Source organism: Papaver somniferum, chromosome 6 (genome assembly GCF_003573695.1).
Source record: "Papaver somniferum cultivar HN1 chromosome 6, ASM357369v1, whole genome shotgun sequence".
Taxonomy (NCBI): Eukaryota; Viridiplantae; Streptophyta; class Magnoliopsida; order Ranunculales; family Papaveraceae; genus Papaver; species Papaver somniferum.
Genome location: NC_039363.1, coordinates 47559604 through 47631692, shown reverse-complemented (window position 1 = coordinate 47631692; position 72089 = coordinate 47559604). Strand labels below are relative to the sequence as shown.

General features: G+C 36.1%; 4 protein-coding genes across 4 annotated transcripts; 1 reads left to right on the top strand and 3 right to left on the bottom strand.

Annotated features, from left to right (window-relative positions):
* The first annotated feature begins 14869 nt into the window (after positions 1-14869).
* Positions 14870-17100, top strand: LOC113287481 (ABC transporter G family member 10-like). Its single transcript, XM_026536251.1, has one exon. It carries the CDS (start codon positions 15124-15126, stop codon positions 16996-16998), a length of 1875 nt encoding a protein of 624 aa, XP_026392036.1. The 5' UTR covers positions 14870-15123; the 3' UTR covers positions 16999-17100.
* A 92-nt stretch (positions 17101-17192) lies between these two features.
* Positions 17193-19719, bottom strand: LOC113287482 (transcription factor bHLH30-like). Its single transcript, XM_026536253.1, has 2 exons — positions 18752-19719; positions 17193-17874 (listed from the first exon to the last, which is right to left on the bottom strand). Exons 1-2 carry the CDS (start codon positions 19058-19060, stop codon positions 17401-17403), a joined length of 783 nt encoding a protein of 260 aa, XP_026392038.1. The 5' UTR covers positions 19061-19719; the 3' UTR covers positions 17193-17400.
* Positions 19720-50536: 30817 nt separating this feature from the next.
* LOC113287479 (protein DJ-1 homolog B-like) lies at positions 50537-53727 on the bottom strand. The gene is made up of 8 exons (XM_026536249.1): positions 53517-53727; positions 53208-53408; positions 52780-52929; positions 52508-52690; positions 52175-52255; positions 51640-51840; positions 51246-51386; positions 50537-51129 (listed from the first exon to the last, which is right to left on the bottom strand). The coding sequence occupies exons 1-8, from the start codon at positions 53670-53672 to the stop codon at positions 50923-50925; spliced, it is 1320 nt and encodes a 439-aa protein (XP_026392034.1). The 5' UTR covers positions 53673-53727; the 3' UTR covers positions 50537-50922.
* A 573-nt stretch (positions 53728-54300) lies between these two features.
* Positions 54301-57727, bottom strand: LOC113287480 (probable beta-1,3-galactosyltransferase 14). The gene is made up of 7 exons (XM_026536250.1): positions 57127-57727; positions 56550-56702; positions 56374-56456; positions 55809-55908; positions 55450-55563; positions 54937-55079; positions 54301-54661 (listed from the first exon to the last, which is right to left on the bottom strand). Exons 1-7 carry the CDS (start codon positions 57498-57500, stop codon positions 54573-54575), a joined length of 1056 nt encoding a protein of 351 aa, XP_026392035.1. The 5' UTR covers positions 57501-57727; the 3' UTR covers positions 54301-54572.
* Positions 57728-72089: the final 14362 nt, after the last annotated feature.

The window sequence follows — 72089 nt, the reverse complement described above, 5'->3', positions numbered from 1 at the left end:
TAGCAACTGGGAAACCTAATCCCCATACATTCTGTGTGATACTAGTTGTGCTAAGATAGAGTCAATTCTCCTTTAACCTTTGGTTTCTTCTTCTAAACCAGGTTAACGACTTAAAGACTTAATTGGGATTGTAAAGCCAGACCGATACCACTTTATCGTAGTTGTGTGATATGATCTTGTTGTTTCTATCGTACGAGTACAATTGTAATAATTGGCTTGAGATTTCTATCTCCGACAGGCAAGATAAAAAGTAATCACAAACATCTTCGTCTCATCGTTTTTGATTCCACAATATCTTTTTTCGCTGTGTCGATTAAGACTATTGTGAGGTGATTGATAATACTAGGCTGTTCTTCGGGAATATAAGTCCGCATTATCAATTGGTTCCTGTTCACCTTGATTTATCAAAAGATAGAACAAAACTCGTAGGTATATTCGTGGGAGATGGATTTATCTATTACCATAGACTTTTCTGTGTGATACAGATTTGTTTATTAAAGTCTTCGACTTTGGGTCGTAGCAACTCTTAGTTGTAGGTGAGATCAGCTAATTAAGGGAATCAAGTACGTAGTATCCTGCTGGGATCAGAGACGTAGGAGCATAACCGTAGATTGGATCAGTGTGAGATTGGTTGGGGTTCAACTATAGTCCAGACCGAAGTTAGTTTGGAGTAGGCTAGTGTATGTAGCGGCTTAATACAGTGTGTGTTCAATCTGGACTAGGTCCCGGGGTTTTTCTGCATTTGCGGTTTCCTCGTTAACTAAATTATGGTGTTTTTGTTATTTCTTTTCCGCATTATATTTTGTTATATAATTGAAATATCACAGGTTGTGTGTTGTTCAATCAATTAGAATATCCGACCTTTTGGTTGTTGATTTAAATTGATTGACACTTGGATATTGGTCTTTGGTACCACCCAAGTTATCTCTCTAGTATTTGATAAATACTCGCAGATTTTTATTTGCTTGAGTATATATCAAATCGAGATATAAACTCTTTGATATACTTTTTATCTAGATTGAGTCTGACTGTCTAGTTGATACTCTAGAAAGTATATTGGAGTTTGTCCATACAGATTGTTAAGCGAAATATTGGGTGTGGTTGTTAGACCCCCGCTTTTTCACTATTTACTAATTGAATACATATTAAAGAAAAAACAAAAACATCATCCTTCAAACTAAGGTTGGAAACTATGACTACTATTCCATTTTTATCCAGTTTTTGTAGTTGAAAATGAGAAGGTACCAAGTACACCACCTGTAATAACCCGTCCCTCCACCGATACTGTCCCCACTTAGCCACTGAGGTCGTCCAGAAGTGTGGGGTTTTCAATGGACATCTCTGCAGTAATTCGACAACACCTTCCCGAAAGGTCACCCATCCCTGTATTACTCCCCCCCAGCATACTTAACTGCAAAGTTTTCTACCAACTCTGGAGCCAACTGTGCTGAAAAGGCCTCGGTATAATGTATACGTTCCTTGCCTCCAGTGAGACCAGTATCTAGCTCAACAACCTATCATATTCACTCACCCGAGCACAAGCGAACCGTTCCTAGTTGCCCAACTAACACCGATATTGTTCCCACTTACCCATTGCGGTTATCCAGCAGTGTAGGATTTTCAATGTCACTATTGCGATCATCCAGCGGTTTAGGATTTTCAACGACACTACTGCAATCATCCAGCAACAACTTTCCGAGAGGTCACCCATCTTGTGACTACTCTCATCCGAGCACGCTTAACTGAGAAAGTTTTCCCACAACTCAGTCAAGTATACCCATTAGGCGTCCGTGGTAGGAAATGACGAATTATTACTTATATTCCATTCGGTGAACCACAATCGAAATCGGGGTATTGCAATATGACCACCTTAAATTGGAACCGTCCTCGGATCCTGAATATATTCAAGCCCAGATCTCCGACATTCTCTGCCCCTCATGAGATAAGCACCCGAAACAACCTCGTCCAGCGTTCCTTTCCACCCTCGTCCAGGTGACCCGTTGTCGGCTCTGATACCATTTTTAATGACCGGTCCATCCACCGGTAATGTCCCCACTTAGTCATTGCGTTCGTCCGGGAGTGTGGAGTTTTCAACGGGCTTCTATGCGGTAACCCAACAACACCTTCCCGAGTGGTCACTCATCCCTGGATTACTCCCGCCCGAGCATGCTTAACTGCATAGTTTTCTACCAACTCTGGAGCAAACTGTGCTGAAAATGCCTCAGTATAATGTAGATATTCCTTGCCTCTTGTGAGATCTGTATCGAGATCAACGACCTAGCATACTCACTCACCCAGAGCATAAGGGAACCGTCCACAGTTATATCCCAACTAACACATATATTGTTCCCTCTTAACCACTGCGGTTATCCAGTAGTGTAGGATTTTCAACTACACTATTGCGGTCATCCAGCAACAGCTTCCCGAAATGTCACCCATCTTGTGACTACTCTCGGCCGAGCACGCTTAACTGAGATTTTTTCCCCCACAACTCAATCACTTGTACCCATCAGGCCTCGGTGGTAGGATATGACGAATCATTACTTATATTCCATTCGGCGAACCACTGTCGAAATCGGGGTATTACAATACCACCACCTTATTGGAGCCGTCCTCGACTTCTGAATATATTCAATCCCATATCTTCGACGGTCCCTACCCCTCACGAGATAAGCACCTGGAACAACCCCGTGCAGCGTTGTAATACCCAGATATTCGACAGAGGTTGGCCGAATAGAATATAAGTAATGGTTTGTCCTTTCCTAACACCGAGCCATTTTCAGCACAATTGGCTCCAGAATTGGCAGAAAAGTCTGCAGTAATCCAAGAATGGGTGACCATTCGGGAAGTTTTTGCTGGATTACAGCAACGATGCCCGTTGAAAACCACACAGTGGCTAAGTGGGGAAAATATCGGTGGAGGGACGGGTCATTACAAGCGTGCGTTTCCACCCTCGACATGTGACCTGTCGTCGACTCTAATACCATTTGTAATGACCCGTTTCTCCACCAATACTGTCCCCACTTAGCCATTGCGGTCATCCGGCAGTGTGGGATTTTCAACGGGCATCACTGCGGTAATCCAGCAGAAACATCCTGGATGGTCACCCATCCTTGGATTACTCCGGTCCGAGCACGCTTAACTGCAGAGTTTTCTTCCAACTATGGAGCCAATTGTGCTGAAAGGCCTCAGTATAATGTAGATGTTACTTGCCTCTTGTGAAACCAGTATCTCGCTCAACGGCTTAGCATACTCACTCACCCTAACACAAGCGAACCGCCTCCAGTTGTATCCCAACTAACACCGATGTTGTTCCCACTTACCCACTGCGGTTATCCAGCAGTGTAGGATTTTAAACGGCACTACTGCCGTCATCCAGCAATAGCTTCCCGTGAGGTCACCCATCTTGTGACTACTCTTTGCCGAGCATGCTTACCGAGAAGTTTTCCCCAAAACTCAATCAAGTATACCCATCTGGCCTCGGTAGTAGGCTATGACAAATTATTACTTATATTTCATTCTGCGAACCATTGTTGAAATCGGGATATTACACCACCAACTTTTTCATTGGGAAACCTGTATGGACAAATTTGTTACAACCAGTAGTATATATCAACTGATTAGATCCCGAACCTGAATTATAGACAAGTTTATTAATTTTGACAATTTTAAAATTCAATATCCAAGAATTAACATAGTATGTACCCGAACTGTATACGAACCAAATTCCAACAAGAACAAGTCTTGTGATCTGTATTTCAAGATATGAATTCACAAAAATAAATCTTGTAGGTTCTGAATAGTTTGAGATTGAAAAATTGTTTAGGTTGCTACTTGTGATATTTCTGTTATAAGGATAAACAATATAACGCGAAAAAGAAATAACACAAGACACCAGAAATTTAATTGACAAGGAAAACTGTAATGTGCAGAAAAGATCAGGGACCTAGTCCGGAACTTGAATATTGAACTGTATTAAGCCGCTACAAACACTAGTCTACTATCAAACTTCAGACTGGAATATAGTTGAGACCGAGTCGATTCAGCTTCAGTCGTTCTCCTTATGTCTCTTGGATCTCGCAAGACCCTATGTACCCGATTCCCCTAGATGACATCCTTTACATGCCTAGGAGTCCGCTTCAACCTAAGTGAAGACTTTTAACTATTATGCCTCTAACATAGAGCTTGTTGATTACCTTTAGATATATTTCAATCAAGTTCGGAAATATGTTTGCAATACAACAAGTTTCGCAAACCTCAAGGATATGGAACACATACACTCTTGCTATAGAGAAACTTTATAATAAGAAACCTAGATTATTACCACTTCACAGGAACAGTCTATACAAATAAAATAAGTGATTTAGATATCTATGTTGTGGAATCACAAAGTTTGGCACAAAGAGTATTTTTTGATTTTATCTATCTTGTTTCTGATCTATAGTTCGAGAATTAAAAAAATCAATAAAAATAAGATCCAAATAATAATAAGATACAAATAATAAATGTTTATTAGGTAAAAGATAGTCTGACCGGGCTTCACGAATCCAGCAGCGAGGCTTTAAAAGTCGTAACCTGATGCAGTTTCTCCAGGGGAACTTTGGTCTTTAGAGGATGACCCTAGCCGCAACTAGGACATGCGATGAACAAGGATTGGTAGCTTACAAACAAAGCCGAGTTCGTGAACTAGTTTCCATGTTTACTAATTACTTTTTTACCAAGCAGGCTTAACTTCTCCATATAGATTAATCATGTAAGAATGCATGTGAGAAGTTTGCTTTGAATCACAAAGGATAAATGTACAACCAAATATTAGTCGAAATATACGTTGTGCACCACGTGGTTATCCCAATAACAATGGTTAGTTGTCCGAAAATCAACAAGCATAAGATAGAGTATAAAAAATTATCAAGACCAAAACAACTTGTGAACTATCAAAACAGTTCGTGTATATTTTTTCTTCTCGGAACTCGAGAACTTTTCGTTTTTATAAATTTGCAAACTGTCCAAATCAGTTCGTGTACTCAAACACAAAAAGTATTCAGAAACCTCTTAAAATCAACAGTTCGCAAACCATCAAAAACAGTTCTAGAAAAGTAAAAAAGTACTGTGGAACAATGTTCTTTTCTTCTAACAGAAACACAATTGAATATTAATTAACAACATTGATCTTTAATTAAATTATTGCATGGTAATTACAAACATTGATGATCATTTCACTGTACCATCTTTTAATATGATTTTATATTGAATTCTCCCATTTACACCTTGTATTCATAAAAGTATGAAAAAGCAATATATATTACCCGTAACATGCCCTATCTATTTTTCGTATTAATTCAATCCATCGGGTGTGGCCATTAATGTTTTGTTAGCTTAGGTCTAACTTTCCTTATGCAGTGAGTATACGATTTCCAATAAATTCATAGAGAAAATTAAATAAACTTTGGATCGATCCGTCATATCGATGGGGTAAAATTTAAAAAGTTTGTCAAATTAATTCATAATTATCTCACTAGTTTATATAAAAATTAAAAAGTACTTACCGGTACAAATAATTTTTTATTTATCAACAAACCATAAATATTTCAATCCATAAAAAACATTTACACGATGGTTTTCAAGAAAAACAACAATTACAAAGAGATGTAAAATAAAAATAAATCGTGAAATGAGAGAACAATATACAGCGATAGCATCCAAATCTTGTACTTTGAGATTACAGAATAAATAGTACTTGAGATTATACTTCGACCATTTTGATGGATTTTCTTCCTGGAAACTAGATACTCTTATGGATGAGGAGTGATTTTCCCAAAAATTCTTCTTGTGCAACGTATAACCCATAGCCCTAAATCTATTTTTTGATGAAGAAGAACTTGATCTTGCCCATGCCTAATCGCCAACGACTTGTATCAAGATGACAAAAGACGAACAAATCATTAGAAAGAATCACTCATTATAAAAGTGAAGATAAAATCACCCCTAATAGCGAAAAAATAATTAAAAACGACGAAAATAGTGCCTAAATCAAAATCATCTATATTGAAATTACTATAAACAATAAATATTTGCTCAAATCTAGCGCCTAAAGGACTAGATATGAGCAAAGGAAGAAGAAGTTGAAGAGTATTTCTCAAGTTTTTGGGAAGGTAAATATCTAATCTTGGATGATATAAGATTCCATTTAATCAATAATTCAATTTTTTTTGATCGATAATTACTAGAGTTGTGCAAAGATTTTTTTTAAAAAAAAAAACGCGCGATTGGGAGATATAAATTACTTTCCCCAATCAATAGTGTCTTCTAAGGGGTGTTTTGGGGGGCAAAAATACTAAAATGCCCTTCCCTCAAAATAAAAATAAAAAAACAAAATCATATCCCTCATTTCCATCTTCACCTCTTATTAATCTCTTTTAGGGTTAGGGCTTTGAAACCTAAATATTCCCCACTCCCTTTCAAATTCCCTGGAAAGGTGAGGCTACCCAAATATACCTCAAGCTAAAACTTTTCCTACCTATAAGTCATTTCTCCGAAAGTGATTGTCTATGGATTGAATCGAGACAATGCAACAAATAGGTTCACACTTGGTGTGATCGTCTATGGATACGAGATCGAGACAATACAACAACGAAGTATGTTTACTTGATAAAAGGTTCGGACTTAACCAAACACAATAGGATTGCTATCAAGTAAATAGGAATTGACGTTTGTGTAATTTACTTTAAATTATAATAAAGACAATTATAATTGCGGAAAATAAAAGTAAATGACACAACAAGATTTTGTTAACAAGGAAACCGCAAATGCAGAAAAACCCCGGGACTTGTCAAGAATTAAATACTCTCAGGATTAAGCCGCTATACAAAATAAACCAACTTTGAATAGTTGAGACCAAGCAACTAAACCTATAGTTCACCTAGTTCCGTTTGTATTCCCAGGCCTCCAACTTATGAATAAGTCACGTACTTGGAACAATTTCTTTGGTTCGTGTTCCAAACAGTAAAGGAACAACAAATCTGTTTGGTAACAACTCTCTTCAACCAAGTGATGTGAGTTCGACAAAGGCTCTTCTGTTTATCTCATATAAACTCATTTGTCAGGTTCTTAGATCTATCGTATTCTCAACTACCGAAGTAATTGTTAAGATTTTGCAATCAATACTTTTAATCACAAAGAATTGTATTGATGCCGATCTACACAACTAATCAATCCAATCTACCACAAGGGTAAACCGATTACAGTTAGATCTTCTATACCGAAACAAGTATTGTGCACACCAAAGATTATGAACCCCAAATCAGAAATCTTCAATATCTTCTTTGTCTTCAAATATTCTTAGATCTTCAATAAACACCTGCACACAACAACTTGAATCTTTTGTGATCAATCACGCACAGAACGGAGTCTGTTAACAATGGATTATCACAAGATCGTATTTAGAACTACAAACAGTCTAAAGATCCCTGTCGATACTTCGATCTAGATTGAGTGAATCTTATATCAGAAGAGAAGATTTTCAAGCATCCACAAACTAGGTGCAATCAAAGTTCAACTACCGTTAGTCAATCAAATCAATCGAAAACAAAAGATAAACTGCGATTATCTAGTTTCCCACCAATGGTACTAATAGAGCTTCTCAATCCCAAAGAAGACTTTAAACTGCGCGGCCGTAAGAGATTTCACCTAATTAGGTTACTCTCCTCTCCGAATAGGCGGCTACACCAGTAACAACACAACCTATGAAGTTTGTTGTCATTAAGGATTAGTTTGCTAGAAATGCAAACTTCAAGTATTTATAGACAAGGAAGTTTGGACACCAAGGAATTTCCAAAACCAAAAATATTCTCAAGATATGCAATAAAGTCCAAATTCGGTTTTCATAATTCCTGGAAATGCTCTTTCCAAAATAATGACCGAAAATCTCTAATTAATAAATGCACATTACTAATTCTCATTTTCCTAAAATAAAATTAACAACTTTAATTAAAAGATTCTTAGCTTATTTATGTTTCGATCCTGGGATTTTCTTCCTTTGGCTATTAAAGAATAACTTTGAACAATTAAAGATAAACATTATTGCACGTGTTCAAAGTATGTCGACATCCTTACTTTGTAAGTCCTTTTTCATACTTACAATCTTGAAACCGATTTGCCACACTTCCAAACAAGTTTAGAATTGGTTCATCTGACTTTTAAGAACTATGTTATTGATCAAAAACACTCAATCACAAATCATGGGTTTAACGGTTCTACCAAAACAAGTTTCGGTTCTACCTCCATATGAGTATTGTGCATAGTCACACTAGCTTTCCAAAATTCGGTTGACTAAGTACTAGGATCAATTCCCCACATATATATGGTATCTAACTTGAATGTGTTGCACATGTCCATACGATCGGTTCCCCTTTGCCTAAAAACGTGTTGCACATGTCCATAGGATCGGTTCCCCTTTATGCTATAAACTTGTTGCACCTGATACAAGGATCGATTCCCCTTTGCGATGTATTGCACCTCTTACTAGGATCGGTTCCCCTTTACCCAGAGTTGGTTTTACACAAATCACAAACTCGATTATACAATCTCAGGTGATTACTTAAGATCGGTTTCACTAATAAAAGGCATACCAATACATAAGTCAGGCCTTTGTGAATAGTTTTACCAAGAACATAAACAAGTCATGAGCGGTTATACTAAATCACACATATTGGTTGTTCACAAGATATGCAATGAATAACAATACCAATAACTCCTGGCGATTTCCTTTTCGATTCACAAAACAAGTTTATGAACTTACTTCCTTAAAACACATGTAAAAACATTGTTTCCTATGATGAAATCCTCACCTCATACCCATACATAATCACAATAGCATTTAAACAATTATTTCGATGTCTTATCTACAAAGTTTAATGGTTAAGCAATAAACCTCGTATTGTGTTCCTTAATACTATGTCTATCTAGAGTTCAATCATGCTTCACAGTTTTGTTTACAATATGCACGACTTGAAAGATACGTTAGGGAATGAAACAGTTCAAGTCAAGTATCACTAACCTCAAGTGGAAGGATGATGTTTTCGTTGTAGCTCCTTGCTCCTTCACTTCTTCAAGTCTTCGCAATACTTGTAATGTCTCATATCCTAATACTTTCAATCTAACCTATACGAAGTTGACTCTAGTACATAATCAAACGACTCTTTAAATGAGTTTTGATTCACTAAAATATGACAACCAAACTTGACATACCAACACTTGTTGGGTTCAACCGAGCTATGCTCTAACGTTCTCTTCTCCTTCTCTGCCGGCTTCTCACTTTGAAAACGATTTTTTTTTACATTCAAAAGTGATGAAGACCATGCCTGTATAGATGAAGACCATGTCAGAACTAATTTTTTTTTACATTGCCGAAAATGATGAATACCATGATGAAAAATGGTGTCGGCATGCTTGGTAACTAACATTAAATGTCGTAACTGAATGCCGTCATGCTCGATACTTTGCATCATGTGCCGGCAAAGAAATTTAAGCAACATACTATGCCGTTAGCAGTACCGGCATGCTCGAGAATTAACTAACTGTGCCGGCAGTGGACTGATTAAAACCATAAAAAAATACAAAACAGAATAGGTTTTGAATTTCAAAACTAGAAAAACCAGGAGGGGCTACGCCTCCCTGACCCCCTCCCCCCAGATAGCGGTAAACATTTATGAAAATTTCCAACAAATGTCGGCATTGATGGACGACCAACAACAATGCCGATACATTGTGTTGGTTGAATATTCCCTGGTACGTGAAAATATGGTGCGCTGACATTGATATAACTATGAATACCATGCCGGTTTAGGTTGTTCCAGCATGGTATTCATAATTATATCAATGCCAACAGGATGTTTTGCAGGTGCAGCCATGGTGAATCCAAAGTTACATCTGGAAAAAATTCAACATGAAAGACATATTTGTTGCTAACGTGAAAACCCAGAGACATCTCTTTGGTCACTGTGATCGCTCATCTCAACCAAAAATTTTGAACCCGACATTCATACTTTTAATCTCTCCAAAATGATAATGATTTCTATAAATCATTTTCAAACTATTCAATTAACATAACTGATTATTATTAACAACTAAACCTGATTAATGAGGGGTAGATTAGGAATTAGTGAAAATACATGGATATGGGATGACCTTGATTTACTATTTAAATCTCGTTTTTGTCTTTTTCCTATATCCCTCAATTAATATAAGTATCCCCCAATCACGCGTTAAAAAAAACATATCCTAACCACTAAATCTAATCATCAATAAAAATATCTACAAAGACAATTTGATCTCCTAGAACATCTCCACTGCAATGGTGAATGTCTCAGAGAAAGATGTCATGGCTATATGGGGGTAAAGGAAAAAGTCTAGATTGGACTTTCTTCACGACCTTGGGTCTTAGATCCAAATCATCTTTTTATCTCTAATTTAAATAAGGGAACGGATCTCCTAATTTAATTTTTCACTTAAAGTTCCTGGCCGAAAATTAATCCTTATCCAACCGTTCTATGTATAAGACTAAATATGCTTAAAGTTTGGTTTAGCTCGGCTTAAAAGCCAAGCGATAAATGTTGATTTACCATAAATATCTTGGAAAATATCTTCTATTATGTAAATCAAGGAACATCCTTTTCTTCTTCGACTGAGCTTCCCTGTTTTGAATCACCGTTTTTCCCAAATTCTTTTAATTCATACTGGTTAATTAGATAATTCTTTTGGTGATTTTAAATGCACATTAGGTCATTAGATACTCTATGACACTACATTTTTCATGTTTTTAACGAATTCTTTCTGTGGCTATTAATTGAGCTAATATTTCTGGGAACTATCTTAATTTGATTATTATTATATGGCATTGCACAACGTTTATATATTACATTACGACAAATAACTGTTGTAACACAATGACCGTCTTCTTTTTGTCTTTTTGACCATCGTCGTTAGCGAAAGAGGAAGAGGATGTTCCTTGATTTACGTAAGCTAATATTTTCCAAAATATTTATAGTAAAATGACATTTATCGGCTTGACTTAAGCCGAGCTGAGCAAAATTTAAACCACATTTTGTCTTATAGAACGGTTGGATATGAATTGATCTGTGGCCAAGAACTTAAGTGTAAAAATAAAGTAAAAAAGATTAAGTTAAGCGACCTGTTACTTTTAAATAAAAATTGTTGCATAAGACCTTGGAGATTGGAGATGAACTTTGGTTAAAATTTTGGGAGGATTATCTAAATACCCTTTTTTTTTCTTTGTAAAAATACCCCTAGGAGGTATATTTTAAGTGGATAATGAAAATGAACTAGTACTTTTTTGAATAATGAAAATGAACTAGTATGCTCTTGACGCGTGAAAACGTCAACCCAACCTCCTTCGCAGGTTGAATTGACTTAATATAATTTTATACTCCCTCCGTCCCCCTATTAAGTGACCTATTTACTTTTAGATTTTGTCCCATTGTTAAGTGACTTGTATCACTAAACAAGGTGACATTTCTTAAATTATCCTTTTAATTGATTATAAGAAATATATGAAATATGCATAATTTGATAGGCATATTTATATTCGTTACGTAGGTGTGTTAAAATGCTTTTCAATGGTATAAAGTTTGAGAACATCAATGGTGTAGTTTGAGAGATAAATCATTTCAAAATTTCACTAATTATTATCTATAAGGGTATAATTGTAAAATATGCTTAAAAATATTCTTTTTCATTGCTTGTCTTAAAAATTGTGCAAATTTGAACTAGGTCACTTAACAGTGGGACGGAGGGAGTATATGCCAAAAACTAGACCCTAAAAACTTAAAATTTACCCCTTAAAAGTATTTGTCAAGACCCCTGAAAAATTGGAGTATTTGTTCAAGTTCCACTAAAAAGTTTTATCTTCATAATTTCTTGTTTAGCAATGACCCACAAATAAAAAGGTGCAAATAAAACCTCCACATAGGATGACATTGACCCCTTGCGTTGGAGATGCTCATGACACTTAGGATTGAAGACCATCTGCACCAAACTTTTAATCTCCAATGCGAGGGTGAAGGTCACAGAAAAAATGACATGGCCAAGTGGGAGTAAAGGAGAAAGTCTAAATTAGGATAAAAAATGTTAAATAAGACCTTGGAATTGGAGATGAACTTTAGGTAACTTTTTTTTATCTTTATTGTTTGTTTTTTTTTTTGTCATTTAACGATGACGCACAACAAAAAAATGTGTTAATAGGACTTCCACCTATCATTACCTTGACCCTTTGCATTTAAGATGCTCTTTTTTCTTCGTCTTTTTTATTAGAAATATTACGACGACAAGGTTACCATAAAATAAGCCGTACTTGGTTGTTCTTTAGCAATTACTTTACACTACTATTAATTTTATTTTAAGTTTATATGGATTAAGATTTTGATTTTCTGACGATGATATTATTTAATATTTGATTTTCTAAGGAAGAATCAACCGAACTCCATATAGGATTTAAAACCGGGGATTTCCAATAAGCCCAGACTTTTGAGAGTGATGTCAAACAATACAAGGAATTTCATACCCGATATTTGTAAGAACCCTAGGATTTTTACTTTGTTACCAAACATATATGGATTTGCATGAATCCCGAATTTAGAATCCGTGGGATTTTAAATATTTTGGAAATGTAAATTCCGCAACCTGACACACCATTAATTAAAATACATTAAGCACATGTATATTATCTCCTTGAACAAGCCAAAAGAATAAGAAAAGGTTGTTTACAAGTTCCCGGCAGCCCCGAACTTTGGTGTTGTGCAGTGGTGGTACCCTTGACCTGCCACAATCACAGACCTCAGGTAAAATTTTCTGACTCCGTCACTGCTTCCAATGTCTTTTTATACACTTCTATGCAAAACTTTGCGTTTCCAATAAAAACCCGGTTTCTCGAGTTCTCTCTGATAGGTTCCATGCTTCAATTCCCTTGATTCTTTACTAAGCAACTCGATTGTTGTCTATATCAGCTTATTTTGGCTTGTGATCAATCTATGAGTTGTTTCAGAACACAAAATTTTGTTGTATGTAGAAAAGGATGCTAGCGTGGATACGGGAGCAGTGCTTGGTAATCCTAGTAATTTTGTCTTTTGAAGTCCTTTCAACCTTGGAATCAGTAGAATTTCTACCTGTCTGATTCATATAAAGTCGGATACATGCAGTTTAATGGTGGAAATGTTGAAAAAAAATTACAATGTGTATACACACTGATCCTTTTTACATGAGGTTTACCCCGTCGGGTCGGATCCACTGACCTTTGCATTTTTGAGTATCTCCGTAGTAATTTTGTCTTTTAAGGTCCTTTCAACCTTGGAATCAGTAGAATTTCTACCACTATGATCTTTACCATGATGCATCTTCTCCCCCAGTCAACGTTCCCTGTCTCAATATATATGTCTAACTAGCGTTTTTAGGCGAAGAGTTCCGAGAGGACATTGACATAGACAAATGTTGCATCTTTGAGTAAGCATTATATGTTGTTATAGGAAAGACGTAATGACATCATAACCATATACTCCCTCGGTGCCACATATATAGGTGGAGGAACCAATTTTCTTGGATTAAGATTTTTTTTTGATTTTATACATTTCTATGTTTTTTCCTGTTTTACCCTTAATTATATTCCCAATGTCAGAAAGATATACTTAACTGTGATGATTCCCAAGCAAATAAATAGGAATAATATAAATAAAATATCGTTTTTAAATTTTGATTCCGCCTATTTAGTGGTACAAGGAAAAATGAAAATTCAGCTTATATAATGGATACGGAGTATAATTCATAGTTTCAAATGATTTTTTTGAAGCATGATAGTTTCAAATGATAACTTCGATTCTACGCCCAAAACCGTAAACCCATCAACATCTTAACTCCCTGCCAATAAAAGAAAGGAAAATTAAAAGCTGACTCCTGTTATTATAGACGTCATGAGCAAATATGCCATGAGGTTAATTCGGTCTGAATCTAATATTTTAGGCTAATTTTTAAATGAAAAATTATCCCTCACGTCACGTCCCTTTTTTAGGTTAATAGTAGGTCTGGTATTTGATACTTGCTTTTACGCTTAATTCTCCTTGTCACTCTCGTTGGCAAAAAAAATAAATAAAATGGTTGGCAGTCTCTTTTGATTCAGAAAGAACTATATAGGATTATACGGCAGTTTTTATTTTCAAAGGATGAGCAGAAAATAAATCTAAAGCAGCAAACCATTGGAAGATTTTAGAGTTTAAACTCAAGTTCCTTGTCTAATCTTTGTCCAACTACCAACTGAATCAGAATGAGTCATGGTTAGAGTCCCTCTTATAGTTAAAAGTCCTCTCCTCCCAGCTAATTTACATAGTTTTGCTAGCTACTAGTAGTAGTGGTTGAAACTATTGCTTAACTAACTATTCTATTCTGTACCATACTGGTGGAAAGTGGAAACTATTTACTCCATGGTTTTACTTGTAGTTTCTGATGCTCTAAAACTCTGTTGATAAAATTTCCAGGATAAAAATTGCTACCACTAAAGTACTCTGTCAAATGATAAATAAATTCAGTCTGTAAGACTTTCTAGGAAATATAAATAATAAACGTGACCAAGTTCTCGAATCTTGAAAATGTCATTTAACGGCTTCTTATGAAACAAGACTAATGGTGTTGTGTCAGTCATGCAGTTCGTTGTGGTTGGGGAGATGAAGAGGCCACCAACACAAAAAACCCTGTAAACAGTCAAGATTTTGGTTCACCAGTTTTCTTTATTTTTCCTTTCAAACTCTCTTGTTCTGCTTTCGAAAAACAAATTTGTTCTAACAACTCCAGAAAAATGAAAACTTAAAAACTTCTAGATTCTAATTATAATCAAAACCCATGCATGCAAAATGCGAAATAACAAAGGAATTGAAGTTGCGTTTGTTTGTGCAAAGAAAAAAAATCCCCAAGTTTGGTGATGTTAGTTCATCTCCTATGCTTCTCTTATTCTTCACACTTATTCAAAATTCTACTCATATCTCTCTCTATCTTTAGTATTAACTAAGTGGGATTTTTTTATCACCATCTTTCTAGTTTCTCATCTAACTCATCTTCTCTAAGGAAATGGAACTACCGGTTACTTCTCCGGTTTCAAGTAGCCGGAGAACTCCATACAGAATAGAAACCAAGAAGCTCTCATACAGACTGCGCGGAGATATCAGCGAATTCAATTGGTTTTGTTGCGGAAGGACTAGTCCAAATACTGATACTAATAGTAGGTACATTCTAGAGGATGTACACTTTGAAGCCAAACCCGGTGAGATTACGGCAATTGCAGGTCCTTCTGGTGCTGGAAAGACCACTCTGTTAGAAGTTCTTGCAGGGGTGGTACCGCAGAGTAGAGTTTCAGGATGCGTCTTTGTTAACGATCGACCAATGGTGGCTAGGCATTTTCGGAGAATTTCAGGTTATGTTACTCAAGATGATGCTCTTTTTCCGTTGCTTACTGTGGAGGAAACGCTTCTATACAGTGCACGTCTTCGGCTTCGTGGAGGGATTAGTGAAGCTATAATTAGAGTGAGACAGTTGTTGAAGGAGTTAGGTTTAGATCATGTTGCAGGTTCAAGAATTGGTCGGATTTCAGGCGGTGAAAAGAGAAGAGTTTCGATTGGTGTTGATTTAGTTCATGATCCAGCTATTCTTTTGATTGATGAACCCACTTCTGGACTGGATTCGGCTTCTGCACTTCATGTAATTATGCTACTTAAGTCGATGGTGGTGAACCAAGGAAAGACAATTGTTCTTACTATCCATCAACCTGGTTTTCGAATTCTGGAATTATTTGGTAAAATTTTGTTACTTTCAAGTGGAACTGTTCTTCACCATGGATCATTTCAAGTTCTCGAAGAACGGCTTAAACTTGCAGGTCATTGTATTCCTAAGCACGTTAACGTGCTAGAGTTTGCTATTGATGTCATAGAAAGCCTGGTTTTGCAGAAATCAACTACTCCTGACAATCAATTATTTCTCATAGACAAGGATCAAGACAACAACAACAAAGAAGAAAAGATGCATAACTTGGTGATGATAACTCCAAATTCAGATTCACACTTTGCTGATGAGACAAAGAACATGGGATATCCGAATTCTCAACTTGAGGAAATTTTGATATTAGCCCAGAGATTTTGCAATAACATTTTTAGAACCAAACAACTTTTTGCTGCACGAATGCTTCAAGCAGTACTGGCTGGTTTTGTTCTCGGTACCATTTTCATGAATGCTAACAATGACAGCAGTAAACAGGTGACATTACAAACCCGGGTTGGATTTTTCGCATTCACCCTCACTTTTTTGCTCTCCACTACAACAGAAGGATTACCTATTTTCTTACAAGAGAGGAGAATTTTGATGAGAGAGACTTCAAGAGGAGCCTATCGAGTACTCTCTTACGTTATGGCAAACACCCTCGTCTTTCTTCCTTTCCTTCTAACTGTTGCTCTTCTTTACACAACCCCTGTTTACTGGCTTGTTGGTCTGAGAAAGGATTTGGATGGATTCCTCTACTTTTCACTGGTGGTTTGGTTGGTCGTTTTAATGTCAAATTCTCTTGTGGCTTGTTTCAGTGCTCTAGTGCCAAATTTCATCATGGGAACTTCGTTGATTGCCGGGTTAATGGGATCATTTTTTCTATTTTCGGGTTATTTTATAACTAAGAAGAACATACCCAGGTACTGGATTTTCATGCACTACTTGAGCCTATTTAAGTACCCATTTGAGTGTTTTATGATAAATGAGTATGGAGGGGATAAGGGAAGGCAGAGGTGTTTACAGAGTGTTGGAGATGTCTGCATTCTTTACGGTGATGAGTTTTTGAGACAACAAGATGTCGAACAGTCAATGAAATGGACAAACTTAGGTGTAATGTTAGGGTTTATATTTGGTTACAGAGTATTGTGTTTCCTTATCTTATGGTATAGATGTTACAGAACTAGAAACTAAACATGCTTTCCTAACCATTAAATAACTATTTCTAGGATTTTATTCAATTTAAATTGCACAATGTGTTATGATTTCATTTCCTGATTTATATAAATCAAATTATTCCTGTGCGTCGGAATGTTAAGTAACTTAAGTTCATGAAATATCCAAAAGAGAAGATGAATCTCCTGTATGTTTTGAAATTGAATGACACGGAGACTAAAAGCACAACATATTCCATTTATCACCCAAAAGCAATTACACCATACCTTTATATTCACAAGGAAGCATTAAGTTTTTGTTTACTCCCACAACTATAACAATCACACAAATACAAATAGCATAAACACCTAAATCAAAGATATTTCTTATGTCGGACAACCATTCGCATCATTACTTATAATGTATACCAGGATTCTGCTATCATGAAGAGGAGGTTGAAGAGTGAAAGGGCGACATCCTTTGTTTCTTATGTGGGAGCATTTTTCTTGGAGTAAACTCAGATGTGGTAGGAATTTTATCTAGAACAGATCTTAGAGCTTTATGAACAGAAGACATAAGTAGGTGTCGTACCTCGGCAGAATCGTCCGGTCTGGAGCTTGCCATGACAAATACATTCTTCATTCTTCCTCCTAATGTTGAAATTTCCACCTTCACTGTTTCCAACTTGCATGCCTCGAGTGCCTCTCTTAAGTTGGGGAGAATTTCAGGTCGATCATCACAGCACAGGGTCGCCTTAATAGAAAAAGGTCTGCCTAGCATGCCATCATCATAAGTTTCAACTTTTACTTCATCTGTATCCATTGGGATGACTAACCCTTTGCTGGCTTCAAGTGCAGTTCTTTTAAGATCTTTTACGTGATTGATCACTTCAGCGAGCACTGAAGCTTTGTCCATCTGCAAATAAGAAAGAGCCAACTTCAATAAGTTTTTGCTATATTATAGAAATATAACATTGATGCGACTTCTTTCAACTACAAACTAGTCCACCTATGAACTCTAGAGTGGTCAGTGGCGTATTTCTTTTAATGTGGCAGCTCAAAATCAGTGCTGTTACCAAAGCTGATAGAGCCAGCATACAACAAAAAAGATAGAAACAACATGGACTGAGACAGTCAACAACCACATAGCCATTTCAGCAAAGCATCAACATATTTTCGGTTTAGATGGGAGAAGGAGATGAATGTAACAATTCTTGAAAGTTTTGGCAAGGATTAGCATAATTAGAAGTTTCTTCACTGTATAGAAAAGAAAAACATGCTTGCTTGATATATGTCAAATCTCCACATCCGGGAACAGTGGGGCATTGCCAATAATTTAGAAAGAAGTAAACTATTCGGTACTGGAGTATTATTTTCCACTTCCTATTTTAATATGATGTGCCTGGGTCAACTGAGTTGTCCAACTTACAGTATGATGAATGTAGAGTAGAACCATTACTCGACGTGAGAGAGACAAACAGCTAAGAGGGTTCTCAAAGATTCCGAGATTGATGCAAATAAAAATTCTAGGATTAAGCAAAAGAACACAGTTTTTACAATCATAGTAAAAACTTCATCAATGCAGTAATAGACCACAGCATTAAGTAAAAACTGAATTGTAGACTTGAACACAAACTGGCAACACATAGATCAATGACAGGCTTCCATAAACACAAAGTATAATGTAATTAGGGTGAAGTTAATTGTAAATATAAGGGAGTTTGATACTAGCAAGAATTGAACCCGAGACTGTATTCTCATCAACGAAGTAGCTCAAAATCAAAGAGTCTGACCTTGTCTGTAGAGGGAACCAAAGTCCGAAGAGTATCGAGATGAGAATTAATTCTCTCCCTACGTCTTCTCTCAGCTTCACTATGATTCTTCAAAGCTGCCAAAGACTTCCCTTCAGTTACTCCTTTTTGCCCCAGTTTACTTGGAGCTTTGACAAGTTCTCCTCTTTCACTATCTAAAACCAAGGAATTGGATGATGAAGAAGAACAACCACCTTTCCCATTTGATTGAAACCCATAATTTTGTGAGAAACCATTAAGTGAAGGATTGTTTCCATAAACAACTCCAGAATTTAGATTAAACGTATCCATATGCTAATCAAAAACAACAACAACAATAACAACTAAAAGCTTAAGAAAATCACACTAGGAACCAAAACCAAAGAAACCAGGTGGACGATGGGTAGGAGATGACCAGAATGTATACCATATTGTTCTACTTCTTTTCATATTTCCCGTTAAAATTAAAATAGAAAACATCAAGTTTGAAATTTTAACAACTAAAAATCCGCATTTTTTTCTTGATTGTTTTGAATTCTAACATTTCAAATAGTGGGGGTTTAACAAATTTTTTTTTGTTAAATCGATGAAAAACCCAGGTAACGAATAAAAATTGAATATTCAGAATCCAGGAATCTAAATGAGTGAGTATATATTTATAGAAGAGAAGAAGAAGAAGAAAAAGGTAGAATTGATGGATGGGGGGTTTGTGGAGGGACAAGTGCTTTATTGGATCAAGATACAAAACACACAGCAATCAAGGTCGAAACAACACAAGATTCTAAACCCTAAAAACAGGGTACGAGATAGTATGTTTCTTGGAGCCCTTTTGGTGTTTTGGTTTATTAGATCGAAGACAGCTTCCGAGCAGAAGCAGTTTATCGTTGATTGTCGTTGAATATTCTTCTTCAGTTTTTGTGCAGTATTTATATTGATTAATGCTTAAACTACTCTATTCTACTCTGCTCATCGAATAATCAGCAATACAGGTGTACAACCCCATAAAAGAAAGAGCTTTGCTAGACGTACCGAAAATAAGCACCCAGCTGTGCACTGAGTAGGATCGCACGGACATAATGAAGCGGGCAGAAGTGGGTCCCATCCCTCCTCTTACACGGTGCGCATCACGGTACCTTTTTTATCGGTTCATCTATACTTTTTGTAAAAGAAATGCTCATTCTTTTATTTAGTGGAACCCTGGTTTGTGTTTGTGGCACGCAGATAACCACACTCCTAAATCAAATAAACCCCCACGTTGTCTTAGAGTTTTAAACTCAAAAGTAATATAACCTTTAAACTCTCATAGGTCATATAACCTTAAAACCCACGAGGTCCTAGAGCTTCACATCAAAACCTTTAAACTCCTGAGTCATATAAACCCCCACGTCGTGCGGTGACGGAAACCCCCGTACGTTAGAAGTGAACACCACCCCCTTATCATATTCTCCAAATTTTCTCTCTCCTCTAATTTTGTTCCAAAACATATTCCCTCGAATGAGAGTAAATCCTTTTTTTTCTCCCTAAATCAATAAATTATGCGTGAGAATAAAAAAATATCCGTGAAAAAACCAAGAACATATACAAAAAAAGAAAAACTTCTGTGAGAAAAGAAAAAAAACAAACTAAAACTCCACCATTAATGGTGGCACAAGCATGGACATTGAGAGGGGGAAAAAAACAACTTGCTAGGAGTCTTGGGTTTTCTCTTTTGCTAGACAAGATATTCTATGTGGAGTTGAGATCTTTCAGACTTCAAACAAGATATGATATGCTACGGCAGATAACAATAGTACACACCAAAACGAAAAACTTGCTAGAAGCCTTAAACTTTCTCTTTTACTCACAAAGCCATTCTATGTCCAGTTGCGGTCAATGGAGAAGCATTCCACCCAACAATGGAGAAGCACCAAATCCACCCAACAATGGAGAATCGCCAAATCATGTCAATTACAATATCCCAGAAAACCCCACGGATGCTAGAAGATTTAGGCTTGCTCACTAATCCATTCTATGTGCACTTGCGGTCTATCAGGCTTCAACATAGTAACCAAACAAAAAATCCTGTCAGTTACAATATCCCAGAAACCCCCACAACTGCTAGAAGAGAAAGGCTTGCTAGGTTGCTCACTACCCAGGCAACAAACAATGATAATCTTGATGGAGAAGCAGCAAATATCATAGAAAACCCCACACACACAGTTGCTAGAAGATATATGCTTGCTCAGTTGCTTAACAAGCCATTCTACCAGAAGTTTAAAAATCAAATTTATCAGCATTAATCATGTTTTGGGACCTGCCGTTCATAGAAAAAAACAAACTGCAAAGAAAACCATTGTCCAGAAATGAAGGACACATAAGAAAAAGTTACTAAGAAGATTGAAGAGTAAAAAAAACAAAAAGGTATAAACATCCATGATTTAACTAATGTATTAAATTTCTTTGATATATTTCTTTTTGGAATTTAAGAGAAAAGTTTGGTTGATAAGATATACAATTTCTTACCAGGATCAACACAAGACGTATCTGAAAGTTCTGGGAAACGAGCAAGAACCTTCGTCGCAAGTTACATGAATGGTAATATGTTTGGAATGAAAATATTATGGTGCACTCAATATATTGTATTCTGTATGATTCACCAAGTAATATATCAATTTGAATAATGTTCTCATCATCATTAGGCGGAAAAGAAATTAACAATAATGAAGACCAGTCTGGAGATTATGAATCAGAGGAAGAATTCCCATATACATGTGAGTGTTTTCTATTTGAGTTCATTCTAATAGATTCTTACCATTCTAGCAAATTGTGTATGCTAACCAGTGATGGAGTTGACAAAGCATGATGTTGGAGGACCAACTGCAGTATGCCCTCATTGTAAAGCAATGATGTGGAATAAGAAAGGGACAACAAAATCCAAAAGAAAAGACCACCATAATTTGTCATTTGTTGTGGGAAAGGAGGTGTAAAGTTACCACTGCTTAAAGAGGCACCAGAATTTCTAAACAATCTATTGCAATATATAGGTGGTGGGCCAAAAGCAGCAAATTTCAGAATGAACATCAGGGCATATGATTCAATGTTTGCATTTACCTCGCAAGGTACCAGAGTGTCAAAAGTTTAGAACACTGGTTCCACGCCATGGGTATTTACAATGTATGGGCTTAATCATCACTCAATGGGATCTTTGTTGCCGCTTGATGGTAGGCTAACTTCATTTTTATAATTGTATATTATAGAGACTGAAAATGAAGTTAAAAAATAGGATGAATGCTATTACCAGTAAGAAAAAGAGTGGAAAACATAATGAAAATTCAGCAGTTGAATCTTCAAAGACAACCATAGACGAAAATGGAAAGAAAACCACAAGTAAATTGGATGAAACTACTGTTGTTGGCTTAGTTAAAATGCTGGAATTACACAATTGAATATGCCAGAAATTCAGAATGTGGAGGGACATGTAAAATGAACTAAGAAAGGTTGAACTGCGTCTTATTGGTACCCGAAAGAGGGATGCAATGCAATACAATCTTCCAACTACATATGAAATTGCTGTAATTGTAGTTGATGATCCAAAGTCAGATGGAAAAGGGGATACAATTCAGGAAAAAAACGGTTTAATGAAAGATATATCCGAGTTGCATCCAAGTTACATGACATTGCAATACCCATTGTTGTTTCCTTATAGTGAGGATAATTTTCATATTGATATTTCATATGATAAAGAAACTAATAGTGTACATGACGATGAATAAGTGATGAAAAGAAGTGAACAAACATAACTATAAGGGAATACTATGATTATGATTACAACAAAGAGCAGGTGAAGGTCAAACCCTTCTCTATGGAGGGCGACTTTTTTAATAGTATGTGGTTAATGCTTATGCCATAATTGAACAGAGAAAATTGCAGTGGGTTAAAGGCCATCAAAAGAAAATACGTTGTGACTTATGCAACGACATAAAAGAAACGATAAGAGCTTGGGACACCAGACCCGGTACCGCAAGTCGAGTAATCTTACCATCATCTTTCACCGATGGACCAAGATCTATGATTCAGCATTACCAAGATGCAATATCCCTATGCAGAGGTTAGGTCCCCCGACTTATTTATTACATTCACACGTAATCCCAATTGGCCTGAAATTGCGGAAGTTATCAAAATGTTCCCTGGACAAAAACCAAGTGAGATACCATACATAATCAACCGCATATTTTACATTATACTCAAACAATTAGTGTCGTATTTGGTTGGAAGCAGGCATTTTAGAGAAGTGCAAGGAAGTATATTTCAAAACTGCATATTTGAAACCTACCCTCCCCCCAGCCTCACCCTCACCAAATAAAATAAAATAATACATGATATTTGGAGACATATTAACATTTTGTTTTAAATTGCAGCTCTTCATACTGTTGAATTTCGAAATCTCGGTTTGCCTCATACTCACATATTGTTGTGGCTTGAACCTAAGGACAAGCCAAGATCCGCATCATATATTTATTCAGTTATATCCATGGAGATTCCAAACCCAGAAGAAGACAAGGATGCATACAATGCAGTCTGCCAATTTATGCTCCATGGTCCATGCGGAAATGCAAAACCTGACTCTCCATGTATGCGCGAAAAAAGTGTACAAAGAAATTCCCAAAGAAATGTAACAACGAAAAATATGTTGATGAGACGGGATTCGTAATTTATAAGAGACGACAATTGGGTTTTGGATTTGAAAAGGACGGAATCATATTAGATAATAAATGGGTTGTGCCATACAATCTAGACTTGATAATGAGATATGATGCACACATCAATGTGAAGATTTCCAACTGTAGGGGTATGACTATCAAATATTTGTTCAAGTACATCCACAAAAAGGAAAGACATGATAAATGCTATTATTGCCGTAATTCCAGTAAATAACAAGAATTCGGGAAATAAGAATTCAAGCAACTATGGTGATGTTGAAGAAATACAAAAAACAAATAATGACGAAGTAAGTACATATCTCGAGGATCGATACTTATGAGGGTGCGAATGTATATGGTGGACACTTGGTTTCGAAATTCATTATTGAAACCAAAGCTCAGAAATGTTACCATTACATGTCGAAGGGGAAAAACTAGTCTACCACGACGATATCGGTGATTTGAGTGATGATCTAGACAAGGCAGATCAGGATGCATCAAAATTCATTCAATGGATGGAAGCTAATAGAGACCACGAAGATGCAAGAAAATGGACATACACAGAGTTTCCTAGGCATTGGAGATGGTACCAAGGAAAAAAAAACATGTAAAGTAAGGAAGAAGGGATTCAGGATTGGACTTATCTACTATGTGCATCCCACTGCAAGTGAAAAATACTACCTGCGTATTTTATTGAATGTGCAAAAAGGATGCCAAAACTATGATGATAATAAAATACTGGATGGGACAATTCATCATACAATTTAAATCCGCATGTTTGGCACTAGGATTATTAGAAGATGACGGCGAATGGCACCAAGTTATTCTCTAAGCAGCAGAAACACATACATGCAAGAGGTTACGTGAATATTTTTTGTTATCATTTTGCTGAACTACAAAGTAAGAGAACCTAAAAATCTTTGGCATGATAATTGGGGTATTTTAGCGGAACACGTTAAGTACAAACAAATACAGCTTTACGGAGATTCAACATGAAACCTAATGGATGAAGTCTAGCAAACTATGCACTACAAGAAATTGAGAAGATTTTCTGGAAACATAATCGAAATTTGAAGGAGGAAGTTTTCGGATATACCATACCCAGACATATCTGAAATGAATGTTCCTAAAAATAACTTGATTCATGAAGAGCTGAACTATGACAGAAAAATTCTACTGGCAGAGGCAGAGGATTTGAAGAAGGGATTAAACACAAATCATACATTAACGTTTAAAGAGATTTCAAAATCAGTTGAACAAAATGATGGTTGTCTGATTTTTGTGTATGGAAGTGGTGGAACAGGTAAGACATATCTCTGGAGAACACTTATTTCTTCTCTTAGGTCACAAGGTAAAATTGTTTTAGCGGTTGCTTCTTCGGGCATAACATCGCTGCTACTACTGGGTGGTCGTACTGCTCATTCCAGGTTCAAAATTCCATTGAAGCTGAATGAAACATCGTGCTGCGATATATCTAAGAAAACAGAACTAGCTGAGTTATTGTGCAAAGTAGATTTGATTATATGGGAAGCACCAATGATAGACAGGAATATACTTGAAGAAGTTCAAAGAGCTCTTGCTGATTTAATAGTGGAAGTGAATAACGGTAAGTTATTATTTGGAAAAAAACACTGATGCTAGGGGGTAATTTCCGACAAATTCTACTTGTTATTGAAGAAGGAACAAGAGAAGGCATAGTAAATGCTTCTATAAGCAAATCAAGATTGTGGAAACATTTCACAATTTTTGAACTTACATAGAATATGAGACTATGCACCGGAGATAATCCCAGGACAAAAGGATGAAAAAGAGGAGTTCGCAAAATGGATTCTTGATGTTGGAAATGGTAAGGCGCCAACAATCAGGTTGGATGAATCGGAAGACAAGGATTGGATACAGATACCATCAGATTTACTGATTAACTGTGAAGAGAATCATATTCATATAATAGTAGACGCCATGTATCCAGACTTTATGAACAAAAGTCTGGATAAGAGTACCTTGCTAAACGGAGTATACTGGCGCCCACAAATGAATGTGTTTAACAAAATAAATTCACATGTCTTATCATCTGTACCAGGTAAGGAATTTGCATATTTTGTTTGTCAGGCCAATCTACTATTATGTTTGCACTTGATATCTATCATGATTCTCATATCATATCATGTATGCCAAGGAAAGAGCATACATACTTAAGTGCAGATTCGATTGGACCAGAATCGTCAGAGTACCACTCAAGTATTATTTCTATAACAAAGAATTCCTCAACAAACATGAGGAATCTAGAATGGCAAGCCATGAGTTAACTCTAAAACTTGGAGTGCCAATTATCCTTCTATGGAATCTTAGAAATGCGGATGGACTATGCAATGGAACAAGGTTAATTGTGACCCAGTTAGGAGAAAAGGTGATTGAAGCTGAAATACTCACATGTCCATGTATTGGAAATACATTTTTCGTACTACAGATAGTTATAATACACCCGAGACAAGTTTGCCATTTATTCTTCATAGAAGGCAATTTCCAGTAAGAATTTGCTATGCCATGACAACGAATAAGAGTCGGGGACAAAGCCTGCCAAATGTGAGGGTTTACTTGGAAGAACCTGTTTTCTCACATGGCCAACTTTATGTAGCCATTTCAAGAACTACTAGAAGACGAGGCTTAAAAATATTGATCAAGAAGAACGAGGACGAGCCAGACGGGTATACACAAAATATTGTGTCTGAAGAGATATTTCAATATCTCTATTAAATTAATTACTTTATCTGATTTACTTCCTGCACAATTGTTTATGATTATTTTCAGGTTATGGTTTGTGAATGGATTCTAACTTTTGATTTTGTTGAATATTTTGGGTTTAAATAACAAATTAGGTCAGATTATTTAAGGCTTTCAGAAGGTTCTCTTTTATGAAAAGATAGCGACATACCCCCGGATAGAATATTATTGTTATTTATACTAACAAGTTTTAATTTGGTATTTATTATTCCAGAAAGCTCAAACATCATTTGTGGTTTTCAATTTTACTCTGTTGATCAGAATTTAATAATGTAACACCTGAAATTTGCTTAACAAGGTGATAATCTGAGATATTGCTTTTCTTAGGAAGAACATGCATGGTTGTTCAAATTTAGACCGCCAACCATAACTTATGACTCCCACCAACTAATTCTGAAAATTAATCAAAGGTTATCTAATACTGAAAATTAACAGATATAGATTTGAGCAATATATTTACTATTATAATATGATAAGTATGGATTTAGATATGGTAAGTATATATTTAAGATAACTATAAATATGATAGGTATATATTTAACCATATAAACCCTAAAAAAAACTATATAAACATCTTATTCAGCAGCAATAAAGGTATAGGTTTTACAAAACCTCTTCTACAAGGTACCTTTTTTCTCTATGAAATTTGTGTCATTCTTTTTTCCTCTATATATCTTCTTAGTTAGTATAACAGTTCAAATATTCATGCAGGTACAATACAAAAAAAATAATACAGATCATGATGGAGTACAACAGAGAAACAAACATACCAACAGTGCAATTTGAGGAGCCTAATCCTGATGAACTTGAATAACCTCCTCATGAAAAGAAAAACATATCCTTGGATATGATAGCACACGGACTGAAGGATGTGCACACCATTACATGCATGAATGGCATCGACAACAAATCATTGCTAGAGATGAGGACTACCAGAACATGTTACTAAGACAGTTTCCAGATTGGAAGACCTGTAAAGAAAACAAAATAGATGATGAAGACAATACAACGGACTCATTCTATCAAGAATGGTCTAAAGCCAGAAGCACTGAAGAAAAGACCAAGGTTATCATGAAAATAATGCATCATTATGGATGTTAGTTAAGATATTGGATTTGAAATCAAACCAGCATTATGGATTTTAATTAGCATTTAGTATTTGAATTTTGAGTTATTGTTCTGCTGAGATTAATTTTAAAACTAAATGAATTAGATTGTTGAAATATCAGTTAGAACTTAATATTGCTAAATCTAATTTATTATACAAATTCTAAGCTTCACACTACAATGTGAAAATAACCCACGGATCCAACACTAACTAGAGAAAATAGCAGACATGGATTGTAACGAAATCAGATTATAAAGTTAAAATTTATACGATTCTACAGATTTCTAAGAAAATATAAAAAAATTATACATTCTTAAAGTCGATTAAAATATTGTAATGGATACATGATTGTACGAAAGAGTGCATCCAATTCTTAATTCAGAGACTCCTCATTTTCAACAACAATTCCATTAATCGATTAATCTAAAACCCCAAACTCTTTGTTCAGATCTTATCGACGGTTTCAGTTATAAACAATTGAACAAAAAAAATAACAATTTCCAAGAGGGTTAGTCCACGGGTGAGTTGGTGGGAGTTTAATGTATTTTGAATCTTGGGGATTTTGAGGGAGTGTAAGAGAGTATAGAGAGTTTGAGAGAGTTTGGTGTTTTCAGTATAGGGAGTTTGAGAGACTCTCCCAAAATCTCTACTCTTTTGAGAGATTTGTAGTGAGGCAAAAATACACTGTAAACTCCCTGGAACTCCCCAAAACAAACCAATTCCCTAGCATTCTAGTTTTTACCACTAACAGGGAGTTCAAGAGTTTCTTTCAAACTCCCCCACGACTAACAGGGTTTTCTAGGGAGTTTGAGAGACTCTTCTAAACTCTCCCACGACTAACGGGGATTTTGAGAGACTCTTTCAAACTCCCCCACGACTAATGGGTAAAAACTGAACTACACTCAACTCCCCCAACTCCCTTGAGGACTAAACCCTTCATCTCTGTGAACCAAAACTCTTTGTTCAGAGCCCACTGACAATTTCAATTTTTGATCTTCGATATTCATTTTGAGAAGTAAAGTTAGATTTTGATTTTGAAAAAAGGTTTATTTTTAAATAGAAACTTCATCTATCTAAATAGCAACTTCAAGAGAAAACTAGTACAGGTAAAAAACTATTCTATTGACCTAATTTCAAACCATTTATGGGCCAGGATATACAAGCAGGTGAAGCCCGTGAACAGGAATATTATGAAAAGATGTAGTAACATTATATCAGGGAACTATATATAGAACTCTTAAAAGTTATATAACCCTAATTTTATATATATATATATATATATATATCAAAGCACAAGTATGTACGTCTAATTCTTAGCAGCATTCTCAAAGGGGCGACCATTACTTCTCTACCGAATTTTATGTAGATATATTAAAGCATATTATCATGGTCTTTGTTTGGTTTCATATTGATCATAACAGATGAACATAGGCATGAATGTATTCTTTAGTATAGCATAAGGAGATATTGATTTGTTGCTAACTAAAATAGACGAAAACGAAGCATGTGATCCTAAAGAATTGAAGCCCCATCTTTACAACCCTAAAAAGCTAAACAATTTTGGTTTGCCAACAATAATACTTCGAACAAAGATACTGAGTTTTATAACTACGAAATTATGAACTTACTAGATCAAAAACTCTGTGAATTATAGTATACGGAGTATTATCTTATCCAATATTTTCCGTTCGTGGGATCTTTAGATAAAAAAACAAGCTCATGCACAATTGGTACACGAAAGGATAGAGGAAATAGACAGGGCTCAAGAAAGGTATATGAACAAACTACAAAAAAACGCTTTGAGCAGAAGTACAAAACTAACATTGACAAAATCTGGAGCCAACATAGAATTATACAACACAAACCAACCAAAGAAAGTTGTTGGCTCATTAATTATCAAACGAATACATATGAATATGCTCTGAGGGTCAATCAAGAAGACAACGTTGCTTACAATGAGGTATATATTTTTGAATTTTAAAATTCTCATGCAGCTTTTAAAAAGTGTTTCTTTGTTTGAAACTAACTTTACCATTTTATTTAATGTATAGCCTCCTTGCATGCAAAACCTGCCACTAACTATAAAGGATCTTATGTTGACTTGGGTTTCAATAATATTTCATTGGAAAACCAAATTTAGAAGGACGGTTTCATAGAATTTAAGGAGCTAACATACTATAGCGAAAATATACTGAAACTAAAACATCCTCATAAATTACCTGTTGTAGGATTTCCAGCTGAATTCTTAGATGTCCAACAACTTGAAGGTTTACCACAGCGCAGAATCAAACTACATATCTGGGTTTATGATAATAATGATCCAGGATATAGATTCATACATAGTTTTATTGGATGGACCAATAGCCATGATAAATGACATACTTACTGTTGTGGAACGGACTAATAGTTGTATCAATGGAAAAAAAATTACGCGGAGCTGGTGAAATTGTTTACATAAAAAGATAAACATTCTACACATGTTGCGAATCATTGCAGTTCGTGATGCAAAGAAAGCAGTTTCCTATAAAAGTTGATGAACAATCACCGGAAACTAATAAAAAAAACGCAAGAGAAACATGCGTGGACTGATGGCCAAGCTGAGACCCCATTTTATCTAAGCCTTAAAGATGGGAGCAACAAAGGGCTCGTAGCCAGCTTTATTTTACTTAGGAATTTTATTGAATATTTTTTACAACTTCATATCAGAACCTACTTTCTTTTCTTTTTTAAGCAATATCAAATTTTTTGGAATGTTTTACTTTCAAATTACTTAGGAATTTTATGATTTGTCGCTCTTTCATTTTTTAATAAATAGTATGATTTTTTTTGTTGTTGTTTCCATTTCCGAAAACCCAAACCCATTGCCGGAAAAAATATCCAACCCGGACATTAGCCAGTTGTATTTAGTTATAAGACATAGATGACAATACTAAAAACCTAATTTGGTATTAGAAAACTATATATACCTCTGATAAACTAAAAGTCTGGGATCCTAATTTCATATTTTGTTGTGCTTTACACAAAGGTAATAGTAAGACCGTAGCTTCTCTGTTGAATTCTTTATTTTCTTATAACCAAATAACACGAAAAATCTTTATTTTGGTATACAGAAACAAGCATAAAATATGGCTGAGAACAAGAATACATGAGCAAAGACACTGTGGTGGAAAATTCTATCCATTATCCTACAGATTTGTTGAACAATTTGGAGTTAGTCAATGTCCCTTGACATCTTATTAGACTCCAGATAGGCATGAGAATAGTTATTATTCGAAGTTTGATGATTCCAGGTTTGTCGATCAAAGTACCCAACACAATTTTGGTAACTCGATTGTCTGGCAAAGTAATTGAAGGTAGGATACTAACCGGGGAAGAAGCTGGTGAAATTGTTCTCATACCAAGAATTTTACTTAAGGTGTACTATTATAGAAAGGGTGTAATGAATAATATTTATCGAAGGCAGTTACCAATACTGTTGGATTACAAATTTATTAGTTATTATGAAATAAAGTGTTTAATGTTTTGGTTTATTTGGGAATAATAGCAAATCTCTTGTGAGTTTATTGCTTATTTAGATTGTTCATCTTAGATGATGGTGCTGACCAACCTTATGTTCAAAAATGTATGGCTCAATACAAACATATCATTTGGTAAAGTTCTAAAACCCTACTCACTAAGTGTATCAACACGTTATGCATATACTAAACAAAGACTGAATTATCGGACGCAAGTTCTACGGTTTTTTCCTTAATTAGAAATTCCCAAAATATACACCAAATCGATCAACACAATATTTAAGTGAAATTTTTTAGTTAGGGTTTAGGTGACAACAAATATTACCTTACACATTAGGGTTACCTTGACCTATCTAGCTTCGAAAATAATATTGATAATAAATTTAGAGTTTAGGTGATAGCAAATCTTGCTTAACACGTTAGGGTTAGCTTATCTAGCTTGAAAAATATATATAAAGAATAAATATAGGGTTAGTAATTACATGCATAAGGCCCTTGCTGGGAATACAAAATTGATTTCCTTCTCAGAGTGCAACACACGGTTAGTAGTTATTTTTTATTTTTATCTTCCTTTAATGTGATTAAATCATATTGATGGCGTATAATACATAATTGGACGTCTCACATGATGTGTATTTAATTTTACTTGTTGTTTATTTAACCACCGGTATGTCGGAAAACCAGTTTGTCAGAGATATCTTACATACCATTGACGGAGGAAGTCAAGCAGTACTGATCGGACAAAGTCCTATTATTTTTTCTCAACTTAGAATGAGTTTCTCAATGCAGTAATCACAGCCTTATATACGGATTTCCTAAGAAATAGGTTCAGAAAAAGTACATCGCTCATACAACTATTATAGCTCTTCAGGATAATCATATCAATGAAATAAATAGACGCATGGCATCTCTCATTCCAGAAGAAAAACGTGAGTACCTAAGCAAAAATTATATATCTTTTGCTACTGAGAGTTACACTGAAGCAGTGAAGATGTATCCTGGAGAATTTCTAAACAAGGTTGAAAAGGCGTGCATGCCGAATCATGAGCTACGACTGAAAGTTGGATTACAAATTACTCTTTTGAGTTGCCTGGACGAGATAAAAGGCATCTTTGCTGGCACAAGATTGATTATAACACAACTATTAGAACATGAAATTGTTGTTGAAGTGCTAACTAGAGCTGTAGTGGGGAGGAAGTAGCAATAGGTAGGCATGTGATAAAATCAAGAGATGCAATGCCGCTTACTATATGTCAATTTCCAGTAAAAATATTGATTACAATGCACATGAACAGATGCAGGGGACAAAGCTTACACACTCCCGGATTTTACTTCAGGTTAGGAGCTTTTGACGAAAATAACAATCATAAAATGAAATACAATGGACAAAAAGGCCAAAATAATCATGAAATTCGAAAGAGAACAATTTTTTTTTTATTATAAATACTTGAAATAAGAGACCAAAATCATGAGGAACTACCTAAACAACTAATAATAGTAGTTTAAAAAAATAAATCAAATGAATATATTTCTAAGAAAACTTGAAATAATTACCCCAAAGGCACAAATTGAAACCAAATCATTCTAACCCTCTATTCACCATTCACATTCCTATAGTTACGTGCTTCGACAATAATATGGTCAATAGATCTGAAATTATAAGGAATGTGTTGATGCATAGTAGTCTTGGTATACCCATCTGGTAAGTCATTTTTCTTGATGATGGTAATTTTTGATTTTGATGAATAAAAACAATTTCTATGAAGAAAACTCTAAGGAAATAATGAAACTAATGAATAAACAAATTTCTAATTATCATCGTCTAATAGTTGGTATATCGGTTTTTTTTTTTGCTTGCATGCGTTTATATATATTAGTTTTTTTTTCCTTTCATCGTAAGAAAGCAATAAACTATGGCTCGTTTTTTTTTGGGGGGCTAGATGGTATATGGGTTTGTTGATTGCATGCATATGATTACGTGTTAGGGTTTCTAAGACAAAAGATAAGAACTCAGATTCCCAATTGTTTGAAAATAATTAAACTTTTTAAAGAACATGCTAAAAAAATAATGTAACTAAACTCATAATACGAAACAAAGAAAACAATGGTACTGAGAATGTCAAAAGGGAATAACAGAGTCAGCATTATTCAATGGTTACAGTTGCATTCAATGGCAGAAGTGGGTTGTTAAAGACACAATTTTCCTTTTGGCAAGTAATAGGATATTTATGTTCTTATTCAGCAAGTTTTTTATTATGTTATACAATAATGGTTTACTTATATTATTAAAGTTTATACCTTTGAATTAAGATTTTTTAATATGGTTTCAATTAAGATGATCATGCATAACTATGCTTGATGTGAAAATTCAAAGAAGTGAATTGCGGCTATGGTTGTTGTGGATTCTATGCTCGGTGCGTAACTATGCCATTCTATTTGCAGTTGTAGATTGAAAGCAAGTTTACGGAGCCGCCCGCGCGTAGCCTGGGAAAAAAATCTAGTTAGTTTTATTAGAACTCAAACTCTGACATAACTAGGAGTTTCCCGACTTCAGTTTGGAAACATATCAATTGTATATATGTTGTGATCTTCCAGCTTCTTTAGTCAATGAGTCTGTTGTTGATATGTTGATACTGAGCTCATGGGAAATTAATTCTTCGATGTTGGTTTACATCGTCGATTTGTATTTTCCGCGTGACATTGAAGAGTTTTGTTGCTTACAGTGTCTGATAACTATTTGCATGCAATGTATATCTGTCCCAACTAGGGCTGGAAACAGATAGCCGAAGTTCGGCATCAGTTTCCAAAAATCCGGCATCCTATATGATTTAATCCGACATATCGTATATCGGAGTCGGATATTCTATCGGATAATACCGCTTAACCCTATCGGAACCGGATTGGGATTCCGTTAGATTAATCTCCGACATCCGATAAGCCTATGATGTACTAGTAATTTCCTACCCCTAGGTATTATCACCATCTACGTCACCAACAATAACATCACCTTCATTATCACCATAAATGTCGTTTTCATCACAACCCAATACAGGATGCAGTCTGGTGCCATCGATGTTAGGGTTGCTACCAAATTTACACATAATTCAAAATGTTATTCTCCTCATTTGGTAATTGTGCAGGCAGTACTTACGAGTTACGACCAAGCATATTGCTACTACCAGTACTATAGATGTAATAGATCACACAATTCCTACAACTACAGTTTACAAAGACAATTGGTTCGATCGACTTGCCATTGAACATATTTCTAAAAGCATCCAAGCTATTACAGGTACATACTTTTCATAATCTGGATGTCCATCTGTATATATATATATATATATACAAGAATTAATTGGCTGAATGGATTAATATTAGCATACTGGTACTGCGTATGTGAACAGGAATAAAAAATGATAAGAGTGATTATGAAAGTTTTGTAGAGGCGTCAGCTGCGGTGATTCAAATTTCCAAAGACGCGAAGATGCAACAAGAATTGGTTATCCAATCTCTCAATAAAGCTTTCCCTAAACACATCCTATCCTTGGTATAATCAACTTCTTGCAATTCACATTTAGTGATGGATTCTGTTTGAGAAACCTAGGGTTATATTTGATTTGAACATTAACTTTTGTTACCGTATTTTATCGGATAAAAATCCGATATCCGATAGCTTAACCTTAACCTTATCAGATTGGAATTTTTGGGTTCTGTCGGATGTTAACGGATATCGGATATCCGCTAACCCTTAACCTTAACCTTATCGGTATGGTAAATATCCGGCGGATATTTATCCCTTGCCATCCCTAGTCCTAACTGATGACAATGGGTTGTCGGCTAGGCAAGAAATCACATGTAGAAGATACAGGTCTTCTATGCGAAGAGTTAAAGATGCACATCCCAAACCAGTGGCAAGGTGAACCAATTTCTTCAAGTTAGTCGAGTAAAGGAGAAAAGCATATCTGATGGCGTAGATTTTTCTTTAAATGACGCATCTCAGAATAATATCCAGTTCATGCCTGAAAATTCTCTTACAAGATAAGGTGTGAGAGGTTTTTGAGAAGATTGCTGGATTATTGGGGAGTTTTTAGTGATAGAGGTAATTGGAATGGATGAAAGTGAGTTTTTTATTTTCTTGATCAGAATGGTTAGAGAAGGTTAATTTTCTCAAAATGGACATTGCACCTATATTTCCAAATGAACAAAGTATAGTAGTGACTTTATTATATAGGTAAGCGAGTTCTGGTGAATGAATTCAAGGGGCAACCCACAAACTGATTAAGGTGGATATATTGTTCAAGACTATGGTAGACAATGAAAATTGGAACTAAATTTCCCTTTGTAGGTACCTAAAATCAGTGGGAGGCTAAGAGTTGGATTCTAGGGTTTGTGAAAGTGAATTATGGGAGGCTGAGCATGAACAGTCTACGTCTAAACCAAGTTAGTTAATATCGCGTATCGGTCTCGTATCGGCCGGGTCCGATACACCTATACAAAAGATAATATAAGTTTTTAGCGGTGATACATCATTAGAAATAGAATTTAAAGTATTTGCCAACCTTGTGATTGTTGTCCAATTATATATCTCAAATTTTCAAATTACAAGGTGGTTTATTGGCCAACCTTGTGATTGTGGTATGTGTTCACTTTTTATTTTTACATTTCTGTGCCTTGCAATCGAAATATGGTTTCCATCTTATAATCTACCATATACTCATTGATTTTATATCATATTTATATTATGACCTTTTGTCTTCCCCAATTGATATTGCACTTGTTTGTAAATACTAGATGCATGTTGATAAAAAAAATTATTCATTAAAACCGATATTATCGGTGTATAAGTAAAACCGATATACGATCTGTACCGGCCTGGAAAACCGATAATATCCTTACATCTTTGTATCACCGATATTTTCAAAACTGTATAGGTATTTTTTGTTACTCGATAAAAACCTATAATATCGGCATGTACGACCGATATTGACTACCTTGGTCTAAACCAAGAGGAATGGTCGTACAAGGGTTGCTTCAGTTGGGAGAGAGATTAGGGATGGTATTAGGGCGGGTTAAAGAGAAGAGAAAAAAAATATCAAAGAATTCTAGATTTTGAAGAAGAATTGCTCTGAGAGTTAGTTCATCTTGGTCGATGAATGACCTATTTACAACAAAACTACCTAATCTCAAGTCCGTGAACATAAGGACACTTTCCCTTGCAAAGCTCTCTTCCCGTCTTTTCAAGAATAACTGCGAGGCCGAGTTTATTCTTTTATTCTCTTTAAACGCCTTAGCTTTATTTTGCGGTAAGAAATAGGCCAGGTATTTTCCACACGTGTTGTAGACCGCCAGGCCAAAATCCTAATTGATATCCCCCCATTTGTGTGTGACTGAATCATCCTTTATGATGATGTGTGGATATGGTAAGATATTTTCTATAGCCGATGTTGGCTTAGATAGAGGGATATTTCCTTAATTGTGAATGCGACTTGGACGAGTCACGGGGAAGCAAAGAATACCTTAGAAAACATATGCAGAGTACGAGAGGAGCTGAGGATGAGCTCTACCCCTGCATAACCGGTCACATATTTATATAATGGCCGAATTCTTGCTGGTGGAACTCTTAGTTGAGCAAGTGGAGCTTATCCGTGTTTTTGGATAAGCATGCACGATTCAGACCATTTTTCTTTTTTTTTGACAATGGATTGTCAGCTAGACAAAAAAGCTTGAAGTTTAATATTTATGATGATGCTTACCGAATTTTTGTTCGAACGGTTCTACCCTTTTAAACAACACAAAAAATATACCCTAATCAAGGGCTATGATGAACCCATAGGGAAGCAGTGGATCTTATCTGAATGTCATTGGACCCACCTAAAATCTTTGTGTTAGAGCATAGCTCGGTTGAACTCACCAAGCGTTGGTGGTCATATTTTAGTATCAAAACTCATCTAGAGTCGCTTGATTAAATACTAGAGTCAACTTCGTTTAGGTTATACTAGAAAATCTAGGAATGTTGAGACATACAAGTATTACTCCGAAGACCTGAAGAATGTGAAGAAGTAACGAACTACAACGACGACATCATCCTTCCACTTGAGGTTAGTAATACTGACTTGAACTGTTTCATTCCTAACGTATCTTTCAAGTCGTGCTATATTGAAAACATAACTGTGGAGCTGTATATAATGTACATATTGTATAATACTCTAGTGATGTGACATGATCATAATAGTATGATCATAGTATTAAGGAATTAAACTATGAAGTATAACGCTTATCTTTTGAACTTTGTAGATTTGACATCGACATAATCTTGTATATATCGTTATGATTATATGAATGGGTTATGATGAAGATTTCATCCTAGGAAACAATATTTTAATTTTTTTAAAGGAAGTACATTCATGAACTTGTTTCGTGAATCGAAACGGAAATCAATAAGATTATTGGTCCGGCTATTCATTGCAAATCTTTGGTTGACCAATATGTGTGATTTACTAGAACCGATCTTAACTCAGGTTGTGTATCTTGGTATAAATAATCACAATGCCTAGACTTATGATTTGGTATGACTGGTTTTGATAATTGGTGTAACCGATCCTAAGTAATCACCATGTGATGGTATGATCGATCCTTGTAATTGGTGTGACCGATCCTAGTAATTAGTGTGACCGATCATAAGTGTTGTGTGAAAGATCCTTGTAATTGGTGTAACCGGTCCTGGTAACTGGTGTGACCGATCACAAGTAATACCATGTGTAGATGGAACCGATCCTTGTAACTGATGTAACCAATCCTAGTGACTGGTGTAACCCGTCACAAATGTTTCTGTATTTAGGTATAACCAATCCTAGTGATTGGTAGAAGCGATTGAACCCATGTATGTGATTTGGTATTTGATCAATCACATAGTGGTCTTGGAAAACAGGAGAACCAATTCTAAACTTGTTTAGAAGTGTGGTATAACCAATTCCAAGAATGCAAATCCATGTAAATATGAAATAAGGATTTGTAGTGAAAAGATGTCAACATACTTTGAACACGAGCGGTAACTCTTATCATTTATTGTTCAAAGATATTCCTTAGTACTCAAGGTGATCTTGTGTCGAAATAAATTAAGAATCTTTTAATTAAGGTTTTTGGTTTTATATGCTTTAATTACTAGCAATTAATGCATATCTCTAGAGAATAAAAATTAGTAATGTGCATTTACTAATTGGAGATTTTCTATTGAGAGATTTAGGTAATATTGGACAAGCATTTATTGGAATTAGGAAAACCGAATTTTGCCATTCATTATATATATTCAGAATATCTTCATTTTTGTAAATTCCTTGGTGTCCGAACATCCGTGGTCTATAAATATCTAAGTTTGCATTTCTAGCAAACTATCCTAAGAGCCAGGAAAATGTCATTTCTTGTTGTTTCTGATGGAGCTGTCTATTCGGAGAGGAAAGTATCCTAATTAGGTGAAATCTCTTACGACCGCTCATTTGAAGACTTACATGGGATCAAGAAGCTCTACGAGTACCGTTTGTGGGAAACTAGATAATTGCAGTGTTATTAGTTTTCGATTGACTAACGGTTGTTGAAACTTTGATTGCACCTAGTTTGTTTATGCTTAAGAATCTTCTCTTCTGATATAAGATTCACTCAAACTAGATCAGAGTATCGACGGTATCTTTAGAACTATTGTTAGATCTAAAGATATCTTGTGATAAACCATTGTTAACAGATTCGGTTATGTGCGTGATTGATTACAAGAGATTCAAGTGGTGTTGTGCAGGTATTGAAGATAAAAGAAGATTTGATGATGAAGAAGATTTCTTATTAGTTTCCGTATCTTGTGAAGGTATTGAAGATAAAAGAAGATTTCAATACGAAGAAGATTTCTTATTAGTTTTTGTATCTTACGAATTGTGTGCACAAACCTTGGTCGGATGGGATCCAACTAGCATCGAATTTATTCGATTGATTAGTTGCGTGAAATCGACATTCTCCATATTTCTCTTTGAGATTTATTTTGATTGAGTGTGAATTTATACTTGACTATTTCGATAGTTAAAGTTAGATTGATCTAACCAGACAAAGGAGTTTATTAGATTAAACATAAGAGCCTTTGTTAACAACTCATCTAAATATTGTAGAAAGATTGATTAAAGTGGTTGCCAAGCAGATTCTTCATTTACTGTTTGGGATACGATCCAAAGGACTTGTTATTCACGTGCGTGACTCTAAAAGTAAAAGGCGTAGGGAGACTGAGGGAACTAAGTAGATAGGGGCAGTCTACTTGGTCTCAACTATACGAAGTTGGTATTAGATTTTGTATAGCGGCTTAATTATGAGAGTATTCAAAACTGGACTAGGTCTCGGGGTTTTTCTGCATTTGCGGTTTCCTCGTTAACAAAATCTTGTTGTGTCTTTTACTTTGATTTCAGCATTATAATTATTTATTATAATAAAGTAAAATACACATATACGTTAACTCCACGTTACTTGATAGTGATCCTATAGAGTTTGGTTATTACCTATCCTATTATCAAGTAACACACTTTGTTGTAGTATTGTCTCGACTCTGTCCATAGACGATCACATTCGGTAGAGGACTTATAGGTTGAAACAAAAAGATTGTAATGTATTTGGGTACTCTCGTCTTTTCACTTTGCATGTGAGGGTGTTACTTTAGAGTTGTTTTTTGGGCGGTCTGCCACGCATTTTTTTCTCTCGAAGACTCTAGCATTTTGCTCTCTTTAAATACACCACCATATTGTAACTGAGATATTATTCCGTCCCTTTTCTGGTTCGTAAAAATTCTCCAAAGTGTGTGGATAAATGATGGTTTTGTAACAGTGGTAAATATAGTTCGTTACTAAGACTTGTGAAGATTTGATTTTAGACCTGGTTTTAATTAAAACTAGAAAATATGTAAGAGATAATGACAATATTAAGAGAAACTGGGACTCAAGACTCCACCAATAATCATATTTGAGTGACACATATATCAGTCCCTAACAAAAAAAATTTATGGACTCTATTACTTTGACAAAGTAGATTTCTGAAACATTAATGGTAAATTATAAGCATGGCGTATCAAAAACTCATCAACAAAATAATTCCATATTTTCAGGTCCTCCAACAATCATATAACAAGTGCGAGCTAGTTTCAACATTTTCCTCGCAAACACAACAAACACTTGAGACATTCATACCCCTTCTTATAAGTTTATCCTTCACCATTACCTTATCATGAGAAATAATCCAAAGGAAAAAGTTTATTTTGCAAGGATACTCACGACTCCACATGAAATCGGTGGGAAAGTTGGCTCATCTTGTTCTCTTTCGTTCTTCATACCATCCTTAACCATATTCTGACCATGATAATTTCCGACCCAAATTTCGCTATCCAAAACACTTTCTTGTGTGGAGATGGAAGAAAGAAGATTTGATATTGTGGAGACTTCATTTGAAATGATCTGTGGGTATCTTTGTCTAGACATAAATTTCCACCTTATACCACAATCCCTATTTCATACACACTAGCCACCACAAAATCTTCGGTCCTTGAATCTACATACGCCAATGGAAACATATCACAAAATTTTCCATCACTTAGCCAAAAATATTCTCAAAATCTAGTTTCCTTACCCGCCCCAATTTTGAATCTACTATTCTTTTTGAAATATTCTAGATCTTTATAGATATTAAACCGCAAGTTACCGCCTTTTGATCCCTTAAGTTATAGAGTTTTCCATTCGGTGCATGTTTCACTGAATTTTTCAACTATAATCTTCCTCCATCAACCAAAACGCCACCCCAATTTCTTTAGTAAAGTTGAATTCACTTGCTTATCTCTTCGTACACCAAGACCACCTTTTTCTTTTGGTTTAGAGATCGTTGACCAACCAACATTAGGGTCATCATCTCATAAGAAATTTCTTACTATCCTGCCAATTTTCTTCGTGATGGAGTATGGAGCAAGAAAAATGGAAAGATAGTAAATTGTAACTAGCCAAAACACTTTTGATAAGAACTAACTTACCTCCTCTTGGAATAATTTTCCCACAATTAGTTTCAAAAAAAAATCTTATTTTTGCGAGCCACCCACTTTGTCTCGCAAGGGAAAGAGGACTGAGAAAACATTTTCACTGCTACCCAATATTTTTTCTTTTTTTTTTTTATAATGAAGATTTCGTAATTAGTTTGGGAATAAATTCTGAGGACCAAAATCCTACTGAGAGATAGATTTCAACCTATCAATGTTTTAGACAATGAAAATAAAACTAGATTAATAACAAGTTGTTTGGCAGAGAGCATTTAAGTTGGTGTTGTTGGTCAATGCATATGCCACCTGGTTTGCATTCTTACAATAAAAAGAGAAGTAGTTATTCTTGTTTAAAACTTTAAGAGTTTGGATCATATCATAGATAACAAAGAGGATTGATAAGGATTTATGATTTTCTAAATCTAACCAGTGATGGAGCCACTGTTGAACTAGGGAGGACAACTGGTAAACCGAAAAATAATAGAGAGGTTTTGAATTTGTCCTCTCTCCCATTGATTTTTCGTTTTATGAGTTTTTTAAACTTTGTCCTGCTGATTTTTCTCTAGATGAAAAAATACTTTCAAGTTATGCTAGTAAAGTTTGTAATTGTTCTTAGTTTATTTTTTTGATCCGTAAAGAAAGTTTATTGCTCAAAAAACAAAGAGGGTACAAAAGTTTTGTAGCACCCTCAAAAATTACAGAAAAACTTTAAGAAAGTAGCTACCTATCAAGAAATTAAAATATAATTTTGTCTAGTTTCCCATAACATCTCTGTAAGTAGATGACTCCAGATTGTTGAAAATGAGTCACCAAGTCAAAAGAGTGTACATGATCTTATGTTGCACAGTCACCTCGGTACTTTCCTTGCCAGAAAAGCTCTTAAGTTTCTTTCTATCCAAATGCACCAAATAATGTCCACTGAGATCATACTCCATATCTAGGATTGTTGATGAGAATTGAGAGACAAATTCCATGAAAAGATCGTTGTGAACAGATCTGATGGCATAGTAAACTTCCAATTCATCTTGTCTTGAAAGTGAGTCCGAATTTTCCTAGAGAATTAGCAATGCAGGAACAGATGATTGACAGTTTAGGCCCTTCACAAAAAAATGCAAGATGTGTTGACCGTCATACCTCTTTTTGCTAGCATATCTTTGGGGGAAAATAAGCAAAATGCCCCAAAATGTGGGGTCACCTTGCCAAAATGCCTCGGCTGTTTTAAAATTAGTCAAAGTGCCTCATTACGGTAACTATTCCGTTAAGGACAGTTAAGTAGTCAATTTGACACACATGTGACTTCCCACGTGTGAGAAAAAGACAAATTATCCTTCAGGGATCATGGTTTATAATTTAAGGTTTAAGGTTCAAAATTCAGGGTTCAGGTTTAGGGTTCAGGTGTGGTGGTGGAGGCTACGTCGGTGGTTGTTGTTGGGGCGGTGGTGGAGGTAGTTGCTCGGGTAGCGGCGACAACGACGGTGGTGGTGGCAACAGTTGCTCATTTGGTGGCAGTGGTGGTGTTGACGGTGGCGGTAGTGGCGGTGATGGGGGTGGTGGCGGTGGTTGTTTTGGTGGTGGTAACGATGGTGTGGTGGTGATCAACTAGTATATTAACACATGTCCCTTTTTAATAATCAATAATAAGGATCAAAATGTTATTTCATAACACCATTGACCGGTCGAAATTCCTTATTTTGACTACTTAACTCTAAACTAACAGATTGGGGCACTTTGACTAATTTCAAAATGGCTGGGGCATTTTGGCAAGGTGACCCCATTTTGGAGAATTTTTCCTGTTGACCCTATTTTTAGTGGGTATACTATTGTGAGCCAAAGTCCAAAGAAATAAGCATGTTTTGGATGGAATCTTCTGCTTCCAAATGTAATTGAACAAATGCACACGGTCATGATCAGTTTCCACATTAGTAAGCATGTCATAAGTGGATTTGACAATAAACTTACCTTTATTATTGAGAGACCAAAGAATCTCAATCTTCAACATCCTTGTTAACAGAAAAAATGCTCAAGCTTCTTTGAAGATTATCAAACTTACTCCTTGTTATAACATTCATTCTTCTAGGAACAACTAGATTCCAACTGTTATTTTCCTCCAGAAAAATCTCTTTAACAGTTTTATCTTTGTTCCTTGAAATTGCAAAAAGATTTGGATACTTTTGTTGCACAGGAATTTCACAAAACCATACATCTCTCCAAAAGCTGACACTACTGCCAGAGTTTACTTTGAGTTGAATGTGACTTTTGAAAATGGACGCACATTTCATAATACCCTTCCATAATGACCCTCCGTATAATTTTTTTTGGAATTTTAGATAACCATCCACTTGCATCAGCACCATACTTTATTTAATAATCTCTCTCCACAAAGCTTCTTTTTCTGTTGCAAAACTCCATGACCAGTTGGTTAACAAAGCTCTATTCATCTTCTGCAAGCATTTGATACCCAAACCTCCAGAATTTTGCTTTCTGTATAAAGTGGTCCATTTTACCAAATGAAGCTTTCTTCTATTTTGTTTTCATTCCATAGAGAGTTTCTTATAATGCTTTCTAACCTCTTAGCTACAGAAGCAGGCATAACAAACAATGACGTGTAATAAACAGGTAAGCTTGCAATCACACTTTTTTGATTAGAGTAATTTTACCAGCTCTACTCGACAAAGATTTCTGTCGTCCAGTCATTCTCTTGATAATTTTTTCTATTACTTTGTCCCATTTGGCCACACCAGTCTAGGGGTGAACAATGGATGAGTGGGTGCGTATTTGGTACCACCCGTGTCCAATCCATTAAAATGACGGATATTAAAAATGCACCCACGTCGAGTCCATTATCCAGTGGTAAGATACCCACGAGTGAACGGATGAACTCGGTGGATGCGGATGGATTGGCGGATTTCAAAACATAGTTACAAAAGACTAATGTTAATACGTGTACAAAAAACACCGAAAAAACATATTAGTGAACATGCATACTGAGTCCATATTATCCTCAATTTCGTTCCCCTCTCTTATTCTGATCCTGGTTATTTCTCTGGCTTCTAAATGTAAGTATCTTGCTCGCTCTCTAGCTTATCCTTCATATTTTTGGTATAATACCAAATATCCCCTCCGGGTTAGGTATCCAACGAATGAGTAGTATTTCACCCGCGTCCAACCCGTAAAAACGACCAGTTTCGAAAATTAACCCACATCCAATCCGTCGAGAAACAGATTGGGTGTCAACCGCTAAAATGCGGATTGGTTTGGATAATATCCGTGGGTGTGGGTGTTTTTGCTCACCCTTACATACCACCACTCTTATCACAAAGAGGCAGCCCCAAATAAGTAGTAGGAAGGACTTCAGTGTAACAACCCAAAATAGAAGAAAATTGAGCCATATCTGCTGAATAACCTACTCCAAAGATTTGTTTTTTTTTTTTTTGCAGAGCTTATCTTGAGACATGTAAGTTATTCAAAGGACAACAACAGAAGTCTAAGGTTCTTGAGTTGTAATTATTCGTGGGGAAAATGGGAAATTGAGTGATTTATTTCAGTTTATCTTATATAATTACCCAATTATTTAGTTGTTCAAGTCGTACCATCCTTAACCTCGAAGGAAACTGATTTACAGAGTCTTCGATATAATCGGAAGAGAGGTCTTTTTGATATAACGGTCTTATGCTAAAACATTTTTTATAGGAAAAATATGAGCTGACTACAAGAAAAAAAGTTCATCCTAATTAAATGCGTAAAATATATACTTCTGATCGACGAGCAGAAAAACCGTTTAAGTTTTTTCTTTTTGCGTCCATCGACAGCCACTCTATGCAATGGATTCATCTTACGCTTTATATATAGTTGTCCCCCCAGCTAAAAATCTCTGCCTTCATCACCGAATCTAACCCTTCTAGATATCAATTAACTGCCCTACATGTGTCAGCATCCAGATGGTCGTGTGTAAGTTAACTAAATAGTGCCAACGACGCTTGGGTACCCGAGAAGTAGGGGATCTCTCCTCTATTTACTTTATCTCATCACGAGGAAGTTTCAATCACCGGTGGTGATGAAGAACTAGGTCCTAGCTGCTGTCGGCAAGTTAGAGACAGCTGAGACGTCCACTCAGCATTAAATTCGAAGATTATCTACTTAGGCGCGTGATCTACTGGCACGTGGAATGAGCTTAGGTGGCACAGTCAGACTGTGGAAGGTCTGCGGTCGATGAAGGTACAATATGTACGAAGGAGTAGCGGATTTCGATGGGTCAAAAGATAACGTGGAGGAAACCTAGGTGGGAGAGACTAACTAGGGAAGATCCGCGGTCGATGAATATACAAATATGTACGGAGGAGCATCAATTCTCGATGGGCCTGAAGATACTGAAGATGTCCCTGATGGAGAAGGGGCTATAAATATTAAGCTTCACTTCTAAAAAAGGGACACGCAAATACTTAGATAGATCTAGATAAAGCTCACACTTACTGAATGCGAGAAATTAGAGTTCAAGTTCATAACTTCTAATTCTATTTAATATCTTTGAGAGCATTAAATACCTTGTAACCTCACTCAATACTTAATAAACTCAACTACTCATTACCCCGTGGACGCAGATGAATGTCGAACCACGTAAAATCTCTCGTGTTCATAATAACTTAGTTGCACTTGCTTTATTAAAGTGTTAATCTTTAATGCGACTTGCACCTTGAATACCTTTTATTTACTCTGCAGTATCAGTTCAACTGAGATATCATTACTACTTAGTATATCAGGTAGATTACCCGAAAAATAGTAATCACAGCCCTAGTGTTCTAACAAGCTTACATAGAGTATTATGGGTCAAGTGCAAATTTTGGCGGCAGTCCCGTAGCCTAATAGAAACATTGTTGCACTCGTAAATTTATAATACTTTAACAGAAAGGAGTACATTTTATTCTCTTCACATCCATTGTGTAGATGTCCAGAGGGTTTGAACATGTGTGTAAAATACTAAATCGTTTTCTTCTTTCCACAGGAAAAGACAACCGACAATATCGTCACGCCCAAAGATTCCAATTCCGATACATTTTGTATCTAAAAGTAACAATTTTTCTGGAGTTTATGAAGATTGCATAACACTTGAGTCAGAAAACAGTGACGATTATGACGAAAATTTGATGCAGTAACATTGAAGTGGTTAACTACCAAGTCATTATCGTTGAATCTCCAGACGTCAACAACTTATAAAATACTCGAAGATTTCTCAGAGTATCGAAGGAGTAACTTGTTTACATAGAATCGTCCTCTACTGCTTCAAAAGGGTATCAAATCTTTATTTGTTTATCACCCAAAATAATAATTGGTGGATCAAGAAGCGATAAAAAGCCAAGTAAATGAAGAGATACTTCTTGTTGATGAGGGGGAGACAACAATATTTCTTTCGCAATTAAGAGAATATTCAATTCAATATGTTGATGGAGTTAGAAACTGACCAATAGGAATATGTAAGATGGAAATTTAGTGTGTTTTCATAACACAAATGCAATGCCACATTAGTCTTGAAGTCTTTGCTGATTGTGTTCTTGCGAGCAACTGAGAGATTCTCCGGACAAGAGATAAAAGTTAAAAGAGAGTGTTGCTCATGTTACATCAGAGAATCAAAAACCTAGTAGAATTCCAATAAATTGATATCCTAATAAATAATTTTAATACAGTTCTAAGTTTATCTAATTCCAATCTGCTTATATTGATAAGTAGTAACGATTTTAAAATTTGTTGAAGCTAATATCCAATAAAAATGAGATGAGTATCACTGATGGAACAAGACTCTATTTTTAAGTACTTTTAACGGATTAAAGAATATAAATAAATGCGCAGTTTAGTAACCGGGCCGACTGTCCCGAAGGCTGCGAAAAAAAAATGATACTTTCACCTAAAAACCTACATTGCTGATGTATAGCGTGTTATGTTGTTAACTGTGTTTCGTTTTCTTTCTGTCGGTCCTTCCACCATTACAGCGGCGTCCTAATTTATTTAAAATGGGTGAATCCATTTTCAATTAATCAATAAATCTAAATTGTATTCGCTCCAATATTTTTTTGTGTCCAAATTATTGAAGTTCACAAGAAAAAAGACATTGTTAGTGAGAGCTAACAAACAATTCGTGATTTCATCCCATAAAAAATTTGAGGAAATCAAGCTTAAAATGTCGTCTGCAAAATTAGGTCAAGGGTGCATTACGTTAGAATGAAGAGCCACCACAACCATTCACCTCAAAAACAACCAATCACTGCTTTGCTTACCTCTCATTGACCTTTGATTCCATTAAAAAATCAGAAAAAACTATACTCCAAAATGTCTACCATTAGTTTACGCCCACAAACATAACCCTCATTTTGTAATAGGCTCTTTAGGTCTAAGCTTCCTCATCATGTATTTTAACATGGTGCCAATGATCTACAAGTGGTCATTGGAATATGGCCAAATTCAACTTATTTAAGGCTAGATGTTTGTTCATCTTTTCTTAATTTGAGGGTTTGTCTCATCTAACTTATACAATTGCACACTTGATATGGCTTTCCAACCAAGCCCAAACAGTTGTCTATGTTTTTTTATTACATCACCATACTCTCTTGTCCAACTTAAACATCAAATTGTTGTTTGCACCAATGACACACACACCACAAAACTGTCAAAAACCTAACTGTTGAGGGTGACCAGTTCTGTTTTTCACTTTTACTCGACCAATATAATCTAGAGGTGCTCATTAACTAATAAAAAAGGTTTGGTTTCTCGCCGACCTAAATTTGTTTAAGAAGATGGGTTAAATTGCTAGTTAAATAGTTTCGAGGTTTGCTTTGCATTATGGAGGCTTTAGAAACATGGCTTAATTGGGGGCCATGGAAGATAATTAGTGGCCTCACCCAATTTATAACCACCCCATAAAAGATGGAGGGTTTCTAAAATGTTGGTGAAAATACGAATTTAGCCTTCTCTATTCTAAAAATCTCAGTAACCATTAATTTTGGCCCCAATCATCATTTCAATCAAAACTACTTCTCCCCCATTTTTCTTCTTCTCCGCTCCCTCCCTCCTTTTGTCTCCCACTCCATTAACGATTTCTGAGGAAAAAAAAATTCGCCGATTTATCGTCGTAGGTGAACTAAAACCCCCTGATCTAAGTTGGGTTTGCGTTTAATTTGATTTGTTGATTGAAAAATTAGGTTTTCAACTGCAAAATTGTAGTTACAGTACCAGGGTCGTTAACCACGATTTTTTATTGCTTAACAATTTTTGATATGCATGTTCAATTGATGAAAAATCGTTAACCATTAGGGTGTAGTAGATAACGACCTTAAATCTGGTTTTCAACCCTAGTATAGTGTCGTCCAGGAATTTCTAAATCATTAACGATTCTTCTCGACGACCCTTTTTAAATACGAACGACTCTGTCTTATGCAGAACCACTTCTCTATCCCAAATAGTGATAGGGTCGTCAATATATTTCTAAAGCATTAACGATTCTTTGTTTGACGATCCCTTTATGAAACTAACGACTCTATATGATACAAAATTTGTTCTCTGTTTAAAAAATACGAAGGGTCGTCATGTCAAATGGTTGTAGTCATTAACTATGTTGAAGGGTCGTCATGTCAAATTTTTAAAGCCGTTAACGATGTTGAAGGGTCGTTTGGTTTTATAAATTTTGCATGCCGACCCTTGATCTATGAAATGACGACTATACTATGAAATGGCTCGCTAGGGTCGTCAACATATAGGAATGCCAAGTTAACGACCCCAAGAGTACCATTTCAGAGAGTAAAAAGTTTTAGAGTCGTTGGGTTCTAAACATATTAAGTTAACGACTCTGTGTGACCTAACTAGCTTGAGTCGTCAATTATATCACACTTGGTTGACGCTTTTTCATGACCTGCAAAAGTTGCAGGTTTGTGTCGTCAAAGGTTGTGTCAAGTAATTGACGACTCCTTAAAGTCTTCGTTTATTACCTTCTCGACTTAACGACCTCACTCTGAGTAGTTGCATAGTGTACATGAATCGTCAACTTGGAGCATCATTCATACATATTGAAGAGTATAGGAAGTTTACCTGATTGTTTTGAGCTTCGGGTTTTTCATTTTGAGGATTGCTTCCTTCATTTTGAGCAATAAGATCTTCATTTGCACCATTATTCAAAGCTTCCTCTATTAACATGTCTTAATCATATATCCAATCCATTACCATCAACACAATCATGTGTGTTGTTTGAACCTTCACCAACATCACTTCTTCCACTAGAATCACTCATTTCAATTAACTCTAAGTTTTCCCCCAAAAACTCACCTTCTTCTTCTCCACAACATAAAAACACAATTTTTCTTTTATCAAAATTTTACCCCTGAATCTGATTATAATCTAACTAAACTAATTAGCAACTAATTAACTTAATTACCACTAATAATTTGGGGTAGTTTAGCCATTTAAAAAAATGAGATAAGGGATAACCACCATTTACTATTTCATGACCTTTTTTATCCGGTAGCTAGGGGACCCTAATTATTTTCCAGGGCCCCAATTCAGCGGTGTTTAGAAACAGCATTTGGACAGCCAAATGCTTAGTGTTTTGAAGCATGAGCACCGCACTTTTCAATTAAAATGTATAGTCATAGATACTGCTTACTTAAGAGAGGTTTTTTTTTTTTATTTATAGGTCAATAGGAAAAAATTCTTTGGAAAAAGGTACTTCAGAGAGGTTTTAGTGAAAGAGCTTCAAGGGCTGTGCCAAATAGGATCAAAAACAAGTCAAAAGACTTCACTATCAACCATATGTCAAGACATGTTTTCTTTTTAAAACAGTTGACTTCTAGGTTAAGTTACTGACATCATGACAACACAACCGAACACACAATACAGGCCCAAATGGTACCACAATTCCGGGCATCTAAAAACACACTACAGAACTGTGAGAAGCATGTTGGTTTCGTGATTCTCTTCCTTGCTTTTGCTTTCGCTCATTTGTTTTTTTTGGTTGTTGCTGGGTTCTTTTCTATATCTGTAAATAGTTGTCTATTTTTAGGATGACATGTCTGGCAATGTAAATACAACATCTTGGTATTATACACAGTGACCGGCAATGTAAATACAACATTTTACCAAGTACACCAGATACCCGCAGGTATCACATTTCTGTTAAAATTCATCCTCCCTTGCTTGACCTGGAATGTATAATCCCTCAGGTGATCAAATCTTAAAGATGGTCAATAAGACTCAACCTGCTAAGTTTACCACAGGTTCCTCATTTTCTAGATCTAACTCAATATCTGTCAGTACTGTTATGATACGCAACATTTAAGAACCGGTTTGTAGCCCAGCTGTTCATGCCCTTCAAGAGAGGTTTCATGCATTCCAGGGGGTTTCATGCACTCCAGGAGGTCTCAGGTTCAAGTCCCAGAAGATGGCGCAATATTCAGAGTTTGACATGGACGGCAGAGTTAGCTTGCCGCCCTTGCAACGACATTAGCCACACTATCCGCTTCGGCTCCCTCGGCTTTGTTCTTCATGAGGCTCGCGGGTAGGCTAGCACGCCAACCTGTTCAACTTATGTAATAGTACCCTACTTGGAGCTTAGCTTGTTAGGCTTCCAATTAGTTAATTATGTAATAATATTAAAAAAGAAAAAAAAAAAGATAGAATAAAAAGAAATAAAGCAAAAAGAAAGAGTGCAGTATCTCCCATTTCTACCCATTGTTCATAGCAATACTAGAAATGTGAAATGGAAAAGGAATACATCTTTCAACCTTTCACACCATGGTGGCAGCTTGGGAATTAAGTGAAACATGCCCCATACTCGATATCTTATACACCCAGAGTAAAACAAACAACCAGTTGAAGTCCAATATTATAGCCCCTAACAAGATCTATTTCTAAAAGGTGATCCTGCATTATGTCAAGTTATAGAATCCATGCATCCATTTGTCTCGAAAGCACTTGGGCACTTGCTTTGATCAAGATGCATAACTATACACTACACACTTCCCAACTTGTTCACACACAAGAAGTTAGGTTTCGGTATAGCAAGGGGAGACTCTTTAAGGTTGCACAAAAACCATACCCTTGGCAAGCTCTAATGCTTTCTCGCGCCCAAAGAATTTCTCCACAATTGCAAGTGAAAATTCCATGGAAGTTCCTGGGCCTCTACTGGTGATAAGTTTTCCATCAATTACAACTCGGTTCTCCGCCTCACTCTTATCCGAGAGCTTTTCACACAATGCTGGATAAGCTGTGGCTTTCTTACCCTGTATATGAAGAGAGGGAAACAAACTAAATTTACATTTAAATCATTACAAAAGCTCTTGCATACAGGAAGTTTACATAGAAGCATTGTTCTATTGAGAAATGACCCATATTATACCTTGAGTAAACCATGGGGCTCCAAAACTAAAGCTGGAGTTGCACAAATTGCTCCATAAGGTCTATCTGATTCCATCTGGTTCTTGAGCATATTAACCAGCTTCTCTGACTTCGAAAAAGTTTCCGCACCAGGAAGACCACCCTAGAAATATACGAGAGAGCTTTGTTATGTCAGCAGTATGAATGCAAGAGGTCACACACATGTAAGAGGAAAATATTATCCCAACTTTACGAGCTGGGGGATCAGTATCACTCACATTCTCCCCACATGTGATGGGAAAAAAACTAGTATGCATTCCACTCCTATTATTATTTACAGAAACTCCAACGCGGAATTAAGTAGATGATTGGATCACTGACTGGATATCAGTGATTCAAATGCCCGGAAAACTTACCGGCAACACAATTAGATCGTAAGAGAGTATTGCAGCCTCATCGAGAAGCATATCAGCTACAATCTTCACTTTCCGAGAAGCTAGAATTTCATATTTATCTTCAACTGATGCCACAATCACATTTGCCTTTGCTCGCTTCAGAATATCAATGATCATTGTGGCTTCCATCTCTTCTGTGCCATTGGCAATTGGCACAAGAATCTACATTTAAGAAATATAAAAGTAGCTATAGTCAAGAACGTGAATCAACTATCATTAACAGGAGTGATCACATCGAATGTAACACCGACCCTCAATGTAAGGATTACTAAAAACCTAAAATCATAACATCACATTTCTAATTCATACTTTCACAGCCACCTGATAAATTCAACATTTAGGATGATTTTTTCATCCTAAGAAGGCAGTTGATGGGACTTCGTCATCAGAATATGAAAGATACGATGGACCAGAAATAAAACAACGGGACTTTAGAGCGTATTCAAATGAATAAACACACACCTTGAAAAACATACATATAGCATACGACAGTTACCTGTGGAGTGCCATTGAATGTCCACTTTACAGGATTTATCTCAGTCACTGTATATTCATCCCCATGATTTGAACGCATTACCTGGAAGACAAAAACAGTAACATGATTCTTGATGCCTTCTCCAACTAGTAGATTAGGGGTAAAAAATAAAAAATAAAACTCTTGGCTGAAGAAGGCACCATTATATTGGTGAAATGAACTCAAACCTGACTTCTATACTGCCTTGATCTTACAAAATCAAGTATAGATATTCTCAGTTAGAACTTACCCTCACATGTTGGTACTCACAAACTGAATTAAAGCATTTGAATAAATAAAATAAAACCAACATACCATAGGTCCTGCAACCTCTTCAACCTTATCTTTTCCATACAGTTTCTCAACTAGGGCCAAGGAGAATTCTATAGTCGTACCAGGACCCCGACTAGTAACAGCTTGTCCATCCTCCTGTACTCTTGATTCAACCATTGTTGCATCAGAGGGTAGTTTGTCAACAACTGAAGGATGGCAAGTCGCCTATCTCACCGATAAAAGAGAATGTCAAACACGAATACCACAAGTTGGGAGACCATCACATGATTCAGAATATAATAACAAAATCTTACTTTCAATCCCTTCAACAAACCCCAAGGTCCAAGAGTGACAGCAGGAGCTGCACAAATTGCAGCGTAAACCCGCCCATCATCTGCTTGTTTTTTCACCAAGGTTTTTAACACCTCACAGTCTCCAAGAGTAGAAGAACCTGGCATTCCCCCCTAGAATATACAAGAAAAACAAACCACCACTCAGAAAGTACTAAACAACAGCCTCGTCTTTTACAGCACTTAGACCCGATTAATTTCAAGCGGTATGCCTATGACTATAACATGCTGGGATTTTGTTTTCACTGACTAAAAACTACGAAGACGATTGAATGATTCTACACATAAGGACGTATAAGAAAGTGAACCAAAATCAATTTTTACCCCCAAAATCATAACAGAAGAAAAGAATTGGAACTCAACTAAAGAGAATGAAAGAGAGTATAACAAACCGGAAGAGAAATAAGATCATAGGTATTATCAGAACATTCAGAAATGAGTGCATCAGCAACAAGTTTCATTCCCCAAGAAGCATCAATTTGAAGATCTTTTTCAACAGAAGCAACAGTAACATCAGCTCCAGCTCTACGAAGAACATCTACCATAATCACAGCTTCCATTGGTTCCGAACCATTTGCAATTGGAACCAAAACCTAATCAACAAAACAAATACAAAACCCAATCAACAAAACAAATTCAAAACTATTAAATTCCATGAGTTCAGAGACAAATTTTAAAACTATTGTAGTCACTGGATTTACCTTGCGAAGAGTGGAAGCCATAGCCGAAACTGAGAATCTTTGAGTTGAAGAAGTAGAAGAAGAAGTGAAGAGTTTTGTGGTTTTTGATTTGGACGGTTTTAGTTTTACGAGAGGGTTTAAGTGAAGAGAGAGATTGAGTATACGTGTTGAAGCCATTTTTGTTGGGGTTTCTTTAACTGCTTGTACTACGACCCAGAAAGGTGGTCAGACACACGGTCGATTTCCTCCAGGTGTTGAAATTATATGATTTTACTTATGTGGGACGTGTACTATATGTCCGCCTGGTGGTGGGGCGTGAAATATACCAACGCTCGACTATATTTGGGTTTAGTCTTGGTCCCAGATCAAATATATTCTGGGTTTTAGTCGTTGATCAAAATTTGATCGATAGTACGTTTCACTACGTCTGTTCAAAAGACCAAATATTTGGGTTTACTCTCCCACTGTGGACGCTCTCAGGGTTATCTTATATCGGAATCGCCAAATGATTTTGATCGAGTCCTCTCCCCGAGTTTTGAGAAGTATTGAGCATGAAAAGTTTGTTTTTTTTATCCCAGTTAGCCAGCTGGGAGCATGATTTTGGCCTAACCGATCTGACCATACGAATGTTAATTCACTGCTTTGGTCATGGGAGTTTTATTTATCTTCAAACGACAAACAGAATGACATAGTTCTCAACTCCTGCGTGATATCATCGACAATGGGGTATTTTACAGTTTGTGCAGTCTTGCAGTCTTTAATGGGGGAGTAAAAACTCTTAAAGAGGAAGAAGGTATCAAGAACATAATAAAAAAGAAAGAATGATTAAGTAATAATCTAGTGTGTACGTGAATTACATCTTAAAATTTTCGATCCTCAATATACAAGACTACTTTTACAAAAAAAAATAGGTTAGTGAGTAGAGCGCCTAGCTGATTCCATACGAGTACGTGGACATGAAAAACACTAGTAGTGCAACACTGGAAATCAGCAAGGAGGCATGAGGGGCAACTTTGGACAAAACCTGCACTCTTCTGCATGTTCTACTGCCGGGTCTTGAATTCAGAAAAAAGAAAGCTATTCATCGTCCGATTCCAAAGTTGGAGTATTAACACAGCTCTCCTTCTCGTGAAGTTTTAGTAACTTCTTCTCTGGATCACATAATCCTGTACCAAGTGAGCAGTGTCATTCCCCGTACTAATTAATAACTGTTCCTTCTAGTTCATTATAACAAGATTATCAAAAACCAAAAAGCCAAACGGCCGATTCCCTTCTACAGTAACTTGTTTCATTTCATTTATCTTGTTTAATGCAGGACTGCGTTGGTTTTACTACAGAAAATGTAGGGGGATAAAAGCTAAAATATTGGATCAAGTTTGTAACGAAGTTACGAAACTACACGAATTAATTAAAAAAAATAAATAAATTAGCACAACACTACCTGAGCAAGCAGGAATATCCCATACAGCAACAAAAGATGGTGTACACTCTGATTCACACAAGGCTCGATTATCCTCGTGGTTGACGTTCATTGCAAGCATCCATGCACCAATCGTGACGTCCTCATTACTAAACATGCGAAAACTGTAATTCAAAGCAAGAGTACAACTTTGTTACCCAATGAGATCCCAAAGGAAAAAAAATCAGCTATTCACTCATAAATGACAAAGATTTTAGTGTCTTCCTTCAGTAGTAGTTATAACCCCAGTTACCAGTAGATACTGGGAAATGAGTCCTCAACAACTGATAAACGAGTCAGCTGAAAGTTATTCAGAACCTAGAGGATACATTTTTTTTAACTTAATCTTTTATGGGGTTCATTTAAACTTAAAAGATAACCTGGATCCTCCAAGAGATTTTCTTGTGTCGTGCAAACTGCAATTACTAAAACTACATAACTTGGTAATAGGATGAAACATATATCGTGGTAAATTATGAGCATTGCTCAACTTACCTGTCGTTTCTTAAAGCGACCAAACTTGAGACAACCTCTGAGGAAAGAGCATAAAGCGGTCCATATGCATGGAGAAAGTATTCCTTTCCAAGCATGAAACCCAAAGGCTCATACCTGCATATACAATCATCATCCATCATCGAGGGAAATTGGTAGTATAAATTTTCCAATTAGTTCTAGGGGATAGTCATAACTCAGTGTAGTTGAGAAAATAAGGAGAAAGAGGATTACAAAGTCACTATTACCAAAGATAAAAAAGACGAGACGAAGAGAAGAAATGATTCAGAAATGAGAAGTCACTAGGATTATGTGATATTTCTAAAGGTAAGAATTTGCTTTCAGACAAATAAGGTACAAACCATTTGAGTTTTGGATCAGTGAAAACTGGACCTTTCTTCATGCATCCAAGGTAAGTTCGAGGATCTGAACGCTCTTTTGCCAAGAGGAGAGAAAGACGATCTGACAAAACAAAGAAAAAATGAGATTTAACGAAGGTTTCAAAAATGTTGCGAGCCATACACCTTCAGACAAGGCAGCCAGGCCAATAAAGAAACACCGCATGTTTATTTTACAGTCTCGAAGAGGCAAACAAGTAAAAACTCCCCGAGAGGAAATCCTTTATATAGTAGTAAAAAAAACCTCGTAGAGACGGCTTTCCACGAAATTCTGTCAAATTTAAGAGTCTCTGACTAGGGTTTTGGTAAACCAATAAATTTCTAGCCGTTTGAAGAAAAATGCATGAAAAAAGAGTCATCTGAAGGAGTGCTTAATATCTTTCTTACATCAAGGTATACACCCCCAAGCGTGTTCAGGAGATGCCGATTTGTGAGGCAAAACACTGTTTTAGACCTTTACAGGATACCAGTTTCAGATGGACCTCTTAATATTTTAGGACGAAGGATGTAGCTGAGCTTTGAAACATACCTGGTCTCAGATAAATGTCGTCATCAGCTTTAACATAAAAATCAGATTCGAAAAGTCCATAGGCAGCTTTGAAGAAAGCTAACCTGCAAACAGTGACCAGATAAGCATACTTTTTTTTTTTGCATAAACGTTGTAGCTAAAAGAAGATGTTTCATACAAACACTGTGAGCACTAACGTCTTATATGGGAGTTTGCTGTACTCCTCCTCAATGTCTAATAGGATGAAGTCATCATATTCTTCAATTTCCTTTTTGAGTTCCAACATCTTTGATTTACCGCTGGTTCTCCCAATCACAAATCGGAAAGCTAAACCAGTAGCCTCTTCCAAACTACAAGATATATACATATCAAAAAAGGTAAGAAATGTACTGTGACACCACATTACACTTTATCCAATAGATCATGAAAAACATGCTGTAGTCAAAGTAGAAATTTGGCAAAACCACTAGTCATGAAGGATTATTTCCATATTATCAAAATGTCGATTAACATTACAAAATGGCAGTTAACATTACATACTGTATGTTCATCCAAATATTATGAAATTAACTCTCTCTAGTGAAGGTATCGAATTCAAGATATTAGTTCCTAAATGCAATTATATTTATCTCTTCCATATCCCAAAAGAACTATTGAACAACTGTCCTAATCTATGTGAGAATCAGTAACATGTTTTTCCTAATTTCCTACCAATTTGATTTCACATTCAGCAATTTCACATATATAAAATAACATAAACAACGTATTACTCACCGCTGAAGCCCTTGTCGATCCGAAGGCATCCAAGTTTTCCTCAATGATTTTCTTCTTCCAACAGATCCAAATCCAGTTTGGATTCCGACAAACCCCATAACTTTATGCCTCTTATGATCCTCATGAGAATCACCAATATTCAAATCACTACCACTATTCCCACTACTTTTCTCCCAAACAACAGAAACAGATAAAGGTTCAGATGTTGTTCTACATTTATTATTATAACTAGAAACGGGTCTTAAAATTGAAACTAATCCAAAAATGAATCCAAAGATCCCAATAAGAAGAAAACAGATCGAAATCGAAGTTCTTCGATTATAAGCAAGCCATGATTGTCTAGATGGGTAAAACGATTTTGGAGAAGAAGGCATATCTTTTGGTGTCCACTTCAAAACACTAGAAATCTAGAGTGGTAAGGAAATGAAGTAGTTGAAGGATAACGTTACTGTAGTTGCATAGGGACTGAGGAAATCTAGGGTTCGCAAATTAATTTGTCAACAGAATCGTATAAACAATTTACAAATTAGAGTTATTTTGCAGGGAGTTTGAGTTGGTGAAAGATAACAGCAATCGGGGGGAAGATGGGACCTCAGTAACACTATGTTTACGTTACCTCTGGTTGGTGCTATTAGGTTCACTGATTACTGACGATTCCATTACGTAGGAATTACTGGCTAGTCCAGTTCTAACAGACCCAGTTAATGGCTAGTCTATCCGTGGAAAAGATTTACTCTCTAATTCAAAAACTTCGTGGAGACTATAAAGTGTATTTTATAAATTTCTAAAACACCCTTCCAGGTCTAATTAGTATCAACACATGTAAATGTTACTAGTAATATGTTACTACATACTAGTAGTATCAATACGGTGATACTACATATTAATATGTACTGTACTAGTAGTAACAAAAATATCTTATTGTTACTAGTAAATTATGTAACTACTTTACTATACTAAACTAGTATACTAGTATACTACTATAGTATAATATACTAATAAACTAGTAAACTAGTAGTAACTAGTACTAGAAGTAAAATATGTAGTATCAATACATAACAATTTTTTTTTGATATGCAGTATCAATACATAACATACTACATATCAATATGTAGTATCAATATATAACATATTACATATCAAACATACTACATATCAATATATAACTAACTACATATCAATATGTAGTATCAATACATAACATATAATACATATCAATATGTAGTATCAATATATAACATACTACGTATCAAACATACTACATATCAATATATAACATACTACATGTCAATATGTAGTATCAATACATAACATACTACATGTCAATATGTAGTATCAATACATAACATATTACTACTAGTATAATCAATATGTAGTATCAATATATAACATACTACATATCAAACATACTACATATCGATATATAACATACTACATATAAGTATGTAGTATCAATACATAACATATTACATATCAAACCTACGACATATCAATATATAACATACTACATGTCAATATGTAGTATCAATATATAACATATTACTACTAGTATACTACATACTACATATGTTATTACTACATACTAGTTACTACTAGTATATTACATACTACATATGTTATTACTACATACTACATACTACATACTAGTTACTACTAATTACTACTAGTATACTACATGTGTAATATGTAGTAACATATGTATTATTATACGTAATGTTATATGCTAGGGTTTGTAGAGTAATTTTATTCTTTTCAAAACTTTTTTGGACTAGGGGGTAAATATTTTTTGGCGCTGGACTAGCCAGTAACCCGGGTCGGATTTTCTGGACTAAACAGTAAATCCCTCTTCCATTATCACTCGAGTTCGATTACTTATGGCCTGAGCATTTTCAACCGTGGATGTTGAAAATCCCACGCGGAAGTCTTGGAAGAGCAAGTCTGAATTCTGGTTTCCAAATTTCATGCTAATTCAGTACTTGGAATAGATAGTGCAAGTGTTTATTCTCGCCCCGACAGGGAAATGGACAAAATGGATGGGCACAAGTTTAAATCTTTTGCCCATCCCATCTCAAGCTGAGTTGAGCGACCTAAATTAATGAATCAAACAAAGCCGACCGGCCAAGGGATGGTCCATCGTCTCAACTTTCTTAATCAAATAAAGGTTTATCTTTATATAAGTTACCAATCAGTTTTTTTTGGTTAAATGGAAGTTACAGAACATCATCTTCCACACCACAAGGTATCTCAAGTAGGAAATATACATCTACTGGTATCATTCCTGTAAACATATTAAAATTGTTAATTTAATTTACATCTTCGTATTGATTGCGTTAGAAATATAAATTAAAATAATTAATGATGAGTGCCAAATATTGTATATATCTATCCCTTTTTGTTGGCATTTAACTCATCTTTTATGCATTAATTCTACATTTTATCCCATATTCTGTATTTTCATTGTTTTCAAGAATAAATATTTTTATTAATTAATTTTGCATTTTTAGGTAATAAATAAAGTTCGGATGAGTCGCGGAGCAAAAAGAGAAGAAAAGTAGTGAAAAGCCGGGAGAAATCACGCAAGGAAACCGCGAAGAATGGTGCGCACAACCTCATTTTCTACACACAAAAACACCTCCGTTCTCAGCCATCAGATCAGTTCTCAGAAGCATCCGACGGTCGCTCCTTCATAGAGCATCAAAATCCGAAGTCTCTGCCAAGCACCACAGCGCTGAAATTCCAAGCCTTCAGATTAGATGGTAGTTGAATCCAACGGTTGCTCCCTTGCTGTTCATCAAAGTTTGATATCCCCGCCTTACACTACAGCACCTAACCTAATCTAGCACCGTTCGTTTCGTTGTATCCATTCATCCGACGGTCTCTCCCCGCTTGCCTCCGCATCACCGTCCGATCTACCTACCAGCTCCACATCCCACGGCTCATCCTCGCTGTTCATCCAATTTGATGAAGCCGCCTAACACCCTAGCAACCAAACCCTATACCAGCTACCCAAACGCACCCTTCTCCCAAACCATCGACTTCACCTCCCCCATTCCTCTCTGCAACTTCACCACCTTCTTCAACAGATCCGTACCACCACCACACCTCCACCATCATCACCCCTATCTTTCTCCTTCATTACCCCCTTGTTCTAGCCTCCTATTATATGGTTTTCTCCCCTAATTTCTCTCTAAAAACCTAGGGAAGAAATCAATAAAATAGGACGAGTTGGAAAGATGCAATTGAGGCATGGGACGGAGCAGGTGAACAAGGAAAATAATGGGTCGACGATTGAAGTGTCACATCACATGTTTGGTGAGTAAAATTCGAAACCCTAATTGTACTGTCATTGGAGAAATTTGGGGATTTTGATTGTAAACCCTAATTGGGTATTGGGTATAAATATGGGTGTGGGATTGGTGTAGAAACTTTATGCTTGGATTAGCCGGCGTCCAGGACTTTCATGTCCTGTTAATGTGTTTTTTTTCTCTTCAGTTTTGTGCTGTTTCATGCACTTTTCATGTTCTGTTAATGTTGTTTTTTAGTTCAATTTTATGTTAATTTTCAATTTCAGTTCAATTTCATTTATTTTCATATCCTGTTTTGTTCCTTGTGATGTTTGTTCCTTCATTTCAGTTGTAATGTTTGTTCTGTTAAGGTTTAATTTCAGTTGTGATGTTTGTTCCTTGTGATGTCTGTTAAGGTTTAATTTCAGTTGTTTCATGTTCTTGTGATGTTTGTTCCTTCATTGTTCAACTGTGTTTCAATTCATTGTCAAGAAGTGATGGTATGCTAGGTTAGAGCTTTCAGTACACTGTTTTGATTGAGCAGTGGGGAGAAACTAGTGCTCACTAGTGACAATGAGCAAGCTAGTTTTCTTCCCACTCCATTTGTATGCTTAACTCTCTTGCATTGCTGTGATTGAGCATTGGGAGAAACTAGTGCTCATAGCAAGCTAGTTTTCTTCCCATTCTATTTGTTTGCCTTAGCTTTGCCTTAGCCTTGCTCTGTCAGCTTCACCACATCCCTGCCCTTGGCCTTAGGCCTTGGTTCATCTTGCACTGTTTTATACTTGTAGTTGCTTTGTTCTTTGTTTCTGTCACTGTTTTACTTTCATTTCCATGTTCATTTTGTTTGATGTTTTCTTCTTTGCTGATTTACCTCTATTGCTGCTACTTTTCTTGGCTTGCTGCAACTCTGTTGCATTTCTCTTATTCTACTACCCTGCAGCTGCTGTGCAGCACTTGTGCTGCTGCTGCATTCCTTTCTAGTGCTACTGTTTTGCTTTCCTTCCCCCACTGCTGCTATTGCTTTCCTGTGCACTGCTTGTGCAGCTGCTGCTGCAACCCATCTGCAGATGCTGTGCAGCACTTGTGCTGCTGCCTTCCCTGCTGTTGCTGCTGCCAAGCTGCTACCTGGTGCTGCCACTCCACTTCTCCTGCCAAGCCAAGTCCAGTTCCTGCAGCCAAGCTCAGAGCCCATCCAACTGAGCCCAAGTTCAAATCAGTAAAGCCCAAAGGCCCAGATCCTTGACTGAAACCAAAGCCCAAGGTTTAGTTCACTGAGGCCCATTTCATTAAGGCTTAAAGCCCAGTTTAGGTTAAGGTTAAAAGCCCAATTCAGTCAACTGTGGGCTTAATCAAAAGCCTAAGTTTAAGGCCAAAGCCCATTTACACTTCAAATACTAACTGAGCCCAAGCTCAGTTCATTTTATTGTTAACAAACCCACTAAGCCCAATTCATTCAAAGGGCATTCAAACCCATTAGTACTCAAAGCCCAATTTAAGCCAAAAGGCTTCATAGCCCAATAGCAACTTAGAACCCAATTAGCTAAAACACTTCCAAAACACACCCGATCTCTGTGGATCGACCCGTACTTGCACGAGCTACAACCGACGATCGTGCACTTGGGGTATTACTGTAGGCCCGCATTTCATTACGCTCAATTTTATACATATCTCCGGGCCCACCAAGTTTTTGGCCGGGGATAATTTTTTATACACTCCTTTGAGGCCTGCCAAGTTTTTGGCGCCGTTGCCGGGGATTGGTGCTGTGTTTTTCTTGTGTTTTTCTTTAGCTATTTTGTATTTCATTGCATAGCATTTGCATCTGCATCTGCTTCACTTCATTTGCTGTTGGACCTGCTGTTCTGAACCTGTTTTTCCTCTGCTGGGACGCCACCAAGGAAAAGAACCAAAACCCAACTGGGTTTTTGCAACAATATCAGAGCAGCTGGGCTGTGCTTAAAAGGTAACCCATTTAAGAGAACCCGAATTGTGGGCTTCCAATTTTTTAATTGTGGGCTTGTAATATTAAAGCCAATTTTTGGGCTTCTCTTATTTTCTGTTGGGTTTGTAATAATTTATTTGTGGGCTTGTTTGTTTAATTTGTGGGCTTGTTTAAATTCTTTCATTGGACTTGTATTTTGGACTCTGGGTTTAAATCCAGCTGAGCTTGTAACCGATTGTGGGCTTGTTTCCACTCAAGAGTGGACCTCGAAACCAAAGTTTTAAAACAAACGTCGGGCCTTAACCAACTGGGCCAAATTAAACTTTCAAAATTAAAACTTAGTGTTTCGTGGGCCGCAGCCTTCCTTCCATTCCATTAGAGGACAAACAGTGGGCTTGCTCCCATACAAAAACCAAATTTTATTTTTTTTTTTTTTTTTTAAATTTGCTCCAAAAAAACCAAAATTTTCTTTGCTCCCTTTTAAACCAAATTTTCAAATATCCCATCAAAACCAAATTTTTAAAACCCATTAAAACCAAATAGTGGGCTTTGTGTCATTTCAAAATGGCCAACCTCGTGCTCTCCATGAATACATGTATCCGTCAATAAAATTCCATTATCATGTATTGTATTACCTCAAACCAATAACCCTTTTAAAATAAATGCAAGCATGATACAAATACTTCCTATATTTCGAGGGTTCGATTCTGAGAACCCCTATACTCATGTAAGAGAGTTTGAACAAATTTGTCGGACTATGCAACCTGATCATTGTCCGAAGACTCTCTGAAATTGCGTTTGTTTACATTTTCTTTAAAGGAAAGGGCCAAAACATGGTTTTACGGTTTGAGACCACAATCAATCACCACTTGGGAACAACTCACTAATCAATTTTTCCAAAAATTTTCCACATCATAGGACCATCGCTATTCGTCAAAGTATCAATTGTTTTGTCCAATTGGATGAGGAAACTGTTTTTCACTATTTTGAACGTTTTAATGATTTGTTGAGTGAATGTCCGCACCATGGAATTGAGAAGTGGAGACTTGTCGTCATCCTCTATGAGGGACTAGACTTTAAATCTCGAACCATGGTTGAGTCTATGTGTAATGGTGAGTTTATTGATAAATCTGTGGATGATGCATGGAATTTTTTAGCCGAGATTGCAGAGAAAACCCATCAATGGGAATCCGTTAGGGAAACAGGAACAACACCACATGATATGAGTCACCCCATGAATTAGAGTTTTATTCTTGTAATAGCTCCGACCTTAGGATTGAAAATTATCCTAGATTGCAAAATCCTATCATGATGATGATGATGATTATGATGTTATGTTAGAAGAACATGTCTATACTGAAAATGTTATGGAACCTTTGGGTTCAAATACATTAGGCTTCTCTGCCCCGACCTTAATGCATGATATTTCTTCTAGTATTCCATGTGATGTTTCCCCTGATGTGCCGATACACGAAATAAATCTGTTGATGATGTTGATAATTCTGATTGTGATCTTGCCAATTGATTGATGATTGTGAGCATGATGTGACATGTGTAGATGAGTTAGAAGATTTTGATTTGATTGATAATGATATGCCTATTCTTCTACCTAAGTCACAATCTGATGGCCTTCCACCCAACCTAGATTTGGTTTGTACAATATTGTAAACCAATTTTTCTGAAAATTCCTAATCTAGGATTGGAACTGTGTGCTTCCCAAGTCCTCTTGGACTATTTTGCTTCAAAATATAACACTTTTAAAGAGCCACAGTTGGAAATTGCATGTTTGCCCATCCCGAAAACAGTCCATTATGAGTTAGACCTTTTGAATCCTGAACCCTTAAAATTAAAAGATTTTGTGCTTAAAAGTAAACCTGTTGAAAAATTTGGTTTAGGGGTGATTCATTCGGTTTTTCACTCTCACTCCCATTTAAGTCCAATTTTAGTGTTTTGAAACTTTCTATGTCTCTACACTTTTCTTTTGGGTTGATCCTCAACTCTTTAGATTTTAGTGTATGGTGAATTTTTTGTATATAATCCAGTAGATAAAATTTTAAAAACCCTTTTGTTCCTTTTGTATATATTTTGCTAATCCAATATGATCTCGGCTGAAATATGTTGGATTTTTGCCTTGAATAACGGAGTTTTAATTCTGCTTTCGCCGAAATCGGGTATTCTCTCTCCTTTTACTCTACTCAGCATGTCCCTTTCCATATGTTGCATTTTAATTCTTTCCATATTTTGAAACATTGAGGACAATGTTTAGTTTAGGTTTGGGGGTATAGAGTAGATACCACGATAATATGCCATAATTGAAAACAAACTCCTTCTTTTTGAAAAAATTGAAAAATTCCAAAAAAATTGAAAAATAAAAAAAAAATTAAAAAATGAAAAAATCATAAAAATGGAGCTCATTTACCTTGAAATGTTGACTCTTGTGCAAATATGTATTTTTATTAGGAGTCTTAGTCTAGATATTTAGGCACCCTGATTCTAGCACAATTCACATAGTGATAAGAAATTTGCACGCGCACGATCTACCAATACATGTATGGCCTCGATCTTCAAGGTGTTTGATAGGAAGTTACGATTACCAATCACTTTAGAATACTGAACGAAACTTGACTAGCTTGTTCTTTGGTTGGTTGGGATAGAAGGTGGAGGTTACATTAAGAAAAACAACCATCGAATTTAACTGGGTGCATCAAAAAGGGCTACCTCTTGCAAAGTGTCATGTAATTTTTTGTTTCTTCTTGTTATGTATCAAAAGTGTTTCCTTATTCAAAAAAAAAAAAAAAAAAAATCAGAAAAATCAGAAAAATACAAAAAAATCAAGTATTTATCAATTCCATCATCTCTTGTTCCAAAAATAAAAAGAGAATAGTCAATGTAAATAAGAGTCATGTAAATAGTCATTTTGTTGTTTTTTGTAATAAGCAAGGAGGGTGTATGCCATTGATGTACAACGCGAGTAATTGTGAAATACCTCCAACTCATTCACAATTCTCGTAAAGTCCGGACAGCTAGCTAGATTTCGACCTCAGTTCTTAGCCTGAGAAACTATCTCTTGGTGATTAGTAGTCATAACTTCAGATCTTTCTTTACACATGTGTAGATACACTTTACACTCTTATCACATGTCTTTATTTGTTATCAGTGCTAGGATTGTGCCTTTGATAGCTAGATTGACATCTCCATTTTGCTGTGAGCTTAACTGTTTTGCACATGTCACATTTGATGGAATATGAGCTTATATTTTGTCCTTAGGTTTTGTAGGCACACCTCTGGTAAACCTTCACGAGACTTCACTCGTCCACTAGGGACACTTAGTGGTTTAAAAGGCTTAGTGCATACGCTAAATGCATTCGAGAGACCAGCGACAGTGGTATAGTTAGGATTTCCTTAGTTTTGCTTTACTTGAGGACAAGTAAAATTCAGGTTTGGGGGTATTTGATGAGTGCCAAATATTGTATATATCTATCCCTTTTTGTTGGCATTTAACTCATCTTTTATGCATTAATTCTACATTTTATCCCATATTCTGTATTTTCATTGTTTTCAAGAATAAATATTTTTATTAATTAATTTTGCATTTTTAGGTAATAAATAAAGTTCGGATGAGTCGCGGAGCAAAAAGAGCAGAAAAGTAGTGAAAAGCCGGGAGAAATCACGCAAGGAAACCGCGAAAAATGGTGCGCACAACCTCATTTTCTACACACAAAAACGCCTCCGTTCTCAGCCATCAGATCAGTTCTCAGAAGCATCCGACGGTCGCTCCTTCATAGAGCATCAAAATCCGAAGTCTCTGCCAAGCACCACAGCGCTGAAATTCCAAGCCTTCAGATTAGATGGTAGTTGAATCCAACGGTTGCTCCCTTGCTGTTCATCAAAGTTTGATATCCCCGCCTTACACTACAACACCTAACCTAATCTAGCACCGTTCGTTTCGTTGTATCCCTTCATCCGACGGTCTCTCCCCGCTTGCCTCCGCATCACCGTCCGATCTACCTACCAGCTCCACATCCCACGACTCATCCTCGTTGTTCATCCAATTTGATGAAGCCGCCTAACACCCTAGCAACCAAACCCTATACCAGCTACCCAAACGCACCCTTCTCCCAAACCATCGACTTCACCTCCCCCATTCCTCTCTGCAACTTCACCACCTTCTTCAACAGATCCGTACCACCACCACACCTCCACCATCATCACCCCTATCTTTCTCCTTCATTACCCCCTTGTTCTAGCCTCCTATTATATGGTTTTCTCCCCTAATTTCTCTCTAAAAACCTAGGGAAGAAATCAATAAAATAGGACGAGTTGGAAAGATGCAATTGAGGCATGGGACGGAGCAGGTGAACAAGGAAAATAATGGGTCGACGATTGAAGTGTCACATCACATGTTTGGTGAGTAAAATTCGAAACCCTAATTGTACTGTCATTGGAGAAATTTGGGGATTTTGATTGTAAACCCTAATTGGGTATTGGGTATAAATATGGGTGTGGGATTGGTGTAGAAACTTTATGCTTGGATTAGCCGGCGTCCAGGACTTTCATGTCCTGTTAATGTGTTTTTTTTCTCTTCAGTTTTGTGCTGTTTCATGCACTTTTCATGTTCTGTTAATGTTGTTTTTTAGTTCAATTTTATGTTAATTTTCAATTTCAGTTCAATTTCATTTATTTTCATATCCTGTTTTGTTCCTTGTGATGTTTGTTCCTTCATTTCAGTTGTAATGTTTGTTCTGTTAAGGTTTAATTTCAGTTGTGATGTTTGTTCCTTGTGATGTCTGTTAAGGTTTAATTTCAGTTGTTTCATGTTCTTGTGATGTTTGTTCCTTCATTGTTCAACTGTGTTTCAATTCATTGTCAAGAAGTGATGGTATGCTAGGTTAGAGCTTTCAGTACACTGTTTTGATTGAGCAGTGGGGAGAAACTAGTGCTCACTAGTGACAATGAGCAAGCTAGTTTTCTTCCCACTCCATTTGTATGCTTAACTCTCTTGCATTGCTGTGATTGAGCATTGGGAGAAACTAGTGCTCATAGCAAGCTAGTTTTCTTCCCATTCTATTTGTTTGCCTTAGCTTTGCCTTAGCCTTGCTCTGTCAGCTTCACCACATCCCTGCCCTTGGCCTTAGGCCTTGGTTCATCTTGCACTGTTTTATACTTGTAGTTGCTTTGTTCTTTGTTTCTGTCACTGTTTTACTTTCATTTCCATGTTCATTTTGTTTGCTGTTTTCTTCTTTGCTGATTTACCTCTATTGCTGCTACTTTTCTTGGCTTGCTGCAACTCTGTTGCATTTCTCTTATTCTACTGCCCTGCAGCTGCTGTGCAGCACTTGTGCTGCTGCTGCATTCCTTTCTAGTGCTACTGTTTTGCTTTCCTTCCCCCACTGCTGCTATTGCTTTCCTGTGCACTGCTTGTGCAGCTGCTGCTGCAACCCATCTGCAGATGCTGTGCAGAACTTGTGCTGCTGCCTTCCCTGCTGTTGCTGCTGCCAAGCTGCTACCTGGTGCTGCCACTCCACTTCTCCTGCCAAGCCAAGTCCAGTTCCTGCAGCCAAGCTCAGAGCCCATCCAACTGAGCCCAAGTTCAAATCAGTAAAGCCCAAAGGCCCAGATCCTTGACTGAAACCAAAGCCCAAGGTTTAGTTCACTGAGGCCCATTTCATTAAGGCTTAAAGCCCAGTTTAGGTTAAAGTTAAAAGCCCAATTCAGTCAACTGTGGGCTTAATCAAAAGCCTAAGTTTAAGGCCAAAGCCCATTTACACTTCAAAGACTAACTGAGCCCAAGCTCAGTTCATTTTATTGTTAACAAACCCACTAAGCCCAATTCATTCAAAGGGCATTCAAACCCATTAGTACTCAAAGCCCAATTTAAGCCAAAAGGCTTCATAGCCCAATAGCAACTTAGAACCCAATTAGCTAAAACACTTCCAAAACACACCCGATCTCTGTGGATCGACCCGCACTTGCACGAGCTACAACCGACGATCGTGCACTTGCGGTATTACTGTAGGCCCGCATTTCATTACGCTCAATTTTATACATATCTCCGGGCCCACCAAGTTTTTGGCCGGGGATAATTTTTTATACACTCCTTTGAGGCCTGCCAATTAACATACCTATTTTGAAGTCTATAAAATGAAACATGTATAATATACCACCGATGTTCCACTAATACAAACGTAAGTTTGGGTTGATGTTTCTTTGCATCAATATGGTACAAAATGAACCAAGGAAATTTATCGAGAATAGTTTTAGCACCATGAGGTAGCTCTGTATAAAATTTTCTAACTACCTCTTTATTTCTGAGCAGCGGTATCTCGCTCAACTTTTGTAGATAGGTGAACTTGAACTCTGGCTAATTTTAGACTGGGAAGTATATTGAGATGGCTCTCTTAATCAGAACTTGATTGTGTTATCGGCATAGGTTGACTGGGTTTGTTCTTAGGTGGTTTTCTATTTTTTTGTTGCATAATATCTTGAGATTGAGACATTTCTATTGAGAAAATTTTTAGAGAAGTTGAATAAGAATTATAAGGATTTTTTGTGGAGAAAAAATGTAGAGTAGATTGATTTTAGTATGAGTAGAGAAGTTATATAAGTGTGGTATTTATGTGTTTGAAAAACTAGCCATTTTTTTAGTTGTTGAAAATTAGTTCTTGTCGTAGAACATTGGGACGGGCGACCCAATTTGAGATGAGCCTCGGCTCAACTTGTGACGGTCGTCTCAAAGTTCAATGGTCGAATCAATGTTCTAAAATATAACATATTCCCACTATCCATAACTGGGTTTGCTCATCCACCTGACTTAGCAAATGTATTGTTTTGCAGTCTCCACTGGACTTTCTCTAACCACTGAGGATTTCATTATCACTCGAATTCGACTACATGTGGTCTCAGTATTTCCAACCGTGGTTGTTGAAAATCCCATGCAGAAGTCTTATAAGAGTTTACACATGCGGCAAGAGCAAGTCTTATGGTCGAATAATTTCATCTTCCAAGTTTCATGTCAGTTCAGCACTTGAAATAGATCTTGGAAGTGCAAGTCTAGTATTTGAGACTTCTAAAGTAACATCAGAAATAATGTTAAATATCGAGCGCAAATTGGATTAATGTTCCTCGTAATTCAGATTAGCTTTTTTTTTCTAGATCAGATCAATGGTTAAGTTGTCTGCATAAATTCGATTGGCGTTTAATGCAATTTGGATTAGTATCTTCTTTCACGGCGTTGGATCTATATCAGAATAACAGTTAGTTGTAGGCGCGAATTAAATGGATGTTTAGCGCAATTTCGGTTAGCGTTTTATGACAAGTTCAGCGTTGTTTCAATTATCATTGAGCACCAATTGGATTTATGCTTTGTCTTAGATTTTAATATCTCTTTTAAAAGACCTTATAAGATGGCTTGAAAAAAATATAGAAGCCATTAGACTCGATATTCCAAAAAAATTCTAAGCCTGGAACAGCTTGGATTCAACCACAACAAGACTTGTCAAGACTTTTTTGCCATATCTTGGTTTCGGTTCTAGGATTTCACGTGTATAAGGAAGAATTTTTTTTTCTCTTTAGGTTTTTTTTTTGTATAATTTTAAATATAATTTCAAAAACTGTGTTAGAGTACACAATTCGGTTTAACCCACATGCGCAGGTATTGAAGTCTGCTTGTCCACATAGAAGTTATGTATTAGAGTCATATGTGATATCCCATCGACATTCAGTTATAACTGAAGATTTTCGACGTGAAAACAAGAGAATACAAGATATATCAATCAAGGGCTTCATCCTAAAAAATATTCGTAATTAACATGAAGATTAATAATCATACTTGTGTATTCTACATCCTTATTTATCTATAGTAATAAGTACTCACACACTAGACCATCATGACGATAAATGCACGTAAACGTATATACGAATCAAAATGAATTTAAGTCTAGACTTTAGTGAGCATTACCTTGATCGTTGAATTAGGTCAAAGTAAGGAAGGAACCAAAACATGAAGGTATATCCTATAACTTATTATGTTTGTTTCTGACCAGTTCAAAATGGCTCTGAAACCTAGCTAGGCCTGAATATTTCTCTGGATAGTCGTGATCCGAAACACTTTTAAGTAACAATCATCGATGTCAGAATTATAACTATTTAGTTTTAGAACCAGACAAGAATCCATGACCTAATTTTTATGTAATTAAGGTGTGTTTGTTCGAGTTTCCTTATTTACATTAAAACTGACTTATTTGCACGATTTTTGACTCTATTTCGGGGTTCATTTAAATACATGCACTAAATGAGTCTTTACTTTCTTCCTAAGGATTGTCTATATATTTTCCAAGGAAAATATTGAGAGAGAGTATAACTTAGTGTAGTAGTGATTATAAGTTAAAATTTGTGTTGCGCACCATCAATGTCAATGTTCGGTTGGACCACAGTCCCATCTCATGTATGTTCTAAGTAGGTGGTCCTACCACGATACATCGGTTAAGCCAAAAACCTACGCCACTTGGGCCAACATCGGAGGAGTCAACCGTATTTGTTTCTAGTCTAACCTAAAAAAAGTCAACTCTAATTTAATCAAGCAGCTTCAAGTTTTGAAGCTAAACTATGACAACCAAACTTGACATACCAATGCTTGGTGGGTTCAACCGAGCAATGCTCTAACAAAAAGATATATAGTGCTTGGCTTTTAAGGTTTCGTTTTGAGTATCAAATTAAAATACTTGAACATTAAGTAATAATAGTTCAACACATGTTAAAATCACTATATGGACATTATGTGAACATTCCAAGTTTAATATGTATACATCTCGATGTTTATACAAACCTGAAACTACCAAATATATCAAAAAGGTAGTTACATATTCAGGGATCCGTCTTAGGGTCGATCATCCTGAACTCTCTTACGACTATGAAACATAAAATCAATTGACTATGATTTTTGGAACTAAAATTGATAACCAAACTTGACATACTAACGCTTGGTGGGTTCAACTGAGCAATGCTTTAACACATAGCATAGAAACACTCTTGACTCTTCAGAGAACATGTTTTTCGTGATTTTTGTGGAATAAATTTTTTGTTCCAGCGTAGATCATCTGACCTTATGATAACAAAGTTATGAGTGTAACTGCATAATCATAAAATTTTGGTTATGACGTTATCGTAGAGATGTTTTTTTCTTAGGGATTGGTCTCACCAAAAGATGTGGTATACGTTTAGGATATCCATTTTTTAGCAAAACCATGGAGTTTTGGATCTTATTAGCTTCCTTAGTGCATTTTGTTTACAATCTCCTCGAATATGATCTTTAGTTCCACAAAATAATATTGTTTCTTATCATATAAGTAAGAGAGATGGCATGGAATACTCTTGTAAGAAGTAAGTGTAGTTTTTCTTACTAGGAAATGGAGAACGAGCTTCTCCCGACCTATAGGATGACGTTTCTAATTGATATCAAACATAGGTTTAGATTTATCTAGAAGTTCAACAAACTAAATAATAAAAAGTTACCAATTAGTGCAGGGTCGAGAACACAAAGTTAATAGATAAACAATATTTCGTAACTTCATATTACTAAAGTTGTATAAACAACTAGTGAATATTAGTTCTTAAACTAATTTGGTCATAGTATAATGACAAAGTCACCAATACTAAAGTCATTGTTATAAACTTAACTTTGAATGTTATGTTTTCAATGAATAACTACTTGAAAGAAAAAAACATAAAGATATAACAAG

Bases quoted from the DNA above. Each gene is read 5' to 3' on its own strand.
- LOC113287481 (XM_026536251.1), top strand. From the start codon at position 15,124: ATGGAACTACCGGTTACTTCTCCGGTTTCAAGTAGCCGGAGAACTCCA.
- LOC113287482 (XM_026536253.1), bottom strand. From the start codon at position 19,060: ATGGATACGTTTAATCTAAATTCTGGAGTTGTTTATGGAAACAATCCT. The intron at 17,875-18,751 runs GTCAGACTCTTT...TCTTATTTGCAG, and splicing joins TGGTTCCCTCTACAGACAAG to ATGGACAAAGCTTCAGTGCT.
- LOC113287479 (XM_026536249.1), bottom strand. From the start codon at position 53,672: ATGGCTTCAACACGTATACTCAATCTCTCTCTTCACTTAAACCCTCTC. The intron at 53,409-53,516 runs GTAAATCCAGTG...TTTGTTGATTAG, and splicing joins TGGCTTCCACTCTTCGCAAG to GTTTTGGTTCCAATTGCAAA. The intron at 52,256-52,507 runs GTATGTTGGTTT...TTTGTCTTCCAG, and splicing joins AAGAGGTTGCAGGACCTATG to GTAATGCGTTCAAATCATGG.
- LOC113287480 (XM_026536250.1), bottom strand. From the start codon at position 57,500: ATGCCTTCTTCTCCAAAATCGTTTTACCCATCTAGACAATCATGGCTT. The intron at 55,564-55,808 runs GTTTGTACCTTA...TTGTATATGCAG, and splicing joins ACTGATCCAAAACTCAAATG to GTATGAGCCTTTGGGTTTCA. The intron at 54,662-54,936 runs GTAGTGTTGTGC...CACTTGGTACAG, and splicing joins GGATATTCCTGCTTGCTCAG to GATTATGTGATCCAGAGAAG.